The 71576-nt window shown below is 43.7% G+C and overlaps 2 protein-coding genes and 1 long non-coding RNA gene across 6 annotated transcripts in view; 2 read left to right on the top strand and 1 right to left on the bottom strand.

The window, feature by feature from the left end:
- Positions 1-8263, bottom strand: part of LOC112257170 — a 10705-nt gene extending 2442 nt beyond the window's left edge. Inside the window, exons 1-2 of the long non-coding RNA XR_002954527.2 lie at positions 7965-8263; positions 758-790 (exon numbers count right to left, since the gene is read on the bottom strand). This is a non-coding gene — a long non-coding RNA (uncharacterized LOC112257170). The remainder of the gene's footprint in view (positions 1-757; positions 791-7964) is intronic.
- Positions 8264-21844: 13581 nt separating this feature from the next.
- LOC112256832 (G2/M phase-specific E3 ubiquitin-protein ligase) lies at positions 21845-47317 on the top strand. 2 transcript variants are annotated; one of them, XM_024430363.2, is made up of 15 exons: positions 21845-21999; positions 23323-23407; positions 23570-23667; positions 24028-24129; positions 32078-32202; positions 33882-34050; positions 34308-34414; positions 39639-39755; positions 39860-39984; positions 41535-41646; positions 42006-42319; positions 43819-44000; positions 44656-44828; positions 45014-45225; positions 46474-47317. In XM_024430363.2, exons 2-15 carry the CDS (start codon positions 23365-23367, stop codon positions 46719-46721), a joined length of 2127 nt encoding a protein of 708 aa, XP_024286131.1. In that variant the 5' UTR covers positions 21845-21999; positions 23323-23364; the 3' UTR covers positions 46722-47317. The 2 variants fall into 2 exon arrangements, with proteins under 2 accessions (XP_024286131.1, XP_024286132.1); XM_024430364.2 differs by lacking the exon at positions 21845-21999 and adding an exon at positions 22667-23122.
- A 2371-nt stretch (positions 47318-49688) lies between these two features.
- On the top strand, positions 49689-64623 carry LOC112256833 (sec1 family domain-containing protein 1). Of its 3 annotated transcripts, XM_024430366.2 has the most exons (24): positions 49690-50072; positions 50787-50946; positions 51306-51396; positions 51618-51740; positions 51973-52060; positions 52217-52306; positions 52722-52777; positions 53229-53314; positions 53717-53816; positions 54545-54684; positions 57247-57337; positions 57459-57538; positions 57649-57730; positions 57963-58059; positions 58503-58573; positions 59824-59903; positions 60019-60081; positions 60270-60345; positions 62981-63034; positions 63518-63570; positions 63673-63706; positions 63925-63990; positions 64094-64162; positions 64396-64623. In XM_024430366.2, the coding sequence occupies exons 1-24, from the start codon at positions 50042-50044 to the stop codon at positions 64417-64419; spliced, it is 1905 nt and encodes a 634-aa protein (XP_024286134.1). In that variant the 5' UTR covers positions 49690-50041; the 3' UTR covers positions 64420-64623. The 3 variants fall into 3 exon arrangements, with proteins under 3 accessions (XP_024286135.1, XP_024286136.1, XP_024286134.1); XM_024430367.2 differs by lacking the exons at positions 63673-63706; positions 63925-63990; positions 64094-64162; positions 64396-64623 and having other exon boundaries at positions 49689-50072; positions 63397-63537; XM_024430368.2 differs by lacking the exons at positions 63673-63706; positions 63925-63990; positions 64094-64162; positions 64396-64623 and having other exon boundaries at positions 49689-50072; positions 63417-63534.
- Positions 64624-71576: the final 6953 nt, after the last annotated feature.

Here is a 71576-nt window from a genome sequence, read left to right as displayed (position 1 = left end):
TGAGCATGACCCCAATGGCAACAAGCAATTTACAGAACTTGATTGTGTGGCATTGTTTTCCAACCGGCGGGCGTCTAGCTTAAGCTGTGGGTGTTGCTAGTTTTCCAATGTTGTCAATAAGAACATAATGCCTGATTCTGAAAGCCCAGATAATCCAGGGAATTGCCTGCCAACTCGAAGGCCCAAGTGGAGCGAACTTAACCTAACCTCCGCTTCGCACTAAGCACCCCTGGCTTTACCCTGCTGTGTGGAAGGAAGCACGCTTGGAAGACTGAGCCCTGGTTAATTATGCATTGCTATGTTGGTACTGGATTTATAGAGCATTTATGTGATTGGAAATCAGCAAGAAATAGAGAGAAGGGCCATTTTCCCTGACTGGGGCGCATTTTACTTTGCCCTATTCATTAGATGGCTGAGGGATGGAAGGCTAGGCTATTAGGGGCTGTAGCTAGCTGCGTAGTTAATGAATAACATTCTGATTTTGATTGGTGCTCCTCTAAATGTTTGTCTTGAACGATGACCTTGGAACGACCTCAATCTAGGAACTAGCAAATTTGTCATTATAATAATAACTAGTAGTAGTACTGCTAGAGTCAACCAATCTTTTTATTCTATAGATGAAGTATGACAGTGAAATGAAAGACAAATATGATGCCCATGTTAATGACTTGAATTTCAATATCTTGACAAAACATTCAATGTTGAATAAGACATGATGTTTTTCTTCTTAAATTATTTTATTTTTTGTTCAGGGTACCTCTCCTTGGTTTATCCAACTTGATTCTTGCTCCTAGGGAGAAAAGGAGGAAAAATTCAACACTCAAACACAATAATAAGAACATGCATTCTATACTAGTAGGATTGAGAATAATAGCAATAGCTTGTGGCAACAACAATACATTCAATAAAATGGACATATGGACAATATTGCTTTTGTTGTGGCTTATACAATGCTGCTCATCACAAAAGTACGATATTGTCAGCACCTCTCATCCAGAAAGTAAAACACAATAGCTGGGAAATATTTAGCTGTTGCCAATGGTTACCTCCAACAGTTCAAACAGGGACAAGTTGGGTTTTCATCCTTCCATTAGTTTCTAGGCAATATAGTTCTGCACCTCAAACTGTACCACTGATAGTCTACAAATAAACATCCTCATTCGCAAATAAACTATATTAATATTATTACGGTAGGTACTATGTGCCTAATATTCTTGGATTGATTATTCAGTATAAATATTATTGATTATAAATATTAGTAAGTATCGTTTTGTCTTGATATGGTAACAACATTGCTAAGTTTAGCAGTTATAAATGTAGTGTAATAGCTCCATTTGTCAACGTTATTGAAATTGTCACATCAAGAAATGACTTATCAATATTGTATGTCATTGTCCATACTACATACAAAGTCTGTTAACATCTAAGGGTTACTACTGTACTCTGTGGGAAAATGAAAACACATTTGCAAAGCTGAAAATCTCCATACAAAAAGGCACTGTAGTGAGTGCAACAGTTCTAACAGTCTTATGTCATTATGACATAACAAAAGCCTAACAACTACAGCAGGGGTTTGAGATCAGCTTTATTTCTGGCACAGACAATTCATCCTTTTTCCCACAGTTTGATATCAAACTATGTTCTTGAAGAAATATTCCACTGTGCTCCAAGATAAATACTAAGGGAAGACTCCTGAAACAAAGGCTGTGCCATGGTTCCATCAAACATTGATGTCTAGTGCTAGCTGTCCCACTCGAGATCCTGGTTTTAGTCCAGGCTCGGAAGAACCATGGGGCGGCGCACAATTGGCTCAGCGTCTTCCGGGTTAGTGGAGGGTTTGTACCCGGCCGCAATGTCCTTGTCCCATCGCACTCTAGCGACTCCTGTGGCAGGCCGGGCGTATGCATGCTGACACAGTGGCCAGGTATACGGTGTTTCCTCCGACACATTGGTGTGGCTGGCTACCAGGTTAAGCAAGCATTGTGTCAAGCAGTGCGACTTGGCTGGGTCATGTTTCGGAGGACGCACAACTCTCAACGTTCGCCTCTCCCGAGTCAGTGTTGCAGTGATGGAACAAGACTGTAACTACCAATTGGATACCACGAAATTGGGGGGAAAAAATAATGCGCTACAATAACTATAATTTTTACATCTCGGCTACAGTTTGCTTGTTGTATAAACATACAAATATTTACCTCAAAACAGAAAATCAACATTGTTTCTGATATTAGAATGGGCAGAATATTTATACCACCAGATAGTCCTGTCTAGCTGCATGATTTGCTGTGGTGCAGGCAGGCAGGATTTTAACCCGATAAAGCTTAATCAACAGGGATAGGCCATGCCAGCTCAAGTGCAGGCCATATGCTGATCTCCTTGTGGATTTCGATTAAGGGGCTCAATGCTCACAGGGGTCACGACACTGAACCAAAGGGGGTTTAACCAGGAGCACATGGCAGCCGAGAGTTGGGTTAAGCAGGGGGCCTGCAGTACAGTGGGGTCACAAGGTCATGATTAATGTGTAGGCTGTCAAAAGAGGGTGTCTGCTTAGCACAAGCAGACCCAATGGTTAATGCTACGTAAGCCAACCGAACCGACCCACATCACCCATACAACTGATGACGAGAAAAAATACGACTGACGATTGTAGTCCGTCTGTGGATGACTGTCACTTATGATGAATGATAAGCTCTCATGCTTGCGGATAGATTATTAACGACAGTGTAATATATCAAATATATTTTATCACATGCACCAAATACAACAGGTGTAGACATTCATATAAAATGCTTAATATGATTTTTTTGCAGAAAAAATAAAGGAAATAGTAACAATAAAATAACAATAACGAGGATATATACAAGGAGCACATGTACTGAGTCAATGTGCAGGGATGAGGTAGTTGAGGTAATTGACATTATATGTGCATGTAGGTAAGGGTAAAAGTGACTAATAAGGGTAAACAAACAGAGTAGCAGGAGAGTTAAAACGGCAAGCTTCAGTCAGATGATTCTAGCAATCCCTTCCAGGTTAGTTCTAGTTGGGCAGCTTAGTCTCCCATTCTGAGGACTCCCACTTTTGTTAGTGTCTCATTGGTCAAGGTCACGCCAAATACTTATCATCACATCACCTTCTGCCTATCAGTGGCCTTGATTCCCGCGACTTCAGTTTCAGTTAGTCTATGACCCCAGCACGCTTTGTGGTCAGAAACGTGCTTTCCCCATCCTGATGAGCACATCCACAGTTTTCCCTCCTGCTGAACTTTTCCTCCTGTGGACTGAATCCCTGTATGTCTGATGTTTAATTGTGCGTGCATCTAAATTACCACATAGTTAATGCCAGTTCTCACTGAACATGATTCTCAGTTATCTGAACCATGAATAGTCATATTTGTGTGTGATGTGAACATCTTCCATTTAACTCCCCTTAACCTGGACATCCGCCTCATCCTTGTTCTGACCGGACATTCTGTAGTGGTTACTACCGGTCTTAAGCCAGCACTTAAGATTTCTTATTACATTCATGGTCCTTCGATTCTCTACAACCATAACACTATTTTTCAAGCAGCATATGGAAAGAATGTGAAAGTGTATGAGTAGGGCTGGGTGGTATACTGGTATTGATGCACGGACCGGTTCGGGTTTTTACTTTAACTTCTTAACGGTATTTGAATATTTGGTTTGTTAAGTGTTCAATAATTAAACTTTGTTTGTGTTTCTTACATCTGCAAACAGCTAATTTGTATTTCCTTAACAAGTTTTAGTTCAACCGTGTTAGCTGCTAATTAGCTAGCTAATAAATGTACTGAGTCAGATCAAATGTAGCTAGCTAATACAGCTCGATACCAGTGATGTTGTAGGCCTAAATCAGCATGTTGCTTGTGTAACAGTATCTTCTAACAAAGAGGAATAGGCGAAGCATGAATATGTTGCCTACATGGGCTGCCTTTCAAACGCATAAAAGACACACCCTCCTCCACTTACCCACACCTTATGCCCTTGGGGGAATCCCTGTTGCCATCTTTGCTGCAGCCACAATTAGCCAAGCAAGGGATGTTGGCAAAGTATGCCCTTCAGCCCCCATTTATGATCGAGTTTGCGAGTGTACAATACTGTTCACTCCGGGGCCTGAAACACCTTATAATTCAATATGGGATGATTGTACATCCGCTAAGAAAAGTCTTCCAAAACTTAACACCAACATCAATATGGAGAAGTCAACATACAAGTGTAAGTAAAAATTTATGTAAATAAGTTTGAAATTGTGCTACTAATACATGACGGCACAAACACGTATTGTAAAAGTAATTATGTTTTTGTTTGGTTAGCTTTTGGAAACGTTAGCTAGTGCATACAACTTTCCCTGACATCACACTCAATTTACCTGATATCGTCATATGACAAAAATTCGACGTCTTCGGATGCATTGTCTTCTAGCAAAGATATGAAATGCAATCATAATTGACTGAAGCGCACATAAAACACACACAACAGCTACCGGTGGTTCCATAACTGAAAACCCAACCATGGGACAAACGAGTGACAAAATTAATTCATTCTTCCCTCGCCCTGCAAGTGTCAACTCATCATACATCATTAGAAGTGTCCACTTGGAGGTGCCCCGGCACCTGTGGCTTTTATGCGTTTGGAATGCAGCCATGAAGAAAAATGTAATGCAGCCAAACATTATCTGGTCCCCTAGAAAACACTGACCAACATTATGGTTCCTACCCTGTAGCAATAACTTCTCCCTGGCATGTCAAACAACAAAAAGCTCACTATTATTTATATTAGAACTATATAATTAGAATAAACATATTTCCATGATTCCAAAAGTTCACCCAAGTGTTTTGATCTAAAATCAAAGTCAAATCGCAATTGCAACATATTTGGTTAAAAATACAGCAGAGATTTTTTTGCCAATATCATGCAGCCCTACATGGCATTATGGAAATTATCTCAAATGAGTGCAGGAAATGCAGAAATAGATGAAAATTTAGGAAATAATTTTTGGTTGAAGTTTAATTATTGTATTATTATTGTATTATTGAAAAACATAAAATAATGTCAAACACCAAAAATGTAATAAAAAAAAAATACAGAGATATAATATGTTTGCCATATCGCCCAGCCCTATGTGGGTGTGTGTGGCATCAATATGCATGTGTGTTTGTGTGAGTATGTAGAGTGAGAGTGGGTGTATGTTGCGGTAACAGTGTAGTATGTGTGAGTATGTGGGTCCGGTCACTGTGCATAGAGCCAGTACAAGAGAGTCAGTGCAAAAAAAAAAAGGGGGGGGTCAAGCATATAGTTCGGGTAGCCATTTGATTAACTGCTAATGGCTTGGGGGTAGAAGCTGTTCAGGAGCCTTTTGGTCCCAGACTTGGCGCTCCGATACCGCTTGACATGCAGTAGCAGAGAGAACAGTCTATGACTTGGGTGGCTGGAGTCTGACAACTTTTAGGGCCTTCCTCTGACACCGACTGGTATAGAGGTCCTAGATGGCAGGGAGCTCAGCCCAGTGACGTACTGGGCCATAGGCACTACCCTCTGTAACTCCTTGCGGTCAGTTGCCAAGCAGTTGCCAAACCAAGAGCTGAAATAGTATAGAGAAATGATCCCTATGACTCAGACTAAACAACTAATCCAATTGGCCAATCCAGACAGTTCTTAACTGACTTGCCTAGTTAAAAAAAAAAAAAAAATACAGGTCATTTTTTGTTGTTTTATAGCCAATTTCCTACAATTCTGCATTTTGCCATGAGGCTAAGATCAAATGTAGCAGTTTTAAAGCAAATGTCCTACATTTCTACACATTTTTCAATGGCTTATGACGTGTTCATATGCTATTTGGGGGCACCCCGATCTCCCCGACGCAAGGGCCCTGCGTTCCAGGTTGGTAAGCCAGCCCTGATGCTACAGACAGTCCCACAGCTGCTGTCTATCCAGCATGATAGGACTGGGAATGTTATGTCTTTTGAGGGACTATACATGTCAAATGCAGAGTCAATTTAACAAGAACTTTACAATAGCCCTCAGCATTTTCTGGGGAAATAGTGTATTGTGTGCATTATTTAATAATGTAATGCAATGTGAGCATGAAGTTACAGTATATGTAACAGATACATTCTAATGTTGAAAAGTACCCTGAGATTAAATTCAGGTTTGTAGCATTGTCTTCTCCCTATACGTTACAATAAATGTATAGCAAGTTATGCCTTCTCCCAGAGGCTCCGACCAGCTGCCTTTCATTCTAGCTCTATACGACAACTTATCTATTTTTTCACCATGCATGCTGTTAAATTAATTATATTTGACACCTTAAACATTTTGACAATAATAAATTGTGTCTTCGAATATTAATTTACAGTCCTTAAAGTGTTTCACTCCTTTCTCTTTGGGGATTGCACAGGTGTTAACACGTATGGCTAATTGACAAGCTGAACCAATTAAGTCTTGGCATAAATGAATAGTAGCCTAATACATTATTCTAATAACTCTGCTATACCTACAGAGCTGCATATGGCATGTGCATGGAGCCACAACAATTATCTGCATTTAAAAACTATTTATTTACCTACTCATTGTCTGAATAAGATTTTCTGTATATTTACTAACTTCGAATAACTTCTATCTGCCATAACAAGGGCAACTGTTATCATAATTCTTCACTGCCAGGAGGACCTAGTCTTAGTGATTGTTACTTCAATAAATATTTTCACACCATTGTGCCAACCAGAACCGTACAGTGTTGGCTCAGGTATTTTATTTTTTGCATTGTTATTTCCAGCATAGTTCCAGCAACTATGGTGAATGCGCAACTAGGCCAGCACAGTAAAGCTTAGCTTGGCTTTCTTCAGCTTGGCTCAGTATGGTGAAAGGGCATTACAGTCCTGTCTGTCTCCAAGCCTGAACCTGTCAACCCCCAAACCCACCAATCCCAGCTCAACTCCTCCCTCGGCCTGGCCCGGAGCAGTTGCTATGAAACAATCTTGCATAATTCATTTACCAAGCTGCATGCAAATATGTGGACAATTAACCCCCTTTGTTTGCATAATAAATGTAGATATTTAATGGGAGCTCATCTGCACGCACGCTGCTGGCAGGAACAACACAAAGCAGTGGTATTGTGAGAGAGGCAGAACACACACCCCATGTCCATCCTCTCCCTGCAATCATTCCCCCCAATACCTGATGTTATAGATGCGCCAGATAGAGACTGAATTAGCCCTAGCACTGCCACACTACTGTAATTACAACCCTGCATGATGCACCAAGAGGCCCATTGATGTGCAGATGAAGATGGCCTGTGTGTGTTGCTCTGAAAGAACCCATGTTTTGGTTGTGCTCCATCAAAAGAACAGCTGGGTTGCCATTTTCTCTCAAATTAGATTTCTACTGAAGCACTGTGCTGTAAAATTCAAAGGCACATTATCAAAGTTGTTCCCCTTTCATTTATTATAAAGAAGAGGCATGAGGGCAGAGTGACAACTAAATCTAGAGCGATTCAAATTTGGCAAAAGGAGGGAAAAGCTATATCCTCTATTATAAATTTGAAAGGTTGAAAAGGTAAATGGTGGCTTTTATAAGTTCTGTCATACACAAAACAGCTGGTATGACTTTGGGGATTTGGATCTGAAAATTATATTAACTAGTACATATCTGGGTAAACGATTCAAAAATGTAAAACCTACTGCTAACATATTCAACTCCTATACTTCAATGTGTGTGAAAAAAACCACCAACTGATTAACTGCCAAACCTTTAACTAACCAAGCATTTCTCCAGTCTTCTCAATTGAGATGACATACTTGAATAAATCCCACTCACACCTTCTCAAACCAACAGAAAAAATCCAAAAGAGGGAATGTTAAAAAAAAAAAAAAATTTAATTAAAAAAAATAAATAAAAAAAAAAATCACAAAATGAATACGTAGTTAGTTAAAGCTCAGGTAAAGTTATTACCTCTGTGCGGTATCCTGGGCTTTCAGTAGTCTGTGTAGCTCCTCTCCCTCTGTTTGTTTTCATATATGGCAGTTTAAAAAAATATAGATATATAAATTTTAAAAAAGAGGGTGTTACTCCTTTGTGGGGAAACAGTGGTCAGTGATACCCCTGCCATCACGTGGAGACACTGGAGATCCCAAACATAGGCTCCACCCTCTTTGGAACTCAGTGCCCTGAGGATGACATGCAGAGTTAGGGTTGAGGGATAGGGGAGAGCAAGCAAAGCTCAACTCCCCTGAAACCTCACTGCCATCAGGACATCCCCAGTCCCAACCCTGTCATCCAATCAGAACAGTCATAACATGCCAGTAATAAACAGAACACTGGATATGTAGAATACTTCCTCACATACAATCATAAGACAGTAATCTACCTAATGCTGCATATGTGTAGCATACTCCCTCACGTCCAATCAGAACAGGGCTCTACAGTGCAACCCTTTTACTCACATACACACCTAAATATTTTGCTATGTGACCCAGAATTTTATTTGGGAGTATCAGTGCGCCTAGAAAAATTAAGGATTCGAGCGTTTTGTATTACATCAAATACATCCTAAATTTCTGTGTGCTCACCTACATTTCTCTCACCTACGTGCTCCTTTAAAAAAATGTTTTTTTAAGAAAAAGAGTCCTGCATAATATAGTCTTCTACGCTATACTGGTTGTGTCTCTAATTATGTATTTATTACATAAAAACTATGAAATAACACATATGGAATCATGTAGGAACCAAAAAAAATAAAGTTGAACAAATCAAAATAGATTTTTAGATTCTTCAAAGTAGCCACCCTCTGCCTTGATGAAAGCTTTGCACACTCTTGGCATTCTCTCAACCAACTTCATGGAGGTAGTCACCTGGAATGCATTTCCAACAGTCTTGAAAGAGTTTCCACATATGCTGAGCACTTGTTGGCTGCTTTTCCTTCTCTCTTCTCTCTCCCAAACCATCTCAATTGGGTTGAGGTCGGGTAATTGTGGAGGCCAGGTCATCTGATGCAGCACTCAGTCACTCTCCTTCTTGGTCAAATAGCCCTTACACAATCTGGAGGTGTGTTTTTGGTCATTGTCCTGTTGAAAAACAAATGATAGTCCCATTAAGCGCAAACCAGATGGGATGGCGTATCGCTGCAGAATGCTGTGGTAGCCATACTGGTTAAGTGTGCCATGAATTCTAAATAAATCAGAGTTTCACCAGCAAAGCAACCCCACACCATCACACCACCTCCATGCTTCACGGTGGGAACCACACATGCGAAGATTAGCCGTTCACCTACTCCGTGTCTTACAAAGACATGGCGGTTGGAACCAAAGACATCAAATTTGGACTCATCAGACCAAAAAGACAGATTTCCACCAGTCTAATGTCCATTGCTCGTGTTTCTTGGCCCAAGCAAGTCCCTTCTTATTAGTGTACTTTAATAGTGTTTTTTTTTGCAGCAATTCGACCAGGGAAGCCTGATTCACGCAGTCTCCTCTGAACAGTTGATGTTGAGATGTGTCTGTTACTTGAACTCTGGGGGCTGCAATTTATTTGGGCTGCAATCTGAGGTGCAGTTAACTCTGGGTATTCCTTTCCTGCGGTGGTGCTCATGAGAGCCAGTTTCATCATAGCGCTTGATGGTTGTGACTGCACTTGAAGAAACTTTCAAAGTTCTTGAAATGTTGCAGATTTACTGACCTTCAAGTCTTAAAGTAATGATGGACTGTCAATTCTCTTTACTTATTTGAGCAGTTCTTGCAACAATATGGACCTGGTATTTGACCAAATAGCGCTATATTCTGTATACCACCCCAACCTTGTCACAACACAACTGATTGACTCAAAAGCATTAAGGAGGAAATAAATTCCCCCAATGAACTTAAGGCACACCTGTTAATTGAAATGCATTCCAAGGGACTACCTCAAGAAGCTGTTTGAGAGAATGCCAAGAGTGTGCATAGCTGTCATCAAGGCAAAGGGTGCCTAGTTTGAAGAATCTCAAATATAAAATATATTTTGGTTTGTTTAACACTTTTTTGGTGACTACACGATTCCTTCGGTGTTATTTCATAGTTTCTATAACTTCACTATTACTCTACAATGTAGAAAATAGTACAAATAAAGAAAAACCCTCGAATGAGCAGGTGTGGCCAAACTTTTGACTGGTACTGTATATCTGTGGAGAGGATTTTACAGCCTTTTAGCCAACACTTTCTCTTTGATCAGTGTTCATATTTTCCTTTTCGGCTACTGTGACAATAAATGCCCACCTCATGAAGTGGTACATATAGAATATGTATATGAAACACAAAGACAGAGTTTTGGGAACAATTATCAAAATGTGTTACTGTTATTCAAACAATGCTACCTTACCATCTTGTGATTAACTACAGGTATAGACACATATGCTTTTTGACAGAAACCATAGACAGGTTTAATAATGGGAATTGATGGGAAATGATGTAAATATATCACTAGCCACATTAAACAATGCTACCTAATATAATGTTTACATACCCTACATTATTCATCTCATATGTATACGTATATACTGTACTCTATCATCTACTGCATCTTTATGTAATACATGTATCACTAGCCACTTTAACTATGCCACTTTGTTTACATACTCATATGTATATACTGTACTCGATACCATCTACTGTATCTTGCCTATGCCGCTCTGTACCATCACTCATTCATGTATCTTTATGTACATATTCTTTATTCCCTTACACTTGCGTGTATAAGACAGTAGTTTTGGAATTGTTAGTTAGATTACTTGTTGGTTATTACTGCATTGTCGGAACTAGAAGCACAAGCATTTCGCTACACTTGCAATAACATCTGCTAACCATGTGTATGTGACAAATACATTTTGATTTGATTGTAATAAGAGTAGAGTTCTGAAAGGAAAGGAGAGTCAAACAGTGTGACTTCCTAAAGCCTAGTGTGATTTGGATTTATTCAGTGGAACGAGAGACAGCAAGAAATTAAGGGACCTGGTGTATCAGGGCTCAGAGCCTTTTCAAATGTCTGATTAGCAGTCAATTGTATAACTCCAAAGACAACTCAAATTTCGTTGAGGGGGTCAGGAGGCAGGCAGGGCTGGAGGGACGACATGGTGACTCTAGGCCGAGAACTGATAGACTTTGGGTCAAAGGGACAGAATTATTTGGGTTGTATAGACCGCAATTTCCTCAAGCCACATGAGATATTACAAGCTGTTACAAATGGCACAGGGAATCCATGTGAGAGTGTTCGAAGTCAATTTTATATTTTCCACCGAAATCCCAATATTGAAAGCTCCAATAAACTAGGGACCAAATCATTTAATTTGACTCCTTTCAAAGGGAAGGGCTGTTCCTCAGTCTCAGCATTGCCTTCAATTTCAGGGTCTGGTTGAGGTCCCAGCTCTAACATAGCATGATAATCATGTCGGATTCCTCCTCGCTTTATTTCAGACAAGTTGGATCTCGGGTTACGGTTGGTCATATGACAGTCATGTCACTGTCACTCATCAAACATGGTTGAAGTTAATGAAGGGTTTGACGTCTCCTGTGTATGCTCTTCCACTTGGCCCATAAAAAGTGCATTTCAGTGAGCTATGCATATATAGGCCACTGTTCTGTATGTGTATATGAGTGGAACCCTGTGTCCATGCAAGCTCGCAAACAGACTTGAATAGATTATGGAAGAACATGTATCCCAATCTATGAATCAATAGTCAACACAAGGATTTGTTTTAAGACAGTCATACCATGGATCATGTAGCTATTTGATTTTTAGGACACTTTTAGGCATTTACAAAATATTACATTTGGCCTTTCCTACTGTAGCCCATAGAAATGCATTGATTAACATTCATAAATGGCAAAAAAGACAGCCCAAAAAAATAAATCACAACAGATAAGTTTTTGAAGTGTCTGTCGTATATACACTGCTCAAAAAAATAAAGGGAACACTAAAATAACACATCCTAGATCTGAATGAATTAAATATTCTTATTAAATACTTTTTTCTTTGCATAGTTGAATGTGCGGACAACAAAATCCCACAAAAATTATCAATGGAAATCAAATTGATCAACCCATGGAGGTCTGGATTTGGAGTCACACTCAAAATTAAAGTGGAAAACCACACTACAGGCTGATCCAACTTTGATGTAATGTCCTTAAAACAAGTCAAAATGAGGCTCAGTAGTGTGTGTGGCCTCCACGTGCCTGTATGACCTTCCTACAATGCCTGGGCATGCTCCTGATGAGGTGGCGGATGGACTCCTGAGGGATCTCCTCCCAGACCTGGACTAAAGCATCCGCCAACTCCTGGACAGTCTGTGTTGCAACGTGTCGTAGGTGGATGGAGCGAGACATGATGTCCCAGATGTGCTCAATTGGATTCAGGTCTGGGGAACGGGCAGGCCAGTCCATAGCATCAATGCCTTCCTATTGCAGGAACTGCTGACACACTCCAGCCACATGAGGTCTAGCATTGTCTTGCATTAGGAGGAACCCAGGGCCAACCGCACCAGCATATGGTCTCACAAGGGGTCTGAGGATCTCATCTCAGTACCTAATGGCAGTCAGGCTATCTCTGGCGGGCACATGGAGGGCTGTGCGGCCCCCCAAAGAAATGCCACCCCACACCGGTCATGCTGGAGGATGTTGCAGGCAGCAGAACGTTCTTCACGGCGTCTCCAGACTCGGTCACGTCTGTCACATGTGCTCAGTGTGAACCTGCTTTCATCTGTGAAGAGCACAGGGCGCCAGTGGCGAATTTGCCAATCTTGGTGTTCTCTGGCAAATGCCAAACGTCCTGCACGGTGTTGGGCTGTAAGCACAACCCCCACCTGTGGACGTCGGGCCCTCATACCAGCATCATGAGTCTGTTTCTGACCGTTTGAGCAGACACATGCACATTTGTGGCCTGCTGGAGGTCATTTTGCAGGGCTCTGGCAGTGTTCCTCCTGATGTACTGGCCTGTCCCCTGGTAGCGCCTCCATGCTCTGGACACTACGCTGACAGATACAGCAAACCTTCTTGCCACAGCTCACATTGATGTGCCATCCTGGATGAGCTGCACTACCTGAGCCACTTGAGTGGGTTGTAGACTCCGTCTCATGCTACCACTAGAGTGAAAGCACCACCAGCATTCAAAAGTGACCAAAACATCAGCCAGGAAGCATTGGAACTGAGAAGTGGTCTGTGGTCACCACCTGCAGAACCACTCCTTTATTGGGGGTGTCTTGCTAATTGCCTATAATTTCCACCTGTTGTCTATTCCATTTGCCCAACAGCATGTGAAATTTATTGTCAATCAGTGTTGCTTCCTAAGTGGACAGTTTGATTTCACAGAAGTGTGATTGACTTGGAGTTACATTGTGTTGTTTAAGTGTTCCCTTTATTTTTTTGAGCAGTGTATATCTAGGAGAAAAGAAAGCTCAGGATATATACAGAGCCTTCTTTAAATATTTAGACCCCTGGACTTTTTCCATATTTTATTACGTTATAGCCTTATTCTAAAATGGATAGGATTGTGTCGAGGCACATATTTGGGAAACATTTCTGCAGCGTTGAAGGTCTTCAAGAACACAGATCTCTAGAGTTCCTCTGCGGAGATGGGAGAACCTTCCAGAAGGACAACCATCTCTGTCGCACTTCACCAAACAGGCCTTTATACTAGTGACCAGACAGAAGCCACTCTTCAGTAAAAGGCACATGACAGCACGCTTGGAGTTTTCCAAAAGGCACCTAAAGACTCTCAGACCATGAGAAACAAGATTATCTGGTCTGATGAAACCAAGATCGAACTATTAGGCTTGAATGCCAAGCCTCACAACTGGAGGAAACCTGGCACCATCCCTACGGTGAAGCATGGTGGCAGCATCATGCTGTGGGGATGTTCTTCAGCGGCAGGGACTGGGAGACTAGTCAGGATTTAGGGAAAGATGAACGGAGCAAAGTACAGAGATCCTTGATGAAAACCTGCTCCAGAGCACCCAGGACCTCAGACTGGGGTGAAGGTTCACCTTCCATCAGGACAACGACCCCAAGCACACAGCTAAGACAAGGCAGGAGTGGCTTCGGGACAAGTCTCTGAATGTCCTTGAGTGGCTCAGCCAGAGCCCGGACTTGAACCCGATCGAACATCTCTGGAGAGACCTGAAAAAGCTGTGCAGCAACGCTCTCCATCCAACCTAACAGAGCATGAGAGCATCTGCAGAGAAGAATGGGAGAAACTCCCCAGATACAGGTGTGCCAAGCTTGTAGAGTCATTTCCAAGAAGACTCGATGCTGTAATCACTGCCAAAAGGTGCTTCAACAAAGTACTGAGTAAAGGGTCTGAATACTTATGTAAATGTGATATTTCTGATTTTTAAATTAGCAAACACTTCTAAAAACCTGTTTTTGCTTTGTCTTTACGGGCTATTGTGTGTAGATGAGGGGGGAAACAATTTCATCAATTTTAGAATAAGGCTGTAATGTAACAAAATGTGCAAAAATTCAAGGGGTCAGACACCTTTTTATTACACACATTTAACCCCTTTTTTGGGGAGGCACAAAACTACCTCCATGCAAGCTGTAGAGCAAAACACCACAGATTATGGAAATATGAAATTCTCACAGAGTGGTCATATTAGTTTGTAGGCCAAACCAGTCAGATGTTACAGATGTTTTCCATGAGAACACTGATTTTCGGGATATCTCAGGGTCTGAGAAACACCGCTGTAGCTTGGTGACATTCCACCGCAGATGCGGAAGGCTGCCATAGGCGAAGGTGGTGGATTGAGACGCAGCCCATGCAAAAAAAAACCAATATCTCAAGCTTAAACTGATGGATTTTGATGGGGATTTTTTTTTTTAACTTAGTTTGACACACCAATAGACTCTAGGGGGTTTTAATAGGGTGATGGGCCACCACAAGAACAGCTTCAATGCACCTTGGCATAGATTCTACAAGTGTCTGGAACTCTATTGGAGGGATGCAACATCATTCATTCATGAGATATTCCATAATTGTGTGTATTTTTGATGGTGGTGGAAAACGCTGTCTCAGGCACCACTTCAGAATCTCCCATAAGTGTTCAATTGGGTTGAGATCTGGTGACTGACACACACACACACACACACTTTAAACCCCCTATGCGCCTTTGAGATGCATCTTTCAAGTCACTGAGGTCCCTTCTTCTAGCCAGGGTAGCCAAAATAATGGGCAACTGGGCATTTTCATACATGACACTAAGCATGATGGGATGTTAACTGCTTATTTAACTCAGGAACCACACCTGCTTTCAATATACTTTGTATCCCTCATTTACTCAAGTGTTTCCTTTATTTTGGCAGTTACATGTGTGTTGACTATTTGGCCATCGTTATGTAAACAGTCATTGTGCTTAGGTCTTATAAACACTTCTGTACATTAGTTGCATGCACATGTGAACAATGTAGCCCGTTATTATATCGAAATGCTGAACAGTGTTACAGTACCATGATTGGACAGGTAAGATCACATCAAGTAAACATTTTTATCTGAATAAATGTGTCTATCATAGAAAATCTATTGAATCCTTCAAACAAAAGAGAAACCATGAAACTTTCCAGTGCACAACCAACCCCCTCCTCCTCTCTGCAGGCAGCATTGTATTTTGTCAGTCCAATACAACAAAATGGTCTTGTCATATAAAAGGTGTTTTGCTGTGAGCCAGAAGCTAGTGAAAAATCACAGGAAGCCAACAGAGGACAGATGTGCAATTATACTATTTTTACTGCCAGGAGCACAGTATGTGAGAGGGGAATTAGCATCACACCTGTGTATAATTGGCTAAATTAGCTTGTATAATGCCAGCTCTGAATAGTGGTGGACTTCAGGAGGAGGTGTGTGCAATGTTAGAAATCCAGGGTGTTGTTTAGACTCCCTTAGGAAACTTTTCAGGGGAGGAGAGTAACGGCCTGTAATCTTGAGGCTCGGGGCAAAGGAACACTTGTGTGTCCTCACAGTGGTGTTGACAAACAAGGTAAATCAGTTCAGTTAGCCGTACAGTAATGCTCATGTTACACGTCAGAGGGAGAGAGGCTATATAGTTCAGTGTTTGAGACGCCTAAACTGAGTCTCATTACAATATACCATGCCTCGCTTCCCAATTAAATGAATCAGACTATGCATAGTCCTCCTGTAGAATATTGTCATGGATTCATGGCATGTTCTAGTTACTGTGTAGGGTGGCTACTGTACATCATCTGGTCAATGCAATAGGTGAAAAACTGAAGGAGGGACAGGGAGGGGAGATCATTATAGTATTATCTTATATTAGAATGGGACTTACATACTTTACTTGTGGAGGTGCAATGTGCCAGACGATGGCATGCCATAGCTCTCTGTTGTTCATGACAGCTGGTAGATCCTCTGTTCTGAGACCAGTGTCTTGGCAGATGTTGCCCCTGTTTCATGTGGTCATCCTGGAGGTCTTCTCCTATCAGGGTACCCACAGTACGAGACTGCTGGTGGCCAGCTGGGAATGGGACATGACAGGGAAACCTGGACATATCTCTGACTTTCCTCAGCTACATTTTGTTCAAGTGATGTTTATGAATTTGCAAAAGATCAATCTTGCCAAAGATCATTTTTTGGTCCATGATTTTGTTAATTCTGATCAAATCTCTCAGATTATGCACACCCAAAAATAACACTTTCAGAAACTTAATCCACCCTATTTTATAATGACAAAGAGAATTGTGAAAAGAGGATATTCTGATACAGTATTCCAGTTTAACATTTGTCAAACATCCTTAAAAAAAAACGACTGGACCTTGACACTTTCAAAAGCCTGAAATAAAACTATCAAAAGGAATGTATTGTCTATTAGCGCCATCTATTGGTGCAGTGAGACCAAAACCTTTGGCGATACGGAGTTAATCATTTCTGTCCACCTGATGCAGAACATAGCCTTATGTATTTTCATACAATTAATTTAATCATAAAGACATTATGGAGCTCTATAAAGTAATGTATTCTTAAAGCATAGACAATTTTTGTTTTATGTAACCTGGTGGCCCCAGATACGTTTTTGTTATTTAATCATATGCTCTAATTGAATTCAATATTTCCCTTGACATGTGCACCACATCAATACTTTTCCACAGTACAAGAGTTCCCAGTACCAGTATTTCAGACAAAAATGTTTACCTGAATAAACCTATATAAAAAGACCAGAGTACGCCTGTGAATCAAGTATACTTAGAACATTGTATATTCTAGATAGGGCCTATGTCTCCGTTTGTTTTGTTGCTTCAGGACGGCTTAGGGACCCTATTTATTTTTATGAACTCAGTCAGGGTGTCAACTTACTGTTGAGAGTTGGAAAAGTAGAATACACAAGGTGCAACTTTGAAATTTGGTTGTGCATCAGCAATTTTTCTGTTATGTCAGTCACTCAATTAGCCATGTTAGCTAACAATTTTTAGATTGGTAAGTCGGTAAATTAGCTGACTAGAATATCTAAATCATGGCCAAATACCAACATTTATCCTTCTTTCGTTTAAAAACATTTTAACAGAATCGGCAGAATGAGTACACCCCTGATCACACACAAACACAGTTCACTTTCATTTTAACAAGGCTAATCTGAAAACAAGACTCCCTAAATTTTATCAGCATATCGATTGCGCAACCAGGGGTGGAAAAACCTTGGATCATTGTTACTCTAACTTCCGCAACACATATAAGGCCCTGCCCCGCCCTCCTTTCGGAAAAGCTGACCACGACTCCATTTTGTTGATCCCTGCCTACAGACAGAAACTAAAAAAAGAAGCTCCCACGCTGAGGTCTGTTCAATGCTGGTCTGACCAAGCTGACTCCACACTCCAAGACTGCTTCCATCACGTGGACTGGGAGATGTTTCGTATTGCGTCAGATAACAACATTGACGAATACGCTGATTCGGTGTGCGAGTTCATTAGAACGTGCATTGAAGATGTCGTTCCCATAGCAATGATTAGAACATTCCCTAACCAGAAACCGTGGATTGATGGCAGCATTCACGTGAAACTGAAAGCGCGAACCACTGCTTTTAATCAGGGCAAGGTGACTGGTAACATGACCGAATACAAACAGTGCAGCTATTCCCTCCGCAAGGCTATCAAACAAGCTAAGCGCCAGTACAGAGACAAAGTAGAATCTCAATTCAACGGCTCAGACACAAGAGGCATGTGGCAGGGTCTACAGTCAATCACGGACTACAAGAAGAAAACCAGCCCAGTCACGGACCAGGATGTCTTGCTCCCAGGCAGACTAAATAACTTTTTTTGCCCGCTTTGAGGACAATACAGTGCCACTGACACGGCCTGCAACGAAAACATGCGGACTCTCCTTCACTGCAGCCGAGGTGAGTAAGACATTTAAACGTGTTAACCCTCGCAAGGCTGCAGGCCCAGACGGCATCCCCAGCCGCGCCCTGAGAGCATGCGCAGACCAGCTGGCCGGTGTGTTTACGGACATATCCAATCAATCCCTATACCAGTCTGCTGTTCCCACATGCTTCAAGAGGGCCACCATTGTTCCTGTTCCCAAGAAAGCTTAGGTAACTGAGCTAAACGACTACCGCCCCGTAGCACTCACTTCCGTCATCATGAAGTGCTTTGAGAGACTAGTCAAGGACCATATCACCTCCACCCTACCTGACACCCTAGACCCACTCCAATTTGCTTACCGCCCAAATAGGTCCACAGACGATGCAATCTCAACCACACTGCACACTGCCCTAACCCATCTGGACAAGAGGAATACCTATGTGAGAATGCTGTTCATCGACTACAGCTCGGCATTCAACACCATAGTACCCTCCAAGCTCGTCATCAAGCTCGAGACCCTGGGTCTCGACCCCACCCTGTGCAACTGGGTACTGGACTTCCTGACGGGCCGCCCCCAGGTGGTGAGGGTAGGCAACAACATCTCCACCCCGCTGATCCTCAACACTGGGGCCCCACAAGGGTGCGTTCTGAGCCCTCTCCTGTACTCCCTGTTCACCCACGACTGCGTGGCCACGCACGCCTCCAACTCAATCATCAAGTTTGCGGACGACACAACAGTGGTAGGCTTGATTACCAACAACGACGAGAGAGACGGCCTACAGGGAGGAGGTGAGGGCCCTCGGAGTGTGGTGTCAGGAAAATAACCTCACACTCAACGTCAACAAAACTAAGGAGATGATTGTGGACTTCAGGAAACAGCAGAGGGAACACCCCCTATCCACATCGATGGAACAGTAGTGGAGAGGGTAGCAAGTTTTAAGTTCCTCGGCATACACATCACAGACAAACTGAATTGGTCCACTCACACAGACAGCATCGTGAAGAAGGCGCAGCAGCGCCTCTTCAACCTCAGGAGGCTGAAGAAATTCGGCTTGTCACCAAAAGCACTCACAAACTTCTACAGATGCACAATCGAGAGCATCCTGGCGGGCTGCATCACCGCCTGGTACGGCAACTGCTCCGCCCATAACCGTAAGGCTCTCCAGAGGGTAGTGAGGTCTGCACAACGCATCACCGGGGGCAAACTACCTGCCCTCCAGGACACCTACACCACCCGATGTTACAGGAAGGCCATAAAGATCATCAAGGACAACAACCACCCGAGCCACTGCCTGTTCACCCCGCTATCATCCAGAAGGCGAGGTCAGTACAGGTGCATCAAAGCTGGGACCGAGAGACTGAAAAACAGCTTCTATCTCAAGGCCATCAGACTGTTAAACAGCCACCACTAACATTGAGTGGCTGCTGCCAACACACTGACACTGACTCAACTCCAGCCACTTTAATAATGGGAATTGATGGGAAATTATGTAAAATATATCACTAGCCACTTTAAACAATGCTACCTAATATAATGTTACTTACCCTACATTATTCATCTCATATGCATACGTTGATACTGTACTCTATATCATCGACTGCATCCTTATGTAATACATGTATCACTAGCCACTTTAACTATGCCACTTTGTTTACATACTCATCTCATATGTATATACTGTACTCGATACCATCTACTGTATCTTGCCTATGCTGCTCTGTACCATCACTCATTCATATATCTTTATGTACATATTCTTTATCCCCTTACACTGTGTATAAGACAGTAGTTTTGAAATTGTTAGTTAGATTACTTGTTGGTTATTACTGCATTGTCGGAACTAGAAGCACAAGCATTTCGCTACACTCGCATTAACATCTGCTAACCATGTGTATGTGACAAATAAAATTTGATTTGATTTGATTTAGCAGCCACATAAAACAGTACGATCACTTTGCTTGTTGTGTGTATATACAAAATTCCTTATCGTAACCATCTACACGCTCTCCTCCTCACCTTTTCCCTTCGCTTGTGGACTTCAGTGCACAACACATCAGCTGTCTGTGACCAGGCAAAATTTTTTATTAAACTTTTCATGCCAAACCTTCATATTATGACCGCTAACCACTACACACAGCCTACATCGTTGTCACATCATAGTCAACATACTAGACCTATCGCGTTAGTAACCACCTACAATCATGCAGTACCTTGTACAGTCAGAAAGCAGTCTAGCAGCTACACCGGCAGGCCACAGTGGCAATAAATAAATCAAACCAAAAGCTTACCTTGACTTGGAAGAGTTCCGGTGTTGGATAGCCATAGCCGGCTGGCAAACATAGCATCCCTCTGAGCCAGGTAGGATAAACTAGGTAGCTGCATTCACTAGCTAAGTGAAAGTTTAAAAATAAATAAATAAATAAATAAATACAACCAAATATAGCTAGCTAGCTCTCTCGCTTCTCCTTTTTGTTCAAAACTGTCAAATTGTCATCTTTCACTCTGAGTCAACTACTCACATTTTATGCACTGCAATGCTTGCTAGCTGTAGCGTATACTTTCACTACTAGATTCATTCTCTGATCCTTTGATTGGGTGGATATGTCAGTTCATGCTGCAAGAGCTCTGATCGGTGGGAGGACATCCTCCGGAAGTTGTCATAACTACGGTGTAAGTCTATGGGATGTGACAACCATGAGCCTCCTAGGTTTTGTATTGAATTCAATGTACCCAGAGGACAGAAGCTAGCTGTCCTCTGTTTACACCATGGTGCTAACCTATAGAGTGCTGCTGAGGGTAATGTAGACCTTCATAGTAAAACAGTGTGTTTTAATCAATTATTTGGGGACGTTAATATATTTAGTATAGTTTTAGCTAAAATGTGTAACTTTTTAAAAGTGTTACTATTTTCATTTTTATGAAATTCACTTGAGATATGGCCGTGTGTGACACTAACCCTATAAAAATGTGTATCCATTTTTTTTATTATTGTTTCTTGCTGGTATGAAAGATGAGCAGTGCTTGATTTGGGCAGAAGAACCATAGCTGAGTACCAGCACCTTACATGTTCTACTGCCTGAGCTCCTGTTCCTTTTACAGAATATTAGCTCAAACGTATTGTGGAGCTCCTGCACCTAAATATTAACAGTACTGGCACCATATTTCACTCCCAAATCAAGCACTGAAGATAAGGTCCTTATGCTTCCACAACCGTACCGCAAGCAATGCATGTTCACACCGAGCGTCAGGGCTCTTAACAAAACCCCACCTTACATAAGACGCCTTCGTCCAATGACTTATGTGTAATGTAATGGAAACGAGGGTCACGATCAAGGACTGGAGCCGGCCCTGTATTGCTTACTTAGTCTATATGTCTACATGACTATAATTAAATCAAATTGAATGGCTCCCCTCCCAGATCTGGTAGAAACATGAATATCAGTGGACTATATGCATTCGTTTCTGTTTTTATCTACATTTTCAGATAGGCTTTTATTCTGAAAATAATTAGCCGATTCTACCGGAAATCAACTTTGTGACTTCCCATTTCCGAATGTTTTGGTTCGGTTTGAAATTTACCCTCCAAAGACGAAGGGCAACGAGGGAAATTTAAAATCATGGAAAACCAAAGAAACTAGATTAAGTCCATATAAATCGAGTAAAAGTAAGATGGACGTTTTCATTCAATGTGTATAGTAGATAACTAGATTTTAGCTATGTACTTCTGTAACAGACTTTATTAATTAGCTAGCTACTTAGCAAGCGAATGTGTTAACATATCATTGGTTGTATTTTTGGAGAGCACTATAATTCACCGCTAAAGCTATCTAAATATCGAGAACGTCATTGGGTCATTACACGAATGCGTAGATCTCGTTGCTACTTATATAATACAGATAACGACTATGAGGAAGACTTTTGGAAAGAAATATGCATCTAAGCTGAAGCTATTTCTAAATGCGCACGCATACCCATAGCTCTGGTTCACCGCTCTGGCACGTTTCCCCCCAGTTTTGTTTAGTCATTGTATTCAGTATACTTTCGTAACTCACCAACGTGAAGATATTGCTAGAGTAATTTCAAACTTTTCTCTATCCACTAAAACGACTTGGGCATTTTATCAGCTGATGAGCCATCTTTGGCTGTATGGAACTGAAACCTGCAATTCGGGACGTTCCCACATGTGCCCCCCCCCCAAAAAAAAGAATCGAGTATCCCATTGGTTCCTTCGTGAACCACACCCCTCGAACATCCCTTTTGTTCCTGCATGACCCCCCCCCCATGCTTGTGTGAAACTTTTGGATGTGGGTCAAAAGGGAAATAAAACTATTCTCTTTGAGTTTTTTGTGCCCCTGCCTGCTGTGTACCGGTGTCCTCCTTAGGACTAGCTTGCTAAGCTAGCACAGTGGGTCCTTCGCTCCCGCCAGCTGAGCACTTGCTCTCGTCATCGTTAACAGAACTGAGGGATAACTGCCCGACAGGCGGGGGCGGTAGCTAGCAACGGTTGTTCAACCCTCTTCTCTGGAGTTTATCGGCGGTTGGCATCCAACGTTATGGTGCATTGCTGGATCTAGGTTACTGGACCTATAAAAGGAGGGGTTGAACGCCCAGAATTACGGGTTGCAGTTACACCCTTCTCGCTGCATGCTCATCCGACATGTGCATGGACCAGAGCTAACATACCCGGAGAGTGGGTCCTGGCCCACCTGCATAAAGTAAACAATGGAGCCAATGTATTCCCAGACAGTTTCACATGCAAATAGCTATGATTGTCTGTAGTGCCCAAGGTATGACATTCCATGCAACAGTAAGGTATTTGAGGTGCGCTCAATTCAGCTTGTAGTTTGCACTTTTGGGACTATTCCACTGGTTCCATTCTACAAGGCAAACTAGCATAAATTAAGCACAGCTCCAGTATTTGACATGTATCAGACACAGTCTGGTATCTTGAAAGTTTGCTGATACAGCTATGACATTTATTTTTCAGGCAATTTTCATGTGAAGAATCAAGGTCCTCTTACTATTAAAAATGAAGAGGAGGATTCGGAGATCCGAGCAGGAATACTTAGAATGTGAGTAATCAGTATGAAGGCCACTATGTTGTTGTAGTATAACTTTTTTTCAACACTTTGACTTTGATGACAATGGTGAGAACACACATGATCAAACCACCCTACCCAAAAGTTAAGGTACTTGTTTACATTGAACTTGAAATGTCTTCTTTCTATTTTAAGGTTGTGCACTTTGTAAATGCAGTGAGAATTGTCCAGACAAATATGGCGAGAAGATCACACTTAAGTCACAGGAACTCACTGTGCACTACTTTTGCCTGGTAAGAGAGCGAGAGAGTGTGTGTGTGTTAGAATTACTCATTGTTCATGAATTATGGCCTAGCTCAAACCAAAATATCTTGTCATTGCGGAATACTATTAGTCAAACAGTAATAGTTTTTGTTTTATCATTCAGTTGCTTACTGAAGGGACCTTAAATGTACAGATTGTTTACAATGTCAGATGAAAGGTGGCAACTTAAATTCCCTGGTTTTTCAGAAATCTTGGTTAGAGGACTCTGGATTTTCTGCTTATTCCCTCCTGATTCCGGCAGTCCTCCAACCGGGATTTCCGGAAAACCAGGGAATTTATTGAAAGTTCCTGGAATTTTGCAATCCTATTCAGATGTTTTTATATTCCAGCTGATGTCAAGCGGCGTGTATCAGCGTGGAGAGGAAAACGAAGGGATCTATGGCTTCTTGGTGGATGATATTAAACAGGAGGTTCGCAGATCCTCCAGACTAGTAAGTCAGTGTGTTCATTCATATTGAGGGCGTATTTATTTATCCTACTTTCATTATAGGCAAGGTACCATTTATCCCTTGATTATGACTCAACAGTCTACCTCTGAAAATAACATATAGTTTCAAGTTGTAATGTCACATGCGCATGTGCAGTGAAATGCCTTTCTTGCGAGCTCAAAACCCAACAATGCAATAGTCAATAACATTGTAATACAACAAATAACATAAGTTAGATCAAAAACACAAGAACTAGAAATAAGAAGAATATGAGAAAGTAAGTAAGAATACTATAAATAGGGTCAGTCAGTTCCAGGACCATATCTACAATGTGCAGGGAAACTGGAGTGATAGCTGTAGATCAGGGTTCTGGCGGCCTGCATTTGATTTTATTTGGCCCAAGTTTTCTGAGCAAGACAATTATTATGCAAAAATAGCCACATCACTGACACCGACATCACGCTTCCAGACAAACTAAACACGTTATTTGGCCACTTTGAGGATAATACAGTGTCACTGTCGCGACTTGCTAACAAAGATTGCGGCCCCCCTTCTACTTCTCAGTGGCTGACGTGAGTAAAACATTGAAACTTTTTAACCCTCGCAAGGCTGCTGGCCCGGACGGTATCCCGAGCGCGTCCTCAGAGCATGCGCAGACCAGCTGGCTGGTGTGTTTAAGGACATATTCAATCGCTCCCTATCGCAGTCTGCTGTCCCCACATGCTTCAAGATGGCTACCATTGTTCCTGTACCCAAGAAGTCAAAGTTTGCATACTGCCCCAACGGGTCCACAGAGGACGCAATCGCCATCACACTGCACAGTGCCCTATCCCATCTGGACGAGAGGAATACCAATGTAAGAATGCTGTTCCTGGGTCTCAACCCCTCCCTGTGCAACTGGGTTCTGGACTGTGATGGCCGCCCCCAGGTGGTGAAGATGGAAAAAACGTCTCCATTTCGCTGACCCTTAACACTGGGGCCCCACAAGGGTGTGTGCTCAGCCCTCTCCTGTACTCCCTGTTCACCCGCGACTGTGTCGCTATGCAAGTCTCCAACTCAATAATCAAGTTTGCAGATGACAACAGTAGAGGGCCTGATCACCAACAACGACGAGACAGCCTACAAGGAGGAGGTGAGGGCCCTCGGAGTGTGGTGTCAGGAAAACAGCATCTCACTCAACGTCAACAAACAAAGGAGATGATCGTGGACTTCAGGAAACAGCAGAGGGAGCACCCCCTATCCACATTGAAGGGACAGCAGTGGAGAAGGTGGAAAGTTCCTGGGCGTACACATCACAGACAAACTGAAATGGTCCACCCACGCAGACAGTGTGGTGAAGAAGGCGTAATAGCGCCTCTTCAACCTCAGGAGGCTGAGGAAATTTGTCTTGTCACCTAAAACTTTTACAGATGCACAATCGATAGCATCCCGTCGGGCTGTATCACAGCCTGTTACAGCAACTGCACCACCCACAACTGCAAGGCTCCCCAGAGGGTGGTGCGGTCTGCACAACACATCAACGGTGGCAAACTACCTGCCCTCCATGACACCTACAGCACCCAATGTCACTGGAAGGCCAAAAAGATCATCAAGGACAATAACCACCCGAGCCACTGCCTGTTCACACTGCTATCATCCAGAAGGCGAGGTCAGTACAGATGCATCAAAGCTGGGACCGAGAGATTGAAAAACAGCTTCTATCTCAAGGACATCTGCTAAACAGCCATCACTAACTCAGAGAGGCTGCTGCCTACATTGAGACCCAATCACTGGACACTTTAAATTGATCACTAGTCACTTTAAACAATGCCACTTTAAATAATGCCACTTTAATATTGTTTACATATCTTACATTACTCATATCATATGTATATACTGTATTTCATACCGTCTACTGCACCTTGCCCATGCGCTTGGCCATCGCTCAACCAAATATTTATATGTACATATTCTCATTCATCCCTTTAGATTTGTGTGTGTTAGGTACTTGTTGGGGAATTGTTAGATTACTTGTTAGATATTCCTGCACTGTCGGAACTAGAAGCACAAGCATTTCACTACACTCGCATTAACATCTGCTAGCCATGTGTATGTGACCAATTAAATTTGATTTGATTTGAAGTGCAGTGGCAAAAACCATCAAGCGCTATGATGAAACTGGCTCTCATGAGGACCGCCACAGGAAAGGAAGACCCAGAGGTACCTCTGCTGCAGAGGATACATTCATAAGAGTTAACTGCACCTCAGATTGCAGCCTAATTAAAAGTTGCACAGAGTTCAAGTAACAGACACATCTCAACATCAACTGTTCAGAGGAGACTGTGTGAATCAGGCCTTCATGGTTGAATTACTGCAAAGAAACCACTACTAAAGGACACCAATAAGAAGAAGAGACTTGTTTGGGCCAAAAAATACAAGCAATGGACATTAGACCAGTGGAAATCTGTCCTTTGGTCTGATGAGTCCAAATGTGAGATCTTTGGTTCCAACCGCCGTGTCTTAGTGAGACGCTGTAACGGGTGTCGTCGTCGGATGAGGAATAATCGGACCAAAGTGCAGTGTGGTAAGTGTTCATGCTTTTTATTTAAACTGAACACTATAACAAAGAGCGTAAACGAAACTGAAACAGTCCTGTAAGGTGCAGAAAACACTAAACAGAAAATAACTACCCACAACACAATGGAGGGAAAAAGCTACCTAAGTATGGTTCCCAATCAGAGACAACGATAGTCAGCTGTCCCTGATTGAGAACCATACCATAGAAAACAGAAAAAGAACATAGAATGTCCACCCCAAATCACACCCTGACCAAACCAAAATAGAGACATAAAAAGCTCTCTAAGGTCAGGGCTTGACAGACGCAGAGTAGGTGAATGGATGATCCCGAGTGGCACAGCGGTCTAAGGCACTGCATCTCAGTGCAAGAGGCGTCACTACAGTCCCTGGTTTGATTCCAGGCTGTATCACATCTGGCCGTGATTGGGAGTCTCATAGGGCGGTGCATAATTGGCCCAGCGTCATCCAGGGTTTGGCTGCGGTAGGCTGTCATTGTAAATAAGAATTTGTTCTTAACTGACTTGCCTAGTTAAATAAAGGTTACTTTTTTTATTGATGCATGTGTGTTTCCCACCGTGAAGCATGGAGGTGTGGGGGTGCTTTGCTGGTGACATTGTCAGTAATTTAGTTAGAATTCAAGGCACACTTAACCAGCATGGCTACCACAGCATTCTGCAGCGATACTCCATCCCATCTGGTTTGTGCTTAGTGGGACTATCATTTGTTTTTTTTTAAAGAGAATGACCCAACACACCTACAGGCTGTGTAAGGGCTATTTGACCAAGATGGAGAGTGATGGAGTGCTGCATCAGATGACCTGGCCTCCACAATCACCCAACCTTAAACCAATTGAGATGGCTTGGGATGAGTTGGACTGCAGAGTGAAGGAAAAGCAGTCAACAAGTACTCAGCATATGTGGGAACTCCTTCAAGACTGTTGGAAAAGCATTCCTGGTGAAGCTGGTCGAGAAAATGCCAGGCATGTGCAAAGTTGTCATAAAGGCAAAGGGTGGATACTTTGAGCCAGTCAAGTTCTTCCACACCGATCTTGACCAAATCCATTCCTGTATGGACCTCGATTTGTGCACTGGGGCAGTGCCTTGCTGAAACAGGAAAGGGCCTTCCCCAAACTGTTGCCACAAAGTTGGAAGCACAGAATCGTCTAGAATGTCATTGGACTGTATGCGGTGGCGTTACGATTTCCCTTCACTGGTCTAAGGGGCATAGCCCGAACCATGAAAAACGGCCCCAGACCATTTTTCCTTCTCCACCGAACTTTACAGTTCATAACTTTATGCATTCGAGAAGGTAACGTTCTCTTGGCATGTGCGGCTACTTGACCATGGAAACCCATTTCATAAAGCTCCCGACTAAAAGTTTTTGTGCTGACTTTGCTTCCAGAGGCAATTTGGAACTCGGTAGTGAGTGTTGCAACCGAGGACAGACCGTTTTTACGTGCTTCAGCAGTCCCGTTCTGTGTGCTTGTGTGGCCTATGACTTTGCGGTTAAGCTGTTTTTTCTCCTAGACGTTTCAACTTCACAATAACAGCACTTACAGTTGACTGGGGCAGCTCTAGTAGGGCAGAAATTTGACGAACTGACCTTTTGGAAAGGTGGCATCCTGTGACGGTGCCACGTTGAAAATCACTGAAATCTTCAGTAAGGTCCTTCTACTGTCAATGTTTTTATACACCTGCCAGAAACGGGTGTGGTTGAAATAACCGAATCCACTCATTTGAAGACGTGTCCACATACTTTTGTATATACAGTGCCTTTGGAAAGTATTCATTCCCCTGGACTTTTTCCACATTTTGTTACCTTACAGCCTTTTTCTAAGTTGTTTTCCTCATCAATCTACACACAATACCTGATAATGACAAAGAATAAACAGGTTTTTAGAAATTTTTGCTAATTTATATAATTTTTTAAAACTGAAATATCACATTTGCATAAGTGTTCAGACCGTTTATTCAGAACTTTGTTGAAGCACCAGAGATGTTCGATCGGGTTGCAGTCCTGACTCTGGCTGGGCAACTCAAGAACATTCAGAGACTTGTCCCGAAGCCACTCCTTCGTTTTCTTGGCTGTGTGCTTAGGGTCGTTGTCCTGTTAGAATGTGAACATTCGCCCCAGTCTGAGGTTGTGAGCGCTCTGGAGCAGGGTTTCATGAAGGATCTCTCTGTACTTTTCTCTGTTCATCTTTGCCTTGATCCTGACTAGTCTCCCAGTCCCTGCCGCTGGAACACATCCCCACAACATGATGCTGCCACCACCATGTTTCACCGTAGGGATGGTGCCAGGTTTCCTCCAGACGTGATGTTTGGCATTGAGGCCAAAGAGTTCAATCTTGGTTTCATCAGACCAGAGAATCTTATTTCTCATGGTCTGAGAGTCTTTAGGTACCTTTTGGCAAACTCCAAGTGGGCTGTCATGTGCCTTTTACTGAAGAGTGGCTTCTGTCCAACCACTACCACAAAGGCCTGATTGGTGGAATGTTGCAGAGATGGTTGTCCTTCTGGAAGGTTCTCCCATCTCCACAGAGGAACTCTGGACCTCTGTCAGAGTGACCAAGGCCCTCAGTTTGGCTGGGCGGCCAGCTCTAGGAAGAGTCTTGGTTGCCCCAAACTTCTTGCTGCAGACATTTTTTTGTACCCTTCCCCAGATCTGTCTCGACACAATCCTGTCTTGGAGCTCTACGGACTATTCTTTCGACCTCATGGCTTGGTTTTTGAACTGACATGCACTTGTCATCTGTGGGACCTTATATAGACAGGTGTGTGCCTTTCCAAATTATGTCAAATCAATTCAATTTACCACAGGTGTATCAAGTTGTATAAACATCAAGGATGATCAATGATGCACCTGAGCTCAATTTAGAGTCGCATAGCAAAGGGTCTGAATACTTATGTAAATAAGGTATTTCTGTGGAAAAAGTTAAGGGGTATGAGTACTTTCTGAAGGCACTGTATGATGTATGCATAGAGGTAAGGTGACTAGGCATCAGGATACAGTGGCTTGCGAAAGTGTTCAACCCCTTGGTATTTTTCCTATTTTGTTGCCTTACAACCTGGAATTAAAATAGATTTTTGGGGGGTTTGTATAATTTGATTTACACAACACGCCTACCACTTTGAAGATGCAAAACGTTTTTGTGAAACAAACAAGAAATAAGACACACAAAAAAACAACTTGAGCATGCATAAATACAGTATACAGTATACAATACATACAATACATATAGTCAATACTTTGTAGAGCCACCTTTTGCAGCAATTACAGCTGCAAGTCTCTTGGGGTATGTCTCTATAAGCTTGGCACATCTAGCCACAGGGATTTTTGCCCATTCTTCAAGGCAAAACTGCTCCAGCTCCTTCAAGTTGGATGGGCTCTGCTGGTGTACAGCAATCTTTACAAGTCACACCACAGATTCTCAATTGGATTGAGGTCTGGGCTTTGACTAAGCCATTCAAACACATGTAAATGTTTCCCCTCAAACCACTTGAGTGTTGCTTTAGCATTATGCTTAGGGTCATTGTCCTGATGGAATGTGAACCTCTGTCCCAGTCTCAAATCTCTGGAAGACTGAACGGGTTTCCCTCAAGAATTTCCCTGTATTTAGCGCCATCCATCATTGCTTCAGTTCTGACCAGTTTCCCAGTCCCTGCCGATGAAAAGGTGGTGGACCCCTTGCTTAGTGGTGTTGCAGACTCTGGGGCCTTTCAGAACAGGTGTAAATATTCTGAGATCATGTGACAGATCATGTGACACTTAGATTGCACACAGGTGGACTTTATTTAACTAATTATGTGACTTCTGAAGGTAATTGGTTGCACCAGATCTTATTTAGGGGCTACATAGCAAAGGGGAGAATACATATGCACTTACCACTTCAGTTTTTGAATTTTTTTAAACAAGCTATTTTTTTTTCATTTCACTTCACCAATTTGGACTATTTTATGTATGTCCATTACATGAAATCCAAATAAAAATCTATTTAAATTGCAGGTTGTAATGCAACAAAATAGGAAAAATGCCATGGGGGGTGAATACTTTTGCAAGGCACTGTATATGATAAACAAAGTTGTAGCAGCATATTTAATTATTGTATGTGAGGGTAGAGTCAGTATAAATGTATGTGCATATTATGTGTTTGTGAGCAAATGATGGAGTGAATCTGTGTGTGTTTTGGGGTGTCAGTGTGCGTGAGTGTGTATGGCCCTTTGAGTGTGCGCAGAGACAGTGATAAGCTGTTCAGTAGCCTGTTGGTGTCAGCTGTATGACTTTTTGAGGATTTGAGGGCCCATGCCAAACCTGAGGGGGAAGAGTCGTTGTCATGCCTTATTCATGACTGTGTGTGGACCATTTTAAGTCCTTAGTGATTTGGACAACGAGGAACTTGAAGCTCTTGACCTGCTCCACTGCAGCCCCATCGATGTGGTCCACGATAAGCTCCTTGGTCTTACTGACATTAAGGGAGAGGCTGTTGGTCTCGCACCACACTAACAGGTCACTGGTCTACCACTGTCGTGTTGTCAGCAAGCTTAATGATGGTGTTGGAATCATGTGTGGACACGCAGTTGTTGGTGAACAGGGAGTACAAGAGGGGACTAAGTACACACCCCTGTGGGTGATGAGTTTGGAGGGGACAATGGTGTTGAACGCTGAGGTGTAGTCAATTAACAGCATTTTCAGATAGGTATTCCTCTTATTTAGGTGGGTGAGGGCAGTGTGGAGTGCAATTGAGATTGCGTCATCTGTGGATCTGTTGGGGCGGTATGTAAATTGGAGTGGGTCTAGGGTGTCTAGGATGATGGAGTTGATGTGTGGCATAACCAGCCTCTCAAAGCACTTCATGATTACAGATGTGAGTGCTACAGGGCAGTACTGTAACGTTAGGCTCCTTTAAGAGTACAGGGCTAGGTACCATTCAACCTCTTCAGCTCAGCAGGCACTTTGAGTGATGCTTGTCACCATGGAAATATAGTATAAGACATGCACAATATGTTCTATTTAATTCTGTGCTTGCCATGGCCAACATGGCCTCAGCTGTTTCGGTAGAGAAGAGTTTACGCAGTGGCTTGACACCAGGTAGAGGTCAGGAGCTTGATCACTCACCGAGCAGAAACTTTTCGACTAAGGCTGATAGGCTCACTCAGCACCAACAGTAGTGCCGTCCATACAAGTTATTTAGTATGATGTATGGTTGTATTAGGGTTACCCTAATCCTAGAGTATTTGTCCACTCCAAGACTAAGCAGCACTTTTATTACAAAACGCATACAGTACACATTTTAGATGTTGCCTTCAATCGTTTCTGATTGCTTGGATTCTCATTCAAAAACACCATTATCATGTCCTAAATGTACTTTTTTGCTTTCTGTGTACCCTGTGTTTAGAAATGTGCAGTCTGCAAGAAGAATGGTGCTTCAGTTGGGTGCTACGTCAAAAGCTGCCAGAAAAAGGTCCATTTTCCATGTGGCAAACAACACCAATTCATCTTTCAATTCACAGATTTATTTCCGTAAGTGACGATGATTATATATCACCAGTATGTATTAGAGCTGGGGCATAATCTGAAAATGATCAACACCGACATTGCCTTCCTCTTACTGAAGCATTTTGCATATGGCGGTAATTTTGCTACAGAACATTATTGTAGATTGTTCTAAAACCATTATTTAGTCAACAGTAATAGCCTATGCATTATGTTGATTCCTGCTATGAAAGTGTGTACCTATCCCGGTTTCGCTGTCGACTGCTGACTCTCACTCCCTTTCCGCACTGTGCGCTCCTGAGGGGGGAGAGATGCATTCTGAGAAGCCCAAGCATATGATCGTTGCTTAAAATTGAATTGCGGGAGAAATGCAGTTTTCAAAGCAACTAATGTTGTTCTAGTAACAGAGGAGAGACAACTTTCTGTGACTATATACTCTATTTCTCAGCTCTTAATATTGAGTTCAGGACGACACCACTTTACAGCCAGAGTAGGCCGTAGTATGGTTTTGATACGACCGCGGAGCTGAGCGAGCCATTTGCAGTGAATAGGCCTTCATAAATAGCCTAGGAATAGTGCTGGAAAGTACTGATTTACTGATAGATTAATCAATTAGCCTACATGGCTATCTAGCGACAATATCATATTTAGATTTAGCAATCTAGCTGTCTTTGAGTTGCCATTTCCTCAGTTGATGAATAATATAGTCTATAGGCCAGTATATACAGAGATGTCGGCAAATTCTCTGAAGAGCCTAACATAAATGTGATAATTCTGGATCCTATTTTGACAGGCTGCATATCAAAATATCAATCATGCATTCCCTGGATATGTTAGATGAAATAGCTTTCTGTTTGAATAGTAGGCTCCCATCTCAGGTGTCTAACTTGGCACTGAAAAACCCCCATCTAGAGCCCTGCCACTAATGGAAAGTTATTGTTATCTAGTAAAATAGTTACATTTATTACGATATTACTTTTGATCCATATTGCCCAGCTCTAGTATGTGTTGTGTCTAGAGATTCTAAACCTAATAGACAGCAGCCATGGCAAACGCAGTAACAGGGGATAATTAGGCTCAGCTCTTGTTTTAGAGATTACAAATATATAATTAATTCAAAAACAGTCAATTCATATTCGCCTTCATCAGAATGAAATTACAGCTGTGCCTATTTTCTCCTTGTGAACTTTATTTTTGTTTTTAATTGAATCTTTAACTAGGCAAGTCAGTTAAGAAAAAAATATGATTTACAATGACGGTCTAACAAAAGGCCCCCTTGCGGCAACGGGTGCAGGGATAAAACAGTCAATAAAAATATAGGACAAAACACATCATGACGAGAGAGACACCACAACACTGCATCAAGAGAGACCTAAGACAAAAACATAGCATGGCAGCAACTCATGACAACACAGCATGGTAGCAACACAACTTGACAACAACATGGTAGCAACACAGCATGGCGGCAGCACAACGTGGTAGCAGCACAAAACATGGTACACACATTATTGGGCACAGACAAAGGGCAAGAAGATAGAGACAACAATACATCACGCGAAGCAGCCACATCTGTCATTAACAGTGTCCATGATTGAGTCTTTGGCTACGCCTCTACTTTTAGTTGGTTGAAGTACTCTTATCTCTCGGAAACATTAACAACAAGCCATGCTTTATACCTTGGTGCGTCTCTGATTGTATTCCCCCAGGTCCTACTGTAAGGATCACAGTCCCACCCAGTCCTTGCCAGTGTCGGCTTGTGTCAGTGAGCCTATGTCCTGCTCAGTGTGTCTGGACCCCATAGAGCCTGTCCTCTCCTACTCCATTCTCAAGTGTCCTGCCTGCCATGGCAGCTGGTTTCACAGAGACTGTGTGCAGGTAGCTACATCCCAGACTAGCAATGGCCATCTTGGGTGAATATGGGAATACATGATTTTTCATACTACATAAAAGGTGTTGTAACAGTTCCTTGCAATGTGCTATAATGTGCATAACCCTTATTTCTTCCCTCTATATGGCATTACATTTGCATATATGGGCTTTGTGAAGCATCTATGATGGCCGTATAAAGAGTTTATGAAAGCTTGTAAGTGACTACATGCATTCTCTTATTTATTTCCTATGTATTCCTCCAGAACCAGGCTCATAGTGCTGGCATGTTCTTCTTCAGATGCACTCTGTGTAACAACAAGGACATGTTCCAGCAGGAGATGCTCCAGATGGGAGTCCACATACCTGAGAGGTATTATTTACCTTACAGAACATTCTGCCCTAAACCTTTTTAATCGTCTACTGTATGTATGGTCCAGGCTTTACTGTATGTATGGTCCAGGCTCTACTGTATGTATGGTCCAGGCTCTACTGTATGTATGGTCCAGGCTCTACTGTATGTGTGGTCCAGGCTCTACTGTATGTATGGTCCATGCTCTACTGTATGTATGGTCCAGGCTCTACTGTATGCATGGTCCAGGCTCTACTGTATTGTGTTCATGGCCCAGGCTCTACTGTATGTGTGGTCCAGGCTCTACTGTATACATGGTCCAGGCTCTACTGTATGCATGGTCCAGGCTCTACTGTATTGTGTTCATGGCCCAGGCTCTACTGTATGTGTGGTCCAGGCTCTACTGTATACATGGCCCAAGCTCTACTGTATGTGTGGTCCAGGCTCTACTGTATGTATGGTCCAGGCTCTACTGTATGTATGGTCCAGGCTCTACTGTATGTATGGTCCAGGCTCTACTGTATGTATGGTCCAGGCTCTACTGTATGTATGGTCCAGGCTCTACTGTATGTATGGTCCAAGCTCTACTGTATGTATGGTCCAGGCTCTACTGTATGTATGGTCCAGGCTGTACTGTATGTATGGTCTAGGCTCTACTGTATACATGGTCCAGGCTCTACTGTATTGTGTTTATGGTCCAGGCTCTACTGTATGTATGGTCCAGGCTCTACTGTATGTATGGTCCAGGCTCTACTGTATGTATGGTCCAGGCTCTACTATATGTATGGTCCAGGCTCTACTATATGTATGGTCCAGGCTCTACTGTATGTATGGTCCAGGCTCTACTGTATTGTGTTCATGGTCCAGACTCTACTGTATGTATGGTCCAGGCTCTACTGTATTGTGTTTATGGTCCAGGCTCTACTGTATGCGTGGCCCAGGCTCTACTGTATGTGTGGCCCAGGCTCTACTGTATGTGTGGCCCAGGCTCTACTGTATGTATGGTCCAGGCTCTACTATATGTATGGTCCAGGCTCTACTGTATACATGGTCCAGGCTCTACTATATGTATGGTCCAGGCTCTACTGTATGTATGGTCCAGGCTCTACTGTATGTATGGTCCAGGCTCTACTATATGTATGGTCCAGGCTCTACTGTATGTATGGTCCAGGCTCTACTGTATTGTGTTCATGGTCCAGACTCTACTGTATGTATGGTCCAGGCTCTACTGTATTGTGTTTATGGTCCAGGCTCTACTGTATTTTGTTTATGGTCCAGGCTCTACTGTATGCGTGGCCCAGGCTCTACTGTATGTGTAGCCCAGGCTCTACTGTATGTATGGTCCAGGCTCTACTGTATGTATGGTCCAGGCTCTACTGTATGTGTGGCCCAGGCTCTACTGTATGTGTGGCCCAGGCTCTACTGTATGTGTGGCCCAGGCTCTACTGTATGTATGGTCCAGGCTCTACTGTATACATGGTCCAGGCTCTACTGTATGTATGGTCCAGGCTCTACTGTATGTATGGTCCAGGCTCTACTATATGTATGGTCCAGGCTCTACTGTATGTATGGTCCAGGCTCTACTGTATGTATGGTCCAGGCTCTACTGTATGTATGGTCCAGGCTCTACTGTATGTATGGTCCAGGCTCTACTGTATTGTGTTCATGGTCCAGACTCTACTGTATGTATGGTCCAGGCTCTACTGTATTGTGTTTATGGTCCAGGCTCTACTGTATTTTGTTTATGGTCCAGGCTCTACTGTATGTGTGGCCCGGGCTCTACCGTATGTATGGTCCAGGCTCTACTGTATGTCTACTGTATGTATGTCGTTCCCATAGCAACGATTAAAACATTCCCTAACCAGAAACCGTGGATTGATGGCAGCATTCGTGTGAAACTGAAGGCACGAACCACTGCTTTTAATCAGGGCAAGGTGTCTGGTAACATGACTGAATACAAACAGTGCAGCTATTCCCTCCGCAAGGCTATCAAACAAGCTAAGCGCCAGTACAGAGACAAAGTAGAATCTCAATTCAACGGCTCAGACACAAGAGGCATGTGGCAGGGTCTACAGTCAATCACGGACTACAGGAAGAAACCCAGCCCAGTCACGGACCAGGATGTCTTGCTCCCAGGCAGACTAAATAACTTTTTTGCCCGCTTTGAGGACAATACAGTGCCACTGACACGGCCTGCAACGGAAACATGCGGTCTCTCCTTCACTGCAGCCGAAGTGAGTAAGACATTTAAACGTGTTAACCCTCGCAAGGCCGCAGGCCCAGACGGCATCCCCAGCCGCGCCCTCAGAGCATGCGCAGACCAGCTGGCCGGTGTGTTTACGGACATATTCAATCAATCCCTATACCAGTCTGCTGTTCCCACATGCTTCAAGAGGGCCACCATTGTTCCTGTTCCCAAGAAAGCTAAGGTAACTGAGCTAAACGACTACCGCCCCGTAGCACTCACATCCGTCATCATGAAGTGCTTTGAGAGACTAGTCAAGGACCATATCACCTCCACCCTACCTGACACCCTTGACCCACTCCAATTTGCTTACCGCCCAAATAGGTCCACAGACGATGCAATCTCAACCACACTGCACACTGCCCTAACCCATCTGGACAAGAGGAATACCTATGTGAGAATGCTGTTCATCGACTACAGCTCGGCATTCAACACCATAGTACCCTCCAAGCTCGTCATCAAGCTCGAGACCCTGGGTCTCGACCCCGCCCTGTGCAACTGGGTACTGGACTTCCTGACGGGCCGCCCCCAGGTGGTGAGGGTAGGCAACAACATCTCCTCCCCGCTGATCCTCAACACTGGGGCCCCACAAGGGTGCGTTCTGAGCCCTCTCCTGTACTCCCTGTTCACCCACGACTGCGTGGCCATGCACGCCTCCAACTCAATCATCAAGTTTGCGGACGACACAACAGTGGTAGGCTTGATTACCAACAACGACGAGACGGCCTACAGGGAGGAGGTGAGGGCCCTCGGAGTGTGGTGTCAGGAAAATAACCTCACACTCAACGTCAACAAAACTAAGGAGATGATTGTGGACTTCAGGAAACAGCAGAGGGAACACCCCCCCATCCACATCGATGGAACAGTAGTGGAGAGGGTAGCAAGTTTTAAGTTCCTCGGCATACACATCACAGACAAACTGAATTGGTCCACTCACACAGACAGCATCGTGAGGAAGGCGCAGCAGCGCCTCTTCAACCTCAGGAGGTTGAAGAAATTCGGCTTGTCACCAAAAGCACTCACAAACTTCTACAGATGCACAATCGAGAGCATCCTGGCGGGCTGTATCACCGCCTGGTATGGCAACTGCACCGCCCTCAACCGTAAGGCTCTCCAGAGGGTAGTGAGGTCTGCACAACGCATCACCGGGGGCAAACTACCTGCCCTCCAGGACACCTACACCACCCGATGCTACAGGAAGGCCATAAAGATCATCAAGGACATCAACCACCCGAGCCACTGCCTGTTCACCCCGCTGTCATCCAGAAGGCGAGGTCAGTACAGGTGCATCAAAGCTGGGACCGAGAGACTGAAAAACAGCTTCTATCTCAAGGCCATCAGACTGTTAAACAGCCACCACTAACATTGAGTGGCTACTGCCAACACACTGTCAATGACACTGACTCTACTCCAGCCACTTTAATCATGGGAATTGATGGGAAATGATGTAAATATATCACTAGCCACTTTAAACAATGCTACCTTATATAATGTTACTTACCCTACATTATTCATCTCATATGCATACGTTGATACTGTACTCTATATCATCGACTGCATCCTTATGTAATACATGTATCACTAGCCACTTTAACTATGCCACTTGGTTTACATACTTATCTCATATGTATATACTGTACTCGATATCATCTACTGTATCTTGCCTATGCTGCTCTGTACCATCACTCATTCATATATCCTTATGTACATATTCTTTATCCCCTTACACTGTGTATAAGACAGTAGTTTTTTTGGAATTGTTAGTTTGATTACTTGTTCGTTATTACTGCATTGTCGGAACTAGAAGCACAAGCATTTCACTACACTCGCATTAACATCTGCATGTGACAAATAAAATTTGATTTGATTTGATGTATGGTCCAGGCTCTACTGTATTGTGTTCATGGTCCAGACTCTACTGTATGTATGGTCCAGGCTCTACTGTATTGTGTTTATGGTCCAGGCTCTACTGTATTTTGTTTATGGTCCAGGCTCTACTGTATGTGTGGCCCAGGCTCTACTGTATGTGTGGCCCGGGCTCTACCGCTCTACTGTATGTATGGTTCAGGCTATGTATGGTCCAGGCTCTACTGTATGTATGGTCCAGGCTCTACTATGTATGTATGGTCCAGGCTCTACTGTATGTATGGTCCAGGCTCTACTGTATGTATGGTCCAGGCTCTACTGTATGTATGGTCCAGGCTCTACTGTATGTATGGTCCAGGCTCTACTGTATGTATGGTCCAGGCTCTACTGTATTGTGTCTACTGTATGTATGGTCCAGGCTCATGGTCCAGACTCTACTGTATGTATGGTCCAGGCTCTACTGTATTGTGTTTATGGTCCAGGCTCTACTGTATTTTGTTTATGGTCCAGGCTCTACTGTATGTATGGTCCAGGCTCTACTGTATACATGGTCCAGGCTCTACTGTATGCAAGGTCCAGGCTTTACTGTATGTATGGTCCAGGCTCTACTGTATGTATGGTCCAGGCTCTACTGTATGTATGGTCCAGGCTCTACTGTATGTATGGTCCAGGCTTTACTGTACTGTATGGTCCATGCTCTACTGTACTGTATGCTTCATGCTCTACTGTACTGTGTGGTCCAGGCTCTACTCTACTGCATTTATGGTCCATTCTCTACTGTACGGTATGTCTTGTCCAGGCTCTACTGTACTGTATGGTCCAGGCTCTACTGTACTGTATGTTCCATGCTCTACTGTACTGTATGTTCCATGCTCTACTGTACTGTATGGTCCAGGCTCTACTGTACTGTATGGTCCAGGCTCTACTGTACTGTATGTCTTGTCCAGGCTCTACTGTACGGTATGTATGGTCCAGGGTCTCTGATTGTGTGTTCTGTGGGACGTGGTTGACAGCAGTCACAGTACACCAGAATACAAATTTCTGATGTAACAGTTAAAGTACAAATAAAGTACTGTTGCATTAGTGTTGTGGCGTTATGAGTTTTAACTAAAGTTTTCTGTATGTGTGCCATAGAGATGCAGCCTGGGAGCTGGAAGAAAATGCCTATGGAGAGTTATTGCAGGTGTACCAGCACTGTGATGCCAAAAAATGTCTCTCCCACAGTGGTCGGACATATTCTTCACGCACTGGGTAAGCTCTAATGTTGTGTGTGTGGCTGAAATGGTTGACGAACCAAAATGTGTTTATCTCTAAAATTAATTTGGGTCTCACTCATATGTCTTTTTGGTTTTCAGATGGTTTCAAATGCTGCGCTGTTCCCTCTGTGGCTCTAGTGGCACCCATCGAAAATGTGGTTCCCTCAAACTTGACGAGACTAACTGGGCTTGTGAGGACTGTGCAGGATCTGTGGATGGGACAGGTAGGTTATTTGCCGTACTGTGTCTGTTTTGATCTAACTGGGCAGTTTTTTATTTTATTTTATTTTTTTATTTCACCTTTATTTAACCAGGTAGGCCAGTTGAGAACAAGTTCTCATTTGCAACTGCGACCTGGCCAAGATAAAGCATAGCAGTGTGAGCAGACAACACAGAGTTACACATGGAATAAACAATTAACAAGTCAATAACACAGTAGAAAACAAAGGGGGGAGTCTATATACAATGTGTGCAAAAGGCATGAGGAGGTAGGCGAATAATTACAATTTTGCAGATTAACACTGGAGTGATAAATGATCAGATGGTCATGTACAGGTAGAGATATTGGTGTGCAAAAGAGCAAGTAAATAAGTAAAAACAGTATGGGGATGAGGTAGGTGAAAATGGGTGGGCTATTTACCAATAGACTATGTACAGCAGCAGCGATCGGTTAGCTGCTCAGATAGCTGATGTTTGAAGTTGGTGAGGGAGATAAAAGTCTCCAACTTCAGCGATTTTTGCAATTCGTTCCAGTCACAGGCAGCAGAGTACTGGAACGAAAGGCGGCCAAATGAGGTGTTGGCTTTAGGGATGATCAGTGAGATACACCTGCTGGAGCGCGTGCTACGGATGGGTGTTGCCATCGTGACCAGTGAACTGAGATAAGGCAGAGCTTTACCTAGCATGGACTTGTAGATGACCTGTAGCAAGTGGGTCTGGCGATGAATAAGTAACGAGGGCCAGCCGACCAGAGCATACAGGTCGCAGTGGTGGGTGGTATAAGGTGCTTTAGTGACAAAACGGATGGCACTGTGATAGACTGCATCCAGTTTGCTGAGTAGAGTGTTGGAAGCCATTTTGTAGATGACATCGCCGAAGTCGAGGATCGGAAGGATAGTCAGTTTTACTAGGGTAAGCTTGGCGGCGTGAGTGAAGGAGGCTTTGTTGCAGAATAGAAAGCCGACTCTTGATTTGATTTTCGATTGGAGATGTTTGATATGAGTCTGGAAGGAGAGTTTGCAGTCTAGCCAGACACCTAGGTACTTATAGATGTCCACATATTCAAGGTCGGAACCATCCAGGGTGGTGATGCTAGTCGGGCATGCGGGTGCAGGCAGCGATCGGTTGAAAAGCATGCATTTGGTTTTACTAGCGTTTAAGAGCAGTTGGAGGCCACGGAAGGAGTGTTGTATGGCATTGAAGCTTGTTTGGAGGTTAGATAGCACAGTGTCCAATGACGGGCCGAAAGTATATAGAATGGTGTCGTCTGCGTAGAGGTGGATCAGGGAATCGCCCGCAGCAAGAGCAACGTCATTGATATATACAGAGAAAAGAGTCGGCCCGAGAATTGAACCCTGTGGCACCCCCATAGAGACTGCCAGAGGACCGGACAGCATGCCCTCCGATTTGACACACTGAACTCTGTCTGCAAAGTAATTGGTGAACCAGGCAGTGAAGTTATGACCAGACCAGTTATGATTGGAAGGAAGAACTGCTTTTATTGTCTTTATAAAGTCTATTCTCTCTCTGATAATCATTGTTATTTCTTGTTTAGCTTCACTCCCCAGACACACTGACTCTCCACAGCCCGGTGGGCAGAGAAGAAGCAGGACTTCTAAAAGGAGTCTCACACTGACCCCTCGCCAATCACCCATAGTCTGTAAAAGGTACAGTACATTATTGTTTAGCATTTTTTTCGCACAAAAATCCTTGGCGCCTTTCAGCCAGTCTATTGATAGTGACCACACATTGCACCTGGGGGCATGGCTTCAAAACCTGACTGGCACGGCTTCAGGCCCCGACTGCGCCGCTTTCCATTCCAAGTCCCCTCTCTCCCCATCTCAATAACTTAACCATTGTATCTATCAATAAAAACTATCAAATACATTTTAAAAATACTTCTTATTTTTTGTACTTGGCGTCATAGACCAAGTCCAAATGTTTTCTAGGGGAATTGTTTTTTGGTCTTACCTTATGTTGTGCTAAGAACACATTGGAGATAAACAGATGATTTAATGATTGGCAGGCCATTTTTGTTGGGAGGCTCTGCTAGAGAGATCCTACAGGAGCTTGCCAGTCAGACATCACAGCACCAACCATCCATGCCAGTGGTGGTGAATGGGAACAAGGTCCTGGAGGCTGCCATGGAGCTAGTGAAGAGGAGTGACTTCAACCCGTCCCATGCCCTTGCAGTGAGATTCACAAGCAGCAAGCACAGTTCCAGCCCAGACACCTGCCCTGGCAACACCCGGCACTTCCTCAGGCTCCTGGTGCAGCAGCTCCAGAACACTGTCTTTGAAGGTCCGGATGGTGCCAAGACCCTGACCCTCGATGCACGAGGTAGGTCAATACCACCCCCATACAAAACACTCTCCAGCTTTCAGTCATAAACTGACGCTAGCACCATCACTTGCTTGTTGCTAGAAGTTTTGGGTCATGAACTCACATTCATAGTAACATTTGGGAGTTAAAATTGAAGTCGGAAGTTTACATACACCTTAGCCAAATACATTTAAATTCAGTTTTTCACAATTCCTGACATTTAATACTTGTAAAAATTCCCTGTCTTGGGTCAGTTAGGATCATCACTTTATTTTAAGAATGTGAAATGTCAGAATAATAGTAGAGAGAATTATTTATTTCAGCTTTTATTTATTTCACCACATTCCCGGTGGGTCAGAAGTTTATATACACTCAATTAGTATTTGGTAGCATTGCCTATAAATTGTTTAACTTGGGTCAAACGTTTCGGGTAGCCTTCCACAAGCTTTCCACAATAAGTTTGGTGAATTTTGGCCTATTCCTCCTGACAGAGCTGGTGTAACTGAGTCAGGTTTGTAGGCCTCCTTCCTCGCATGCACTTTTTCAGTTCTGCCCACAAATGTTCTATAGGATTGAGGTCAAGGCTTTGTGATGGCCACTCCAATACCTTGACTTTGTTGTCCTTAAGCCATTTTGTCACAACTTTGAAAGTATGCTTGGGGTCAATGTCCATTTGGAAGACCCATTTGCGACCAAGCTTTAACTTCCTGACTAATGTCTTGAGATGATGCTTCAATATATCCACATACTTTTCCTCCCTCATGATGCCATCTATTTTGTGAAGTGCACCAGTCCCTCCTGCAGCAAAGCACCCCCACAACATGAAGGCTGATTTCTTTTGATTTTCCCATGATGTCAAGCAAAGAGGCACTGAGTTTGAAGGTAGGCCTTGAAATACATCTACAGGTACACCTCAAATGATGTCAATTAGCCTATCATAGCTTCTAAAGCCATGACATCATTTTCTGGAATTTTCCAAGCTGTTTAAAGGCACAGGCAACTTACTGTATGTAAACTTCTGACCCACTGGAATTGTGATACAGTGAATTATAAGTGAAATAATCTGTCTGTAAACAATTGTTGGAAAAATTACTTGTGTCATGCACAAAGTAGATGTCCTAACCGACTTGCCAAAACTATAGTTTGTTAACAAGAAATTTGTGAAGTGGTTGAAAAACTAGTTTTAATGACTCCAACCTAAGTGTATATAAACTTCCGACTTCAACTGTATATTGTTATCAAATACTGGGGGTGTGGTTTCGATCTGTTCTCAACTTCTGTCAGTGCTTGACTTGGACTGAAATAGGTGCCGGTACTCATTTTGGGTGCTGTAAATATTTAGGTGCAGGAGCTCCACAATACTTTGGGCTAATATTCTAGAAGAGGAACAGGAGCTCAAGTAGTAGAACATTTGAGGTGCCGGTACTCAGGGTGCCGGTACTCAGCTCTGGGGAGCTCCTGCCCAAGTCAAGTGCTGGCTTCTCTATGTTGTCTCATTTCTATGTCCTGTTTCCTAGCTCTGAGGGAGGACGTCTACTTTGACGTAGGGTGTCTTCTGTCCCTGAGTCTGGTCCACGGGGGACCTCCTCTGGGCTTCTTCTCCAGGGCTCTCTACCTGTGTCTGTTCAACTTCCCCAGGGATACACCTCTCACTGTGGAAGACATGGGCAGCACTGTGTTCACAGACAAAGTCAAGAAGGTACATATTTTAACATGTCTCTTTACTCTCTTAGATGCTGAATAGATTGATTTAGTTGGACCTTCTAATGTTACAAAGGCTTTAAAGGATTGGTTCACAATTTATGAACCAAATCTCTATTTTAGATGGAAATGGCGTGTTGTAGAAGGGTCCTGACGCTTTTTTGCGATTTCACTTGTTTTTGAGAAACTGTACCCACACGCGATATACTATGGAAAAATATAAACAAGGGTTCCAAAAACACCCAAATATTTCCTTTTGGAAAGGTTCTTCTCTGTGTAGCCCCGCAGAACAGCCAGTAAGGGGAGTACGCTCGAGTCAAACAAAATGGAACATAACTTTGCTAATAAATTCTGAATTACCCAATTTCATGTGTACAACATCTAAAGACCCGTATCACTATAGTGAGAGCTTTGCCGTTGTTAATAGGACATATTTGGGTGTTTTTGGAGGCTTGTTCACGTTTTTCCGTAACCCCATAATGCAGAACGAGCAATGAGGAAGTCTATTACAAGTGGGGATAGTTCCTCAAAACCAAGTAGAATTGCTAAAAAGTGTCTGGACGCTATAGCATGCCATTTACATCAAAAATAAAGATTTGGTACAAAAATTATTAACCAATCCTTTAACTCATACGACATCTCTTTTGGTTCAGATTCAGGAATCCAAGTCCTTGGAGGAATTGAGAGAGGCAATGGAGTCAGCTTCAGAATACCTGGAAGTGGCTGGGTGCACAAGACCAGTTGAGAGCCTTTCGGACAAAGATACACTCGTTAAAGACATTGTAAGCTTCCACCTAATAACAAGAATGCAGTTACCCGTCCAAAGGTTTGTATGTCTATGGGTATTTCCTTTAGAAAAAGGGTACCTTTTTGACTCTGTTTCACATTCAACATGTTCTATCATTGCTCAAACATATTTTAAACTGTCACTAGTATTCTTCTGTAACTATGTTTGAGACATTGTAATCCTGGTTTCTGTTAAATATATTTTGTTTAACTTCGTGTTTGTAGGTTCTGTGAGGGTCTGAAAACCCTTGGTGTGTTTGACCAGGTCCAGATGTTTCCAGGAGCCTTTGTTGGTCTGTTCTGTTCCTCTCATGACAAGCTGACTGCTGACACCATGGCAGCTCTCTTCAGTGTTCAGTTTTCAGACCAGGAAGAGACCGCAGTGAAGGAGACTGCTGTGGTCACCTTTTGGAGACACTACCTATTGGAGTGTGAAGGTATTTGACCTCTAATGACTCAATGATTGAAATATTTATTTGATAATTTAAGATATACACTACCGTTCAAAAGTTTGGGGTTACTTAGAAATGTCTTCTTCTTTTAATATATTTTTTAAGAAGAGCACATTTTTTTGTAACATCAAATTGATCAGAAAGAGTGTAGATATTGTTAATGTTGTAAATTACTATTGTAGCTGGAAACAGCAGATTTTTTTATTTAATATCTACATAGGCGTACAGAGGCCCATTATCAGCAACCATCACTCCTGTGTTCCAATGGCACGTTGTGTTAGCTAATCCAAGTTTATCATTTTAAAAGGCTAATTGATCATTAGAAAACCTTTGACTGGTGTTTTGCGTGTACAATTTAATGAAACTGCTAGTTGAGGACTTGTGAGGCGTCTGTTTCTCAAACTAGACACTCTAATTTACTTGTCCTCTTGCTCAGTTGTGCCCCGGGACCTCCCACTCCTCTTTCTGTTCTGGTTAGTGCCCGTTGGCGCTGTTCTGTGAAGGGAGTAGTACACAGCGTTGTACGAGATCTTCAGTTTCTTGCCAATTTCTCGCATGGAATAGCCTTAAATTCTCGCATGGAATAGCCTTCATTTCTCAGAACAGGAATAGACGGACACATTTCAGAAGAAAGAACTTTGTTTCTGGCCATTTTGAGCCTGTAATCGAACCCACAAATGCTGATGCTCCTAATACTCATCTAGTCTAAAGAAGGACTGTTTTATTGTTTCTGTAAGCAGAACAACAGTTTTCAGCTGTGCTAATATAATTGCAAAATGTTTTTCTACTGATCAATTAGCCTTTTAAAATGATAAACTTGGATTAGCTAAAACAACGTACCATTGGAACACAGGAGTGATGGTTGCTGATAATGGGCCTCTGTACGCCTATGTAGATATTAAATAAAAAAATCTGCCGTTTCCAGCTACAATAGTTATTTACAACATTAACAATGTCTACACTGTATTTCTGATCAATTTGATGTCATGTTAATATACAACATTTTTTACATTTTCTTTCAACAACAAAGACATTTCTAACTGACCCCAAATTTTTGAGCGGTAGTGTACATATCAAGCCAAGAAGAACAAGCCGTACAAACACTTGAAGGCCGTTCAGACAGTGTACTCTACTATTACAATGATATTCAGTAAAACTAACACAATCACATGGATGTCCCCGCCTGTCTCCATATATTACCCATCATCACCAGTTTCTGTTCTCTGGTTTCAGTTGGCAGATGTGCAACATCGCTAGAGGACGTGCTCATCTTTGCCACCTCAGCTGATGTGGTACCAGCTGTAGGGTTCAGCCCCAGCCCTACCTTATCCTTCCTCCATCCACTGGACCCGGCCGGGGCCTTCCCTGTGAGCCAGCCCAGCTCCAACCGCCTCCTGCTGCCGGTGGTACCTTCCTACCAGGCCTTCAAGAAGCACATGGAGTATGCAGTGTGCCAACTCACAGTCTTGCAGATCATTTGATCACAGACACACAGACAGTATTGATCTATATAAGCTCAACTTTAATAGACTGTCAATGAACTTGTAGGACACATTTCATTTGGATTCTGTACTTCAGTTGATATTTACTCACCTCATAGAGTTTCAGGTTTGGGTAGGGTATTTCCACCACGACAGAGATAATGCGTTTTGTATTATAGGCTTTAGCTGTTGACTTTTAGAAACTATTTTACACTATTTTACAAATAGTGTAAAACTATTTTACACTATTTTACTAATTGAATTGTTAGAAACAGCATTAGTTTAGGTGCTACAATTGTTTGAATGGTCTTTTCTTTGTTTGAATGATATGTTTGGTATGAAATATTTGTTTTTTTCTCTTTTGGGATTCTCTTTGACATATTTTATGTTGTACATACTGAAGTGTGTGTCAATATTTTCTGTAAAGTTCTGTCAATTATATGCTACATTTTCTATTTTTGTGATTGTTCTGTTTTTTTATGTACTTTTCAGGTTGCATGCCTTATTTGTTTTGGCTTTGTATGTATTTTCTATGTTTATTAACTTCATTCTCAAGCATTTTACTCATGCCAAATTAAACATTTGCATTTACTCTCTGAAATATTCCTGCGATGGTCGATCCCCCCCCAACATCAGTATTCAAAATGCATGGGATAAGTGCATTTCAGTAGACCCTATTACTTTGCCATCATCTTTCCTAGTGAGGATCTGGGAATCCTAATTGAATCAAGCAGACCAGTGATGTAGATTTGATTTCCTATTTACAATCTAAGAGTAAAGTAGGGGCTACTCCATCAAAATGTGTGATAGCAAAGCCCAGGTACACCTTCATGTACATGATGCCGTTCAAAACAACTCTTGAGTTCGGAAATCTCTGACTTCCCAAGACAACTGGGAACTGGGGGAAAAGAAACAAGCTCCGACTAGGAAAAATACACTGCTCAAAAAAATAAAGGGAACACTTAAACAACACAATGTAACTCCAAGTCAATCACACTTCTGTGAAATCAAACTGTCCACTTAGGAAGCAACACTGATTGACAATACATTTCACATGCTGTTGTGCAAATGGAATAGACAACAGGTGGAAATTATAGACAATTAGCAAGACACCCCCAATAAAGGAGTGGTTCTACAGGTGGTGACCACAGACCACTTCTCAGTTCCAATGCTTCCTGGCTGATGTTTTGGTCACTTTTGAATGCTGGTGGTGCTTTCACTCTAGTGGTAGCATGAGACGAAGTCTACAACCCACTCAAGTGGCTCAGGTAGTGCAGCTCATCCAGGATGGGACATCAATGCGAGCTGTGGCAAGAGGGTTTGCTGTGTCTGTTAGCGTAGTGTCCAGAGCATGGAGGCGCTACCAGGAGACAGGCCAGTACATCAGGAGACATGGAGGGTCCGTAGGAGGGCAACAACCCAGCAGCAGGACTGCTACCTCCGCCTTTGTGCAAGGAGGAGCACTGCCAGAGCCCTGCAAAATGACCTTCAGCAGTCCACAAATGTGCATGTGTCTGCTCAAATGGTCAGAAACAGACTCCATGAGGGTGGTATGAGGGCCCGACGTCCACAGGTGGGGGTTGTGCTTACAGCCCAACACCGTGCAGGACGTTTGGCATTCGCCAGAGAACACCAAGATTGGCAAATTCACCACTGCGCCCTGTGCTCTTCACAGATGAAAGCAGGTTCACACTGAGCACATGTGACAGACGTGACAGAGTCTGGAGACGCCGTGGAGAACGTTCTGCTGCCTGCAACATCCTCCAGCATGACCGGTTTGGCGGTGGGTCAGTCATGGTGTGGGGTGGCATTTCTTTGCGGGGCCGCACAGCCCTCCATGTGCTCGCCAGAGATGGCCTGACTGCCATTAGGTACCGAGATGAGATCCTCAGACCCCTTGTGAGACCATATGCTGGTGCGGTTGGCCCTGGGTTCCTCCTAATGCAAGACAATGCTAGACCTCATGTGGCTGGAGTGTGTCAGCAGTTCCCGCAAGAGGAAGGCATTGGATGCTATGGACTGGCCCGCCCGTTCCCCAGACCTGAATCCAATTGAGCACATCTGGGACATCATGTCTCGCTCCATCCACCAACCCGAGTTACCGAGTTGGAATTCCGAGTTGGTGGCCGTCCAAATCGATTTTTCCCAGTCGGAGCTCGTTTTTTTCCGAGTTCACGTTGCACCACAGACTGTCCAGGAGTTGGCAGATGCTTTAGTCCAGGTCTGGGAGGAGATCCCTCAGGAGACCATCCGCCACCTCATCAGGAGCATGCCCAGGTGTTGTGGGGAGTTCATACAGGCACGTGGAGGCCACACACACTACTGAGCCTCATTTTGACTTGTTTTAAGGACATTACATCAAAGTTGGATCAGCCTGTAGTGTGGGTTTCCACTTTAATTTTGAGTGTGACTCCAAATCCAGACCTCCATGGGTTGATAAATTTGATTTCCATTGATAATTTTGTTGTCAGCACATTCAACTATGTAAAGAAAAAAGTATTTAATAAGAATATTTCATTCATTCAGATCTAGGATGTGTTATTTTAGTGTTCCCTTTATTTTTTTGAGCAGTGTATAAATGCAACATGTAAAGTGCTGGTCCCATGTTTCATGAGCTGAAATAAAAGATCCCAGAAATGTTCCATATGCACAAAAAGCTTATTTCTCAATTACATTTTGTGCACAAATGTGTTTAAAAACCTTTTATTGAGTTGAGGAGGATTTCTGTCTGTAATAAATCAATTTTGTGGGGAAAAACGAATCTGATTGGCTGGGCCTGGCTCCCCCGAAGTGGGTGGGCCTATGCCCTATCAGGCCCACCCATGGCTGCGCCCCTAACCAGTCATGTGAAATTCATAGATTGGGGCCTAACTAATTCATTTCAATTGACTGATTTCCTTATATGAACTGTAACTCAGCAAATTCTTTGAAATTGTTGCAAGCTAGAGCTCCGACTTTCCGAACTGAAGATCACTGACGTCATGATTTGCGCTCGTATTTGACCGAGTTCCCAGTTGTCTTCTGCCGCGTTCAAAACAACTGGGTACTCGGAAAAATACTAGGTCAAGGCCCGAGTTACCGAGTTGGAATTCCGAGTTGGTGGCCGTCCAAATCGATTTTTCCCAGTCGTAGCTCGTTTTTTTCCGAGTTCACATTTATGTTGAACGCACGGAAATCGGAGATTTTCGAGTTCTCTGTCGTTTTGAACGCGACATTGAAAGCACCACGTGAGATCGCGGTAATCAGTGATATAGCAGACATCAAACGAGACTTGCTTGGCTGGTCATCCTATGCTCTGTGTGATTGCATAAACAGAAAAGATGGCCGCCTCCGTTCGTGAAAAGCAGGCAGGTCTGTCAATGGTTTAGTTTATTCATTCTTAATCAGCATAGGCTGTCGAATAAAATCGACTATTTTATCTGACCCTAGCTATCTACATGTTGGGGGAAAAAACGATCTGCCACGACGACCAACCAGTTCACGAGAAAAGCAATGCTAAGCTAACTTACTAGCTGGCTAATTAACTTTACAATAGTATTATAAAACAGCAAGAAGTCGGATGGCTAGCCTAAACGTACCTCTACTCTTGAATTCACTAGACACTGATGTGGCTGTCATGTCAAGAAACATGAATGCAACGCAGTGATTGTCTTGTCGCCTTACACACTGAAATACAACTAGACAGACTGCTATGTTCCCCCTCATTTCCCCTCATTAAAATGTGGATTGGTATCTAGTTAACTATTTCACTCATCTAACGATTTCATAATTTCACTCAACATTGAGTGGCAGAAATGGTATAGCAAAGTCCCAGTTACCCCAGACCTGTGCAATGTTTAGTGGGGCAAAAGTGGTGGCTGGGGCGGCAGGTGGTCTAGTGGTTAAAGCGTTGGGCTAGTGACTGAAAGGTTGCAAGATCGAATCCCCTAGCTGACAAGGTACAAATCTGTCGTTCTGCCCCTGGTCAAGGCAGTTAACCCACTGTTCCTAGGACGTCACTGACTTGCCTAGTTAAATAAAAGTAAAATAAAATAAACTGTCCCATGGGTTCTTCCATGTCCCCAGCTGCCTTGAAGCGCATGCTGAATTTCAATGCTCCTCCTTTGAAAAACACTGCTGCTGAGCCAGTATGGAAGGTGCTGATCTACGACAGGTGTGGCCAGGACATCATCTCCCCTCTACTGGCAGTCAAGGAGCTACGGGACATGGGGATCACGTTGCACTTGTGAGTAGGCCTAACTCGCAATTTGACATCACTGTTAATAATCTATTAGTCTCCTTCACAAAAGGTACATTTAGAAAGAGCTAAAATCATGATATGCAGGACAAATAATTTATTAGGGGGAAAAACAGCTTGAACCTTTTTGTGTAACAACAACAACAGGTGAGTCTTTTGGTAATGAAGGAGCTGTGTAGTATATTTCAAAGGACAACAACAGTTTTGAGAAAAGGAATTTGTGTCAATACTGAATTGAGCAATTGCAAATAAGTCCACACACACACAGCATTGACTTGGTGTCAATCAATAGAGGATAGATACAGTCATCTAGAAAGCTCTTCAATGTATTTTATCTTTCTCTATAGGTTGCTTCATTCAGACAGAGATCCCATCCCCGATGTGCCAGCCATCTATTTTGTGATGCCGACAGAGGAGAACATTGACCGGATATGCCAAGTAAACATCCCTCACTCAGAACTTCAACATGATACCGTCAGATATGTTTAAACGCTGGATAGGCCAGACGATAAGGATAAATGTCTTTGGCCACCAAGTCTATGAATTTGGTGGCTTTGCCCAGATAAAATGATTTGTTGTCCAAACGTAAAATCCCAGACATGTAACATCCTACTAGTCAGTATATTGTTCCATTCCGTTGTTTTGTCTCTCTTTCTCAGGACCTTCGTAGCCAGCTGTATGAGTCTTACTATTTTAACTTCATCTCAGCCATATCCAGAAGTAAACTAGAGGATATTGCCAGTGCAGCTCTCTCGGCCAACGCTATCACACAGGTTACCAAGGTGAGTCTACAACACACTAGTTTACCACTCTGCCAGTCTGCATCTCAAATGGTACCCTATTCCCTATATGCTGCACTACTTTGTGCCTGTAGGGCTCTGGTGAAAAGCAGTGTACTATAAAGGGGGATAGTGTGCAATTTGGGACTCAGGCCCAGTCATTTTCTATAAATCACATCACATCACAGGGTATTTGACAGCCTTTAAGAGTAAGGTCTTTTTTTTGCTTTTGTAGGTGTTCGATCAGTATTTGAACTTCATCACACTTGAAGATGATATGTTCATCCTCGGCAATCAAAATAAAGAGTTAATCTCCTACCATGGTAAATTCATTGGATTCAGAAACGGGGCAAGATTTGATATTGTCAAAATGAAACTAAAGATAACTGTTTTTATTCACATATTACCTTCAGATCGTCTTCTTGATTAGCTGGTATGATTGTATTTGACATCCTGTTTTCCTATTCCCTTTTGATTAGCAATTAACAAGCCGGACATCATGGACACAGAGATGGAGGCCATCATGGATACGATAGTAGACAGTCTCTTCTGCTTTTTTGTCACTCTGGGTGGGTCCTTCAACACAACGTTATCAATGTCACAATACTATTGAGACTCCTGAGAGAACATTGCTTTGGTATTTCAAAATATACTGTGAGATGCATTTACTCAGGTGGCTATACCATTTCTACCTGCTAGATGGCAGCATTACTACCATTTATTACTCACAAGAATCGAAGCAGTACCAAGATAATAGTTATTCTGAGCGAGGAAAGCTGTTTGAAAGTAAAGGGTTTTGTCTGAAAGTGTGACCATATAGATGACACTTTGACAAAACAAACCCACCTTGCAGTCTGTTAAAAGATTCTCAGTTTTATCCTAATGGGGTTCAGCCACCACTAGACTCCAGCACATATAGAGAAGCTCTGCTAAACTCTTCAATGCTCTCTATTGGCAGCTAACAGATGTGTTTTGTTTTCTTAGGTACTGTCCCCATAATCCGCTGTCCAAGAGGGAACGCTGCGGAGATGGTCGCGGTGGTGAGCATCATCCTCCCTCATTTAAAACCATCTGAAGTTTCCTCACCTCAGCCGCTGTCAGGGGCGCAGTCTGTCTGAAAACTCTTTATATTACGTCTTGGCAGTGCAGAGAGGCCTGGGAGAGTAGTACCCATTCCCCGTAGGCACAGTGAAAGGGGAAATTAGTCATTTGAGGACCACCCCAAATCCAACCACCCCCAGAATCTCAGCATTTGCAGGTGGAATGTTGATGCATTCTGTGGAAGCTGATCCTCCAGGGGCCTTAATGGATGGGTAGAGTGATTCTCCTCTAGTCACACAACACTGCTCTTTGTTCCATGTAGTGCTGTGTTGTGGTGGTGGTCTTAATGCAGGACTGTGTGCTTAGTCTTTATTTGGTTCAGAAGATATAAGGCCTCTTGCCTCGCTAGTTAAGAGACTAAAACATCTTAACCCAGTTTCTCTATTTCAGAAACTTGACAAGAAGCTTCGGGAGAACCTGCGAGACGCCAGAAACAGCCTGTTCACTGGGGACAACATGGGGGCCAGCCAGTTCAGGTGGTTCAGAGTGCTGTAGACTAGTAAACTGGGTATGAACCATAAAGAGAGCAGACTAGATGTAGACATTCATCCCATTGTGTACTTTACCATGGAAAGCCTACTCCATTCCATATGACAAATGCATACAATGGCTTCCCACACACACTGTTTCACCATGTCTTTGTTTAACTCTGAGGTGTAAATGTGCTCTACTGCTGTTCTCCTCTCCAGACCCACTGAACAGTTAGCTAGGCCTTCATTAAGTGGTGGATGAAGACAAAACAGTCATGCCTCCTCTGTGAAAATCTAAGCTGGATCCATTTCAAGTCTTCTTTTGTGGTAGAGCATAGAGAGCCTAGTCAGTGGGGAACTCTGGGTACATATGTCATCCTCCGTTTCATCTCTGTCTGTCTCTCTCAGCTTCCAGAGACCCTTATTTGTACTTGCTGACCGCAACCTGGATCTTGCCACCCCCCTCCACCACACATGGACCTACCAGGCCCTCATCCACGACGTGCTGGTAAGACTGACAGGATACAGGGAGAGAGAAAGAGAGGAGCAGATCTGTTTGTCGTTCTCCCACCACAGTGTTATGATGGACTTAACAGACACATCATACACTTTGACAAATCTAAGGGCTTACTAATGAGAAACCTCCTCTCTACAGTCTGGACTCATTCCTGGTGAATTGTGTTGGGTGTATGGTATTTTACACTGAGTCTGAACTGGTCTGCTCAGTAGTGTGAATAGGGTATATACAGTACACCAAGGTGTGTGTGGTTTTTCAAGGTAGCAAACAGATTTAACTTGGAATGTTATTTCTGAGATACTGTAATTACTTTGTGTGTAAGATAAAGAGGAGGGTAAATGGTATGTGCTCAGTGCAATGACATGTGTCAGAGGTCATAAATATTAGTGAGGAACCATTTTCCACCATCCGTGCCTTAAAATGATTTGTGGTGTAGAGTGGACCAACCAGTCTCCTATCCAACCATTGGTTTTCAGCCTTGCAGGTCCTTTGTTTTAGCCTCGATATATGTATGACAACGGTTGTTATTTTGAAGGTAGGCTATGATGATGTTAGTAGATATCAATGTTTATTCCCAGAGGTATCTATGGATCAGTATGTTTTCTAATGTTTTGAGTCGAATTATGACCAGGCATCACATCCAATAGGATCTCTGCCAGCCAACAAACACAGAGTAACTAGTGTCTGTACCGGTGTCTGTTTATTTGTGTGTGTACCAGGACTTCCACCTGAACAGGGTTAGCATGGATGAGTCTGTGGGGTCAGAATCCTCTCCTGCCGGAGCCAGACCCAAGAAGAAGAACAAGAAGAGTTATGACCTCACATCAGCCGACATGTTCTGGCAGAAACACAAGGGCAGGTTTGTATTTGCTTTGCAACATTTTTCCAGCAAAATTAAGGCAGTTACACATTTTTGAAAACATTACAATGCATTCACAACAGATTTCACAACATTAAGTGTGTGCCCTCCGGCCCCTTCTCTACTACCACATATCTACAACACAAAATCCACGTGTTCGTGTGTGTATGTTATTGTGTGTTTGTATGCATGTCTGTGCCTATGTTTGTGTTGCTTCACAGTCCCCGCTGTTCCATAAGGTGTGTTATCAGTTCATTTTTTTTTTCTAGATTTTTACTGCTTGTATGAGTTTCTTGATGGTGGAATAGAGTTCCGTTTAGTTATGGCTCTATGTAGTACTGTGCACCTACCCATAGTCTGTCCTGGACTTGGGGACTGTGAAGAGACCTCTGGTCTTGTGGGGTATGCATGGGTGTCCGAGCTGTGTGCCAGTAGTTCAAACCGACAGCTCAGTGCATTCAACATGTCAATACCTCTCACAAATACAAGTAGGGATCTCCTCCACTTTGAGCCAGGAGAGATTGACATATTAATATTAGCTCTCTGCACGTCCAAGGGCCAGCCGTCCTGCCCTGTTCTGAGCCAATTGCAATTTTCCCAAGTCAATCTTTGTGGCACCTTTACCACACGACTAAACAGAAGTCCAGGTGCGACAAAACTAGGGCCTGTAGGACCTTCCTTGTTGAAAGTGCTGTTAAGAATGCAGAGTAGCTACTGTTGTCAATATGTTTTGACCATGACAGTTTACAATCCAGGGTTACTCCAAGCAGTTTAGTGTCCTCAAATTGCTCAATTTCCACATTCATTATATGATTTAGTTTGTCCCAAATACAATGCTTTTTGAAATATTTAAGACTAATTTATTCCTTGCCACCCATTCTGGAACTGACTGCAGCTCTTTGTTAAGTGTTGCAGTCATTACAGTTGCTGATGTGTATAGTGTTGAGTCATCCACATAGATAGACACACTGGCTTTACTCTTTACGCATGTTGTTAGTAAAGATGGAAAAAAGTAAGGTGCCTAGACAGCTGCCCTGGGGAATTCCTGATTCTACCTGGATTATGTTTGAGAGGCTTCTATTAGAAAACACCCTCTGTGTTCTGTTAGACAGGTAACTCTTTATCCACAATATAGCAGGGGGTGTAAAGCCATACAAGTTTTTCCAGCAACAGACTATGATTGATAATGTCAAAAGCTGCACTGAAGTCTAACTAAACAGCCCCCACAACCTTTGTATCATCAATTTCTCTCAGCCAGTCATCAGTCATTTGTGTAAGTGCTGTGCTTGTTAAATGTCTTTCTATAAAAGCATGCTGAAAGTTTGTCAATTTATATTGTATCTGGTCAAACACTATTTTTTCCAAAAGTTTACTAAGGGTTGGTAAAAGGCTGATTGGTTGGCTATTTGAGCCAGTAAAGGGGGCTTGACTATGCTTAGGTAAGGGAATAACTTTTGCTTCCTTCCAGGCCTGAGGGCTCACACTTTCTAGTAGGTTTAAATTGAAGGTATGGCGAATAGGAGTGGCAATATCATCTGCTATTATCCTCAGTCATTTTTCGTCCAAGTTGTCAGACCCAGGTGGCTTGTCATTGTTGATAGACAATTTTTCTTCCACACTTACTTTACGGAATTCAAAATTACAGTGCTTGTCTTTCATAATTTCGTCAGATATACTTGGATGTGTCGTGTCAGCGTTTGTTGCTGGCATGTCATGCCTAAGTTTGTTAATCTTGCGAATGAAAAAATCTTTAAAGTAGTTGGCAATATCAGTGGGTTTAGTGATGAATAAGCCATCTGATTCAATGAATGGTGGAGCGGAGTTTGCCTTTTTGCCCAAAATTTAATTTAAGATGCTCCAATGCTTTTTAGTATCATTCTTTGTTTCATAGAGTAGTTTGTTTTATTCAGTTTAGTCACATGATTTCTCAATTTACAGTACGTTTGCCAATTACTTGTACAGCCAGACTTATTTTGCCTAATCCTTCTCAACCATACAATTTTTCAATTCCTCATCAATCTATGGGGATTTAAGTTGTTATTACAGTCATTTTCTTAATGTGTGCATGCTTATTAGTAACTGGGATAAGCAATTTCATGAATGTGTCAAGTGCAGCGTCTGGTTGCTCATCATTACACACCATGGACCAACAAATATTCTTTACATCAACAACATAGTAATCACTACAAAACTTGTTGTATGACCTCTTATACACTATATTAGGCCCAGCTTTCTAGATATGGCTACAATATTGTGATCACTACATCCGATGGATTTAGATACTTCTTTCAAACAAATTTCTGCAGATTTAGTAAAGATGTGATCAATACATGTTGATTATTTCAATCTTGTGCTGTTTAACTACCCTGGTAGGTTGATTGATAACCTGAACCAGCTTTCAGGCACTAGTTTCAGTTTGAAGCTTTCTTAGGAACTCGTGATCAATTACTGATTTAGAAGGTAGTCTGCAGGGGATGCTTTATAACTCGGTAGAAACAATCTATTTGGAGCATTGCCATAGTGAAGTTATTCTTGCCTGAGAGGTCATTTTGACTCTTCCAGCCCGTTCCCAGAGGTGGCTGAGTCTGTACAGGAGGAGTTAGACACATACCGAGCCCAAGAGGACGAGGTGAAACGCCTCAAGAGCATCATGGTAAGCGTGGCACACAGGTGGTTTTATAGAGCTGTTCAACGAAGTAGTCTCACTGAAAACATTAAGACGACACTCACACTTGCATATTCCCCACTAAAATAACTTTAATTTTCTTCTCCAGGGTTTGGAGGGTGAAGATGAGGGACCCATTAGTAGTATTAGTATGTCAGACAACACCGCAAAACTTACCTCAGCTGTCAGGTAAGCATCAATGTAGAATATACAGGATTTATCATTATTATTATTTATTCATAACGGCACCATTATTGACAGTTCTCTCAGACCGTACCAAACTGTGTTTCCTCTAACAGCTCTCTGCCAGAACTTCTGGAGAAGAAGAGGCTGATTGACCTCCACACTAATGTAGCCACTGCCGTTCTGGATCACATTAAGGTCAGTGTTTAGCACTGTCTTGGCCAGACAGGGTGTTCTCTGTGTCTAGAGAGAGAGGGTTCTCTTCATGTCCACAGTGAACAGCGTCCCATTAACACTATTGTACACATATGGAAGACTGTTGTGCTGTGCATTCGCAGTTCTACCATCTCATATAAAGTTACTACATCTGTCAAAGGGCTGCCTAAAAATCCTCTTGAACTAATCTACACCTTATGGGATGTATCCACAGAGCCGTAAACTAGATGTGTACTTTGAGTACGAGGAGAAGCTGATGAGCAAATCCACCCTGGAGGAGTCTTTACTGGACATAATCAGTGACCCTGACGGTAGATGTGCCACTGTGCTTATCTTACCCTGACGGTAGATGTGCCACTGTGCTTATCTTACCCTGACGGTAGATGTGCCTCTGTGCTTATCTTACCCTGACGGTAGATGTGCCTCTGTGCTTATCTTACCCTGACGGTAGATGTGCCTCTGTGCTTATCTTACCCTGACGGTAGATGTGCCTCTGTGCTTATCTTACCCTGACGGTAGATGTGCCTCTGTGCTTATCTTACCCTGACGGTAGATGTGCCACTGTGCTTATCTTACCCTGACGGTAGATGTGCCACTGTGCTTATCTTACCCTGACGGTAGATGTGCCACTGTGCTTATCTTGGCCAGAAATGACATGCATCATGCATATGTGTGCTACTTTGTCAAGGGTTGGAAGTACCTGAGATGCCTGTTTTGAAGGTTTGGCAAACAACAGTTTTTCTCTTTGTAACAGCGGGAACACCGGAGGACAAGATGAGACTCTTTCTGATTTTCTACATCACAGCCCTGCAGCCCACTTCAGAGGTGAGGCCTGGGCCCCTCCTATCCCTTACCCTAACGGTCTAAGCCTAAACTCTGTCCCTATCAAAAACATACTAGACTCCCATCATATGTTCTGTCCCCATGAAATGCATGCCAAACTAGACTCTATCACAGGTCAGGGGAGGACCCACAGGATGCAGGCCCCTCTGTTCGGGAACTCTATGCTGATCCACTGCAGTCATATCAGTATCATGTCCAATGGACCAAAACAACACACTAGCAACCTGAATGGAGACACTTTGTGGTTTCACTGTAGAAATCTTAACAAAAACACAATATACACTTTGAAAAACCTTGGGCTTGGCTTGGATTTAATTATGTAGAACACCATTAAGCAAAACACCAATTCCCAACATTTTCATTTTTCATATGCTTTTCTTCTGACAACATTCAAAATCTTTATTGTTGGATATGACGCATGTAGAGGCAGATTCTAGGAACATTGAAACCCTTTGAAGCTGCGACCAAACATCATCACTCCAGAAATCCAATAATGCTATAGCCTGTTCTGTTCTGGGCATCTCAAGGCCCTCTGTATAGGAGACCTTCCGGCTCTCCACAATGACTGGGGGTTCTACGTCTTGTATGTTCTCTTCAGTGAGATTAGGGCTGATCTAGGATCAGTTGCTCACCCCTGTCCATATAACCTTATTCATTATCACCTAAAAGACACAACTGATCCCAGAACAGCACTTCAACTCTGAGGCGCTTTGTTAATATGGGCCCAGGTTTCTGGCTGCGGCTGCAGGCTGGTATCAGTGTTAGGATCAGGCTGTCCTGGGGCATCATGTTGATCAACGGTCTCCCTAACAGCCCTTCTCCTCTGAGACACCATGCTGTTCCCTGGCCTGACAGCTGAAGTCAAGCAGGAAATCGTTTTCTACCACTAATATCTGTGGTATTTCTCCTTTCGTCTCTGTCCCCATGAACCTGAACCCTCCCTGGGTAGATTATCACCATGGGATTACCCTCTCCGGTTCATCCGTCTACTCCTGCTCTTAAGGTTATTTGTTTTCCCTGGCAGATGTGGTGTAACATCGTACATTAAACAGTCTCTGCCGTCATTCCATACTATAAAGATGATGCCACCACACACATCACACTTGGCCTCACACTCTGTTTATGAACAATGGGTGTCGATCCCTTCGGGGTACTTGACCTTGAATCCCTGCTCGATCACTTGTATGTTTTACCTTGTCGAAAACAGGCATTCTTTATGTTCTGTGATGTAGATTGATCTGGACCAATACAAGAAGGCTCTGCTAGACACAGGCTGTGACCTGTCCCCTGTCAACTACATCAAGCAGTGGAAGTAAGTTGGTCCATAAAATTGTTTCATACATACAGAACAAAACAGTTAGACATAACAGTTAACCACATTTTGTTTTAGACAACAAGGTACTTATATATTGTCTCTTTTTTTTCAGGGCTTTCACTAAGATTGCTGCCACACCATCTAACTATGGGAACAGCGGTGTAAAACCTATGGGGTAAGAGAGAGAGTGTGTCCCTTTCCATAGACCACAGTTTTAATCATTATTTAACCAGATAAGTTATTGAGAACACATTTTTCTTTTACAATAACAACATAATCCATGCTAGTTCCATATTCCTAACCCCCGTGTTGACACTCTCCTAACCCCCGTGTTGACACGGTCTTCCTGTCTCTGTCTCACAGCCTCTTCTCTAGGGTGATGAACTCTGGCTCCCAGTTTGTCATGGAGGGGGTGAAGCACCTGGTGCTCAAACAGCATGTAAGTAGCTCTACACAGAGAGAGAGAGACACACACACAAACACAGAGGGAGAAATACACACACAAACACAGAGGGAGAAATACACACACACACACACACAAAGGGAGAAATACACACACACACACAAAGGGAGAAACACACACACACAAAGGGAGAAACACACGTACACACACACAAAGGGAGAAATATACACACACACACAAAGGGAGAAATATACACACACACACAAAGGGAGAAATACACACACACACACACACACACACACACACACACACACACACACACACAGAAACACACAGGATGAGTAGGAAGATACCGAATGTCTCCTAATCTTACCCCTGCTGAAGCTGGCTGGCTGAGAGGCTGGCTGGCTGGCTGAGAGGCTGGCTGGCTGGCTGAGAGGCTGGCTGGCTGAGAGGCTGGCTGGCTGGCTGAGAGGCTGGCTGAGAGGCTGGCTGGCTGGCTGAGAGGCTGGCTGGCTGGCTGAGAGGCTGGCTGGCTGGCTGAGAGGCTGGCTGGCTGGCTGAGAGGCTGGCTGGCTGGCTGAGAGGCTGGCTGGCTGGCTGGCTGAGAGGCTGGCTGGCTGAGAGGCTGGCTGGCTGAGAGGCTGGCTGGCTGAGAGGCTGGCTGGCTGAGAGGCTGGCTGGCTGGCTGAGAGGCTGGCTGGCTGAGAGCCTGGCTGGCTGGCTGAGAGGCTGGCTGAGAGACTGGCTGGCTGACTGGCTGGCTGGCTGAGAGACTGGCTGGCTGACTGGCTGGCTGGCTGAGAGACTGGCTGGCTGGCTGGCTGGCTGAGAGGCTGGCTGGCTGAGAGACTGGCTGGCTGGCTGAGAGACTGGCTGGCTGGCTGAGAGACTGGCTGGCTGGCTGGCTGGCTGAGAGACTGGCTGGCTGGCTGGCTGAGAGACTGGCTGGCTGGCTGGCTGGCTGGCTGAGAGACTGGCTGGCTGGCTGAGAGACTGGCTGGCTGGCTGGCTGACTGGCTGGCTGAGAGACTGGCTGGCTGACTGGCTGGCTGAGAGACTGGCTGGCTGACTGGCTGGCTGAGAGACTGGCTGGCTGACTGGCTGGCTGAGAGACTGGCTGGCTGGCTGGCTGGCTGGCTGGCTGGCTGGCTGAGAGACTGGCTGGCTGGCTGGCTGGCTGAGAGACTGGCTGGCTGGCTGGCTGAGAGGCTGGCTGAGAGGCTGGCTGGCTGGCTGGCTGAGAGGCTGGCTGAGAGACTGGCTGGCTGACTGGCTGGCTGAGAGACTGGCTGGCTGACTGGCTGGCTGAGAGACTGGCTGGCTGACTGGCTGGCTGAGAGACTGGCTGGCTGGCTGGCTGGCTGGCTGGCTGGCTCGCTGAGAGACTGGCTGGCTGGCTGGCTGGCTGAGAGACTGGCTGGCTGGCTGGCTGGCTGGCTGAGAGACTGGCTGGCTGGCTGGCTGAGAGGCTGGCTGAGAGGCTGGCTGAGAGACTGGCTGGCTGAGAGGCTGGCTGAGAGGCTAGCTGAGAGGCTGGCTGAGAGGCTAGCTGAGAGGCTGGCTGAGAGGCTGGCTGGCTGAGAGGCTGGCTGGCTGGCTGAGAGGCTGGCTGGCTGGCTGAGAGCCTGGCTGGCTGAGAGCCTGGCTGGCTGAGAGGCTGGCTGGCTGGCTGGCTGAGAGGCTGGCTGGCTGGCTGGCTGAGAGGCTGGCTGGCTGGCTGGCTGAGAGGCTGGCTTGCTGGCTGGCTGAGAGGCTGGCTGGCTGGCTGGCTGGCTGAGAGACTGGCTGGCTGGCTGGCTGAGAGACTGGCTGGCTGGCTGAGAGACTGGCTGGCTGGCTGGCTGAGAGGCTGGCTGGCTGGCTGGCTGAGAGACTGGCTTGCTGGCTGGCTGAGAGACTGGCTGGCTGGCTGAGAGTGGCTGGCTGGCTGAGAGACTGGCTGGCTGGCCGAGAGGCTGGCTGGCTGGCCGAGAGACTGGCTGGCTGGCCGAGAGGCTGGCTGGCTGGCCGAGAGGCTGGCTGGCTGGCCGAGAGGCTGGCTGGCTGGCCGAGAGACTGGCTGGCTGGCCGAGAGCTGGCTGGCTGGCCGAGAGGCTGGCTGGCTGGCCGAGAGGCTGGCTGGCTGGCCGAGAGGCTGGCTGGCTGGCCGAGAGGCTGGCTGGCTGGCCGAGAGGCTGGCTGGCTGGCCGAGAGGCTGGCTGGCTGGCCGAGAGGCTGGCTGGCTGAGAGGCTGGCTGGCTGAGAGGCTGGCTGGCTGAGAGGCTGGCTGGCTGGCTGAGAGACTGGCTGGCTGGCTGGCTTGCTGAGAGGCTGGCTGGCTGGCTGGCTGAGAGGCTGGCTGGCTGGCTGAGAGACTGGCTGGCTGAGAGACTGGCTGGCTGAGAGGCTGGCTGACTGAGAATGATGGCCGGCTGGCCGAGGGAGAGGCTGGCTGACTGAGAATGATGGCCGGCTGGCCGAGGGAGAGGCTGGCAGAGGAGCGCTCTCATTATGATACTGTCTGTATGTGTGTGTTTTCAAAGTGTCCAGATGTCAATTGGTTTTGATGGGAAGGTTTTTCCTGGAGACATGTATGATAATTATCTCACTTAGCTGCTATGTTAGTCAGTCTGTAATGAATGATATCATCCGGTGAGCAGAACAGAGTTTGAACGAGTTTCTCTTTCAGAACCTGCCTGTCACACGTATCCTGGACAACCTGATGGAGATGAAGTCCAACCCGGTGAGTCTCCTCCTCTTTTATTCCCCCCTCTCCTTCTCTCTTCCCTCCTCCTCTGTTCCCTCTTTCTTGTGGACATTCCTCTATGTATTTGTGTTGCACCGTCACATTCAGGAGGGAAGCATGCTCATAATACAGTAGCAAAAAGATGGACAACCTGATTGGAGGCTCATGTATGCAGTCTGAGACCTCTCCAATCATGCCTCTATTCTGTTCAGATCACTTCTGACTGGATATGTGGAGAAACTATTCATCACTATTTGTAAAGAATTACTTTTTTAGATACTTAAGCTACTTTGCAAAATGAAAGGAGGGTGGGAGAGAGGGGTATTGTTTGATCTGAATGAGTTAAATGTGTCTCACAGGATCCATCCTGCTTGTACAGGAGCTGTGGTTACTAAGAGGAATTGGGTGACCTCTAAGCAATGGAAGGAATTGAGGGTTTCTAGAATTGAGTTTGGTGTGCTGATGATATATGATCTGCAGGAGACAGATGACTACAGATACTTTGATCCCAAGATGCTGCGTGGCAGTGAGAGGTAAGACTCCATAAAGAAGTCCAAAGATAGCAGTTACTTAGCTAAGGCCTATACATTTTCTGTGTTTGCAAGATGTTTCTAACACTCCTGCCTTCCAACCAGCTCCATCCCAAGGAACAAGAACCCGTTTCAAGAGGTGAGTCCTGCCATGGTCAGCAGAAAGAGACACACAAATAGAACCTCTACGTCCAGTAACTGCTGTGGCCCTGAGTACCCTGGACGGTCCTGGCCCTTAGCCTGGCCTGACAGTGTGAAGGGTAGAGCACTAATCTCATCTGTGTGTCCTGACCTGAATCTAGCAGCCTGATGTAGCATTACGGTCTCAAAATGAGACTTTCTCTCCTTCTATTTTAGGCTATCGTCTTCATGGTGGGAGGAGGGAACTACGTAGAATATCAAAACCTGGTGGACTACACAAAGGTAGCTTCTTATTACTCTAAAGCGGTTTGTTTTTCAAGAACCTCTTCAGATATCCAGTTGAGTTTTTATTGAACCATGTGTATTTTGTGGTACCCCTTTTTAGGCAAAGCCAGGGAAGAGGGTGCTGTACGGATGCAGTGAGCTCTTCAATGCAGGACAGTTCATCAAGCAGGTAGGAGGACCAACAGCCTTTTAAAAAATTCTATAATAATAATATTGCTAATTATGTATAATTGATCATTATCATTTGATAATATCATGATATTTATCAACAGTAATCATTAACAAGCCCAAAACATAATATGAAATTATGACACACATTGTGGGTTTGTGTTAAATAACCTACTCTGCTTAATTGATCTAAGATTTCTTGTTTTGACTATTTCTCCATGCTTATCTCCACAGCTGTCCTCACTCGGCCAAAAGTAAAAACAAGAAAATATATGAACATTTTATTTTCTTCAATTCTATTTCTCCTAAATACTCAAGACCTCCCGAATCATACTGTAGAATCTTACCTCTAGGTTCTCTCTCTGATATTCCATGTATTTTATCATGTGTACTGTACTTACATTGTTTGTTTACCTAATTATCTTTACACTCTCAACAAATAAAGATTAACAGTCTTACTCAGCACTGCTGTTATGTCTAGTGTTTGTACCAGGGTTTTCCAACTTGTCCTTCACTGCTGTGATGTCTAGTGTTTGTCCCAGGGTTTTCCAACTTGTCCTTCACTGCTGTGATGTCTAGTGTTTGTCCCAGGGTTTTCCAACTTGTCCTTCACTGCTGTGATGTCTAGTGTTTGTACCAGGGTTTTCCAACTTGTCCTTCACTGCTGTGATGTCTAGTGTTTGTACCAGGGTTTTCCAACTTGTCCTTCACTGCTGTGATGTCTAGTGTTTGTACCAGGGTTTTCCAACTTGTCCTTTGTTTCATCTTATTCTAGATCAGAACAGGGTGTTTTAGCAGAGACTTCAGGATTATTATTTTAAAAGTCCCTGTTAGTCGGTTTCTGTTCCCCTTGGGCCATTTTGGAGCTGAACTCATCAACCAAGCAGGATCAAGGGATTAGGCTAATAATGTATGAAAGACACAGCCATGCCTGTTCTCTCAGCCTCAGTCTATTGCTGTACACCTGCCTGCTGCTGGCTGGCTGGCCACATAGACATAGTGATCCTGTGGAGAGACAAGAGAACGCGACCATCCACCTGAGCGGTCTCTGGGACACCACTCACTTCACCTGTCTTTAATCAGAACAACACTGGGCTCTTCAGACGTGTGTGTGTGTGTGTGGTTGAAATGAGACCGTTGTGAAAGTTTGGATCTTAGCCTAGTAGCACTCAGATGACAAGGGTGCTGATGGAGAACACCATTATATCCCTTCCTAATGTAACTGTCTACAGTGTGTCAGCCAAGGAGGAGACTGCCATTGTTGATACTAGGTAATTATTCTAATGTTTACCTTGTCAAACTGCTATAGAGCTACACTGTTGATAATATAGAAAATACAACTTTCACAAAATAAATACATGGTGAATCTTGAGTGTACTTGTATTCTGATAGCATTGCGAGTTGTCTTCATAGATATGGTTTAATTGGGATGTATTTTATTTACATTTCCAGGGTGGCTCTCCTGGCTAGGTAATAGAGTGGTGATTTGTTATTGAAGTGTCTCTCTTTGAGGGAAAACACAGGGCCACTGACACGGCCCGCTACCAAAGCCTATGGCCTCCTCTGTGGCCAACATGAGTTAAACATGTTAACCCTCGCAATGCTGCCGTCCAAGACTATCCCTAGCCACGTCCTCAGAGCATGCGCAGACCAGCTGGCTGGTGTGTTTATGGACATATTCAATCTCTCCCTATCCAAGTCTGCTGTACCCACTTGTTTCATGTTGTCCACCATTGTTCCTGTACCCAAGAAAGTGAAGGTAACTGAACTAATTGACTTGCCCTGTAGCACTTCTGTCATCATGAAGTGCTTTTGAGAGACGCCGCAATTGCAATCACACTGCCCTATCCCATCTGGACAAGAGGAATACCTATGTAAGAATGCTGTTCATTGTCTATAGCTCAGCATTCAACACCATAGTACCCTCCAAACTCGTCATTAAGCTCGAGACCCTGGGTCTCGACCTCGCCCTATGCAACTGGGTCCTGGACTTTCTGACTGGCTCCGCCCCACTGATCCTCAACACTGGGGTCCACAAGGGTGTGTTCTCAGCCCTCTTCTGTACTCTCTGTTCACCCACAACTGCATGGCCATGCACGACTCCAACTCAATCATCAAGTTTGCAGGCGACACTACAGTGGTAGGCTTGATTACAAACAATGACGAGACGGCCTACAGGGAGGAGGTGAGGGCCCTCGGAGTGTGGTGTCAGGAAAACAACCTCACACTCAATGTCAACAAAACAAAGGAGATGATCGTGGACTTCAGGAAACAGCAGAGGGAGCAGCCCTCTATCCACATCGACGGGACAGTAGTGGAGAAGGTGGATAGTTTTAAGTTCCTCAACATACACATCAACGACAAACTGAAATGGTCCACCCACACAGACAGCGTGGTGAAGAAGGTGCAACAGCGCCTCTTCAACCTCAGGAGGCTGAAGAAATTTGTCTTGTCACCTATAACACTCACAAACTTTTACAGATGCAGACTCGAGAACATCTTATCGGGCTGTGTCACCGCCTGGTACGACAACTGCACCTCCCTCAACCGCAAGGCTTTCCAGAGGGTGGTACGGTCTGCACAACACATCACCGGGGGCAAACTACCTGCCCTCCAGGACACCTACAGCACCCGATGTCACAGGAAGGTCAAAAAGATCATCAAGGACAATAACCACCCGAGCCACTGCCTGTTCACACCGCTATCATCCAGAAGGCGAGGTCAGTACAGGTGCATCAAAGCTGGGACCAAGAGACTGATAAACAGCTTCTATCTCAGGGCCATCAGATTGTAAAAAAGCCGTCACTAACAGGGGCTGCTGCAACATACTGACTCAAATCTCTAGCCACTTTAATAAATGGACTTAACAAAGGTATCACTAGTCACTTTAATAATGTTTACATATCCTACATTACTCATCTCATATGTACAGTATATACTGTTCTATACCATCTACTGCATCTTGCCAATACCGTTCGGCCATCACTCATCCATATATTTATATGTACATATTCTTGTTCATCCCTTACATTTGTGTGTATTAGGTAGTTGTGACTTTGTTAGATATTACTGCATTGTCGGAACTAGAAGCACAAGCATTTCGCTACACTCGCATTAACATCTGCTAACCATGTGTGTGACCAATACAATTAGATTAGATGTTTCAGATGACCTATATCGCCCTCTAACAGGATTCTAATGCTAGTTATAGTTGCACTGTTTTTAATAATAGTGGTTTTGTGTATTACTAGACAGACCCTCTTGTTAGGAGACAGGGTTGTGGTTAATTCCACAAATTAAATTCTCCCCCTCCCTGTAAATTCCATTGAATTAAATTTTAATTCCAGGTCAGTCTTTGAATTCTGAGAATTCAATTCCTCTCAATTCCAATGTTCACTAAATTACAATAATTCAATTCCCAATCAATATTATCCCAACCCAACAATTCCATAAATGTAAATGAAATTCCTTCAGGCTGATAATGTCACTGTTCAGACAAACTAGCTATACTGGAAATGTAGAATACAGGTAGAAATTATTTAAAACAAATCCTGCTGTCAATATTATATGTGTATTAATTCCATCAACTGTGAAATGTACAATTTCAATTCCAATTTAGTTCCAGTTCAAACAGACGGAACTAAATGTAATTGAACCAAACCCTGTTAGTAGTTGTTCTAAAACCTTGAATGAGGTTCAAGATCACTTCATAGATTGACAAGGAACCCAGATCTTATCAAGGAGTTCATCTGTGAATATGAAAACATAACTACATTCTAGCTCCACATATTATCAAATCAATCCTTCAGTAGACTACTGTTACCGTCTCTATCCAGGACTCCCAGCATTCTACTTGACAGACAATTGAATAAACGACAAAGAAAAACATCACATTCCACCAGAGAATAATGTGTTTTTATCCTGCAGTAGTCCGTCTACCTGGCTTGTAGAGTCTGGTTAGTGGGTGATGACAAAACCCAGTTTGGAAGGATTCCTCCCTCCACAGGCTGGTAGAGAGTTGCAGGCACTTCATCCTAATGTAAAAGTGTGTGGATGTAGGTGTACGTGCCTGTCTGCCAGGTGGATGGCTTTCCGATCCTGCTCTTTGGGCTCATAAGCATCAACACACTGACTGCTATCAGTGTCATTCGTTACAACAAGGGATGCCTGCCTAGCCATGGTATGTGGTCTATGCTGTGACCCTGCCAAGGTTGCGGGCCAGGGGGTGTGGTCCAGGTTCTCATGGCAGTGCACCCTGGGTCAATGTCAGCCACTCTAAAACCCATTAGCTCCTGGTCAAGGCCTTAAGCTGTTCAGTGCTCCCGGACTGCCGGTGGGCAGGTTGGCTTGATGGCACAGATCAGATGGGACTGTTATTATTAGAGAGAATCAGATTATGATCTCAGTTGTAGTCATTGATTTTTGTGAAATCAGAATAGCTGCAGGATTGGGTACATACTACACACTGGTTAATGCTGTTGGATTCAAAGTACTAAGCCAATTTGGGTCGACTTATTGCCTGCTCTTTTAGCTATACACTGCTTTGATTGAATTGACATTTTAGTCCAATGCAGAGTTATATCTTATCTTCAGAAGGTATTGGTTAGTTCAGTGTTTGTGGCTATTCATGTGTAGTGTGTATTATACCAACTCCTCTCCTAGGTGTCTGATCCTGTGTTCAGCCTTCCTGATGTTCTGGTCTCCCAACAAGTTCATCTCAATGTGGCCTCCTCTCCACAACATCCTGATCAGACTGTTCGCTAAGTCAGCCAGCTTCTACAACCCCTTCATCTAGCTGGGCATGAGCTCCAAGTTCTGCGTGCTTTCTCTCTGTTCATTCACTGCCTCATTAAGGTGTCCAGTTGAGCTTATTTTTAAGTAATTGTAGTCTGTGCAGTACTCTATATATTTTGCACCAATTGAGAACGTTGGTCTAATTCCCTGAGATCTTGATCTTCTCTAGAAAAATCATTATTTTAGTATTTTTGGGGTTTACTGCCAGGGCCCAGGTCTGGCAGTACTGCTGTAGCAGGTCCAGGCTCTGCTGTAGGCCATGTGCTGTGGGTGACATCAGGCCTCTGAATTGTGGAGACTAACACCAGGGGCTGAGGATTTTTCTAGAATAGTGGCCAATTCGTTGATGTAAATATTGAAGAGTGCAGGGTTCAGATTGCAACCCTGGCGAAGGCCCCGCCCTGGTTAAAGAATTCAGTTATTTTCTTGCCAATTCTAATGCTGCACATATTGCCAGTATACATTGATTGAATTATGTCATATGTTTTACCTCCTACAACACTTTCAATAACTTTGTAGAACAGTCCTGTATGCCAAATAGAATCAAATGCTTTTTGGAAGTCGATAAAACAAGCAAATATTTTGGTATCATTTTGGTGGACATTTTCAAATTTTCCTAGAAGTTGTTTGTTTATGTACTCTCTCTTTCTGTCTGTTCTCTCTCTCTCTCTTTGTCTGTCTGTCTGTCTGTCTGTCTGTCTGTCTGTCTGTCTGTCTGTCTGTCTGTCTGTCTCTCTCTGTCTCTCTGTCTGGTCTGTCTCTCTCTCTCTCCTGTCTCTGTCTGTCTCTCTGTGTCTCTCTGTGTGTCTCTCTGTCTCTCTGTCTGTCTGTCTCTGTCTCTCTCTCATCCTACTTACTGAGCTGTCTGTCTCTGTCTGTCTCTCGCTCAGTCTGTCTACTACTTAAGCAAGTGTCACCTCCACCCCCAGCTCTCTGATGGCCGATACACATGTAGTTTCTACTCAGAGCACAGCAACCAAAGAAAAACTTAAATCAAGAGCAGACCTTGGTTTCGGCCTCACCTAAATTGTTTGGAATCACTGATATTGAATTGCAGGATTTACAGTATGTGGCGGCACTATCTATTTAGGGTCTGAATGAAATCATATCTGTTGTCTAAATAGTATATAATGCTAAATATCCATTGTTTAGTTGCAATGGAATGTTTGTTTCCTGTATATTTGACTGTGATATGTGGTTGTCTCACCTAGCTGTCTTAAGATGAATGCACTAACTAATTATCTCTGGATAGGAGCATCAGTTAAATGGCTAAAATGTCAAATGTAGTTCTTTGTTACGTTTGACTCTGTAAAACCAAGCAGTATTACTTATTTCTCAGAGTGAGGCGGATATTGTCTCTCTGAAATGAAACCATTTAGTGATAGATGTATTTATTTAAAATCTAACATTGAACAACCCCATGCCATGATTAGATAGTGAAGAAAACTACAATCTCTTTCTACATTTCTTTCAACAATAAAAAAGCTAATTCTGAAAATTGATAAATGCTTTTTGGAATAAAACCTCACATAGACATAGGTAACATAACTAAATGACTGTGAAAGTCGAACTGCAATAAATATAAATGAAAGTTGTAAAGTCATGGCAAGTAGGATTACCGTTATTCTGTGGAGTGTACTGTACTGTACTGTGGGACATAAACAAACAAGAAAATGCACATCCAGAGGCGATGCTCCTAGTGGCAGGTGATTTTAACGCAGGAAAGGTGAAATCCTTTTTGTCACACATTTCTACCAGCATGTCATCTGGCCAACTAGAGGCGACTTTACTCCACACACAGAGACGCAGACAAGTCAGTTAAAAACAAATTCTTATTTACAATGACGGCCTACCAAAATGCAAAAGGCCTCCTGTGGGGATGGGGGATGGGATTTAAAAAAAAAAAAAGTGTCAATAAAATATAGGACAAAACACACATCACGACAAGAGAGACTACACTACATAGAGACAGCACTACATAAAGAGAGACCTAAGACGACAACATAGCATGGCAGCAACACAACATGACAACGTGGTGCAGCACAAAACATGGTACAAACATTATTGGGCACAGACAACAGCACAAAGATAAAGAAGGTAGAGACAACAACACATCACGCAAAGCAGCCACAACTGTCAGTAAGAGTGTCCATGATTGAGTCTTTGAATGAAGAGATTGAGATAAAACTGTCCAGTTTGAGTGTTTGTTGCAGCTTGTTCCAGTCGCTAGCTGCAGTGAATTGAAAAGACGAGCAACCCAGAGATGTGTGTGCTTTGGGGACCTTTAACAGAATGTGACTGGCAGAACGGGTGTTGTCTGTGGAGGATGAGGGTTGCGGTAGATATCTCAGATAGGGGGGAGTGAGGCCTAAGAGGGTTTTATATATAAGCATCAACCAGTGGGTCTTGCGACGGGTGAACAGGGATGGCCAGTTTACAGACGAGTATAGAGTGCAGTGATGTTTGACAAATCTGATGACCGAATGGTAGAGAACATCTAGCTGCTCGAGAGCACCCTTACCTGCTGATCTATAAATTATGTCTTCGTAATCTAGTATGGGTAGGATGGTCATCTGAATCAGGGTTAGTTTGGCAGCAGGGCTGAAGAGGAGCGCATCCTC

Source organism: Oncorhynchus tshawytscha, linkage group LG08 (genome assembly GCF_018296145.1).
Source record: "Oncorhynchus tshawytscha isolate Ot180627B linkage group LG08, Otsh_v2.0, whole genome shotgun sequence".
Lineage (NCBI taxonomy): Eukaryota > Metazoa > Chordata > Actinopteri > Salmoniformes > Salmonidae > Oncorhynchus > Oncorhynchus tshawytscha.
The sequence above is the reverse complement of the archived record's forward strand: the minus strand, read 5'-3'. Positions and strand labels throughout refer to the sequence as shown.

Bases quoted from the DNA above. Each gene is read 5' to 3' on its own strand.
- LOC112256832 (XM_024430363.2), top strand. From the start codon at position 23,365: ATGAAGAGGAGGATTCGGAGATCCGAGCAGGAATACTTAGAAT. The intron at 34,051-34,307 runs GTAGCTACATCC...GTATTCCTCCAG, and splicing joins TTCACAGAGACTGTGTGCAG to AACCAGGCTCATAGTGCTGG. The intron at 39,985-41,534 runs GTAGGTTATTTG...TTTCTTGTTTAG, and splicing joins AGGATCTGTGGATGGGACAG to CTTCACTCCCCAGACACACT.
- LOC112256833 (XM_024430366.2), top strand. From the start codon at position 50,042: ATGGCCGCCTCCGTTCGTGAAAAGCAGGCAG. The intron at 58,060-58,502 runs GTAGATGTGCCA...TCTTTGTAACAG, and splicing joins CATAATCAGTGACCCTGACG to CGGGAACACCGGAGGACAAG. The intron at 60,346-62,980 runs GTAAGTAGCTCT...TTTCTCTTTCAG, and splicing joins ACCTGGTGCTCAAACAGCAT to AACCTGCCTGTCACACGTAT.